The following is a 72,089-nucleotide window of genomic DNA, read 5'->3' on the forward strand; positions in this document are numbered from 1 at the left end:
TGGTTTTACTAGCGTTTAAGAGCAGTTGGAGGCCACGGAAGGAGTGTTGTATGGCATTGAAGCTTGTTTGGAGGTTAGATAGCACAGTGTCCAAGGACGGGCCGGAAGTATATAGGATGGTGTCGTCTGCGTAGAGGTGGATCAGGGAATCGCCCGCAGCAAGAGCAACATCATTGATATATACAGAGAAAAGAGTCGGGCCGAGAACTGAACCTTGTGGCACCCCCATAGAGACTGCCAGAGGACCGGACAGCATGCCCTCCGATTTGACACACTGAACTCTGTCTGCAAAGTAGTTGGTGAACCAGGCAAGGCAGTCATCAGAAACACAGAGGCTACTGAGTCTGCCGATAAGAATATGGTGATTGACAGAGTCGAAAGCCTTGGCAAGGTCGATGAAGACGGCTGCACAGTACTGTCTTTTATCGATGGCGGTTATGATATCGTTTAGTACCTTGAGCGTCGCTGAGGTGCACCCGTGACCGGCTCGGAAACCAGATTGCACAGCGGAGAAGGTACGGTGGGATTCGAGATGGTCAGTGACCTGTTTGTTGACTTGGCTTTCGAAGACCTTAGATAGGCAGGGCAGGATGGATATAGGTCTGTAACCATGCCAATGTCATGCATTGGCTGGAGTGGTGTAAAGCTCACCGCCATTGGACTTTGGAGCATTGGAAACACGTTCTCTGGAGTGACGAATCACGCTTCACCATCTGGCAGTCCGAAGGACGAAACTGGGTTTGGCAGATGCCAGGAGAATGCTCCCTGCCCCAGTGCATAGTGCCAACTGTTGGGAAGAGGAGGAATAATTGTCTGGGGCTGCTTTTAATGGATCGAGCTAGGTCCTTTAGTTCCAGTGAATGGAAATCTTAACGCTAGAGCATGCAATGACATTCTAGATGATTCTGTGCTTCCAACTTTGTGGCAACAGTTTGGGGAAGGCCCTTTCCTGTTTTAGCATGACAATGCCCCCATGCACAAAGCGAGGTCCATACAGAAATGGTTTGTCGAGGTCAGTGTGGCCTGCACAATTCCCTGACCTCAACCCCATCAAACACCTTTGGGATGAATTGGAACGCTGACTGCAAGCTAGGCATAATTGCTTAACAGTCCCCGACCTCACTAATGCTCTTGTGGATGAATGGAATCAGGTCACTGCAACAATGTTCCAACATCTAGTGAAAAGACTTCCCAGAAGATTGTAGGCTGTTAGAGCAGCAAAGGGGGACCAACTTCATATTAATGCGCATGATTTTGGAATGAGATGTTCGATGAGCAGGTGTCCATATACTTTTGGTCATGTAGTGTAAGTGTACAACAAGCTATTGTAGGCCTACTGTAGCCTTTCCTGGGACTCCAAGAACTAAAGAGGAATTATTAGGAATAATAGTGTGATGAATAGCCTATAGGCCTACCCAATGAATTTTCACAGTAAAATATATTTTTTGAATCAGATATTTATGAAATGACAAGCAGCCTTGGATAAACATATTGCTTGTAAACATAGGAGAACCACTCGTAGGAATAGCCTACAGCAGGGATCATCAACCAGTATTTCTTGATGGTCAGGGGGGCGGAACATAATTACAAATCATTTGTGGACTTCAAATTGACCACAATAAGTTCTGACCCTCCCCCATTTTCCCCGGGTAACAATTGTTAATTGAGAGCGTCTGCTAAAATGTAAATCAATGTATTTTTTTAAAATTATCCATATGAGATCTGTATCTAGAGGGAAATACAGTAAGTGCATTCATCTTAAGATAGCTACAGTAGGTGAGACAACCAAATATCACAATCAAATATACAGGATACGAATATTCCATTCCATTCTAAACCATGGATAAACACTGAGTATGCCAAACATTAGGAACAACGTCCTAATATTGAGAAAAGCATTCCATAGGGATCCTGGCCCATGTTGACTCCAATGATCATAGCTTTCACCTGGATTCACATGGTCAGTCTATGTCATGGATAGAGCAGGTGTTCTTAATGTTTTTTATACTCAGTGGATAGCATTTAGAAAAAAATACATTTTCTTTCAAATAAAAAAATCTATAAATAAAAAGTCAGAGAACAGTAATATTTTACACCCATGAAGGTACCCATAAGCAATCATTTATGTTGAAAAAACACAAATTTGAAAAATTGGTGGATGTAGCGTTATGGAAAGAAACACTTATAACACACAATATAATTTCTCATTTGATATCTCTTTTTAATCAACTGAGGATTGTGCTGCTGGGAAAAACCAGAGTTGGAAAGATCAGTGCAGGAAACACCATTCTGGGAAAATACATTTTATTTAATTGTTTATTTAACCTTTATTTAACCAGGTAAGACCCATTGAGGTTAAAAACTTATTGTGCAAGGGCAACATGGCAAGAAGGCAAAACATGGAAATAGCATGTGTGTACATGAAATATTAGAAAGAAAATAAATAATACACACAAAAGACAAAGTGTCACAAATTATAGATACATTTGAAGATTAGGAACAACTAAAGAACAAACAAGGTTTTCACACACTGTTGCTGGTATTTTGGCCGATTCCTCCATGCAGAGCTCCTCTAGAGCAGTGATGTTTTGGGGTTGTTGCTGGGCAACACAGACTTTCAACTCGCTCCAAAGATTTTCTATGGGGTTGAGATCTGGAGACTGGCTAGACTGGCTAGGCCATTCCAGGACCTTGAAATGCCTCTTACGAAGCCTCTCCTTCGTTGCCCAGGCGGTGTGTTTGGGATCATTGTCATGTTGAAAGACCCAGCCACGTTTCATCTTCAATGCCCTTGCTGATGGAATGAGGTTTTCACTCAAAATCTCACAATACATGGCCCCATTCATTCTTTCCTTTACACGGATCAGTCGTCCTGGTCCCTTTGCAGAAAAACAGCCCCAAAGCATGATGTTTCCACCCCCATGCTTCACAGTAGGTATGGTGTTCTTTGGATACAACTCAGCATTCTTTGTCCTCCAAACACGACGAGTTGAGTTTTTACCAAAAAGTTATATTTTGGTTTCATCTGACCATATGACATTCTCCCAATCTTCTTCTGGATCATCCAAATGCTCTCTAGCAAACTTCAGACGGGCCTGGACATGTACTGGCTTAAGCAGGGGGACACGTCTGGCACTGCATGATTTGAGTCCCTGGCGGTGTAGTGTGTTACTGATGGTAGGCTTTGTTACTTTGGTCCCAGCTCTCTGCCGGTCATTCACTAGGTCCCCCCGTGTGGTTCTGGGATTTTTGCTCACCGTTCTTGTGATCATTTTGACCCCACGGGGTGAGATCTTCCGTGGAGCCCCAGATTGAGGGAAATTATCAGTGGTCTCGTATGTCTTCCATTTCCTAATAATTGCTCCCACAGTTGATTTCTTCAAACCAAGCTGCTTACATATTGCAGATTCAGTCTTCCCAGCCTGGTGCAGGTCCACAATTTTGTTTCTGGTGTCCTTTGACAGCTCTTTTGTCTTGGCCATAGTGGAGTTTGGAGTGTGACTGTTTGAGGTTGTGGAGCGGTGTCTTTTATACTGATAACAAGTTCAAACAGGTGCCATTAATACAGGTAACGAGTGGAGGACAGAGGAGCCTCTTAAAGAAGAAGTTACAGGTCTGTGAGAGCCAGAAATCTTGTTTGTTTGTAGGTAACCAAATACTTATTTTCCACCATAATTTGCAAATAAATTCATTAAAAATCCTACAATGTGATTTTCTGGATTTTTTCCCCTAATTTTGTCTGTCATAGTTGAAGTGTACCTATGATGAAAATGACAGGCTTCTCTCATCTTTTTAAGTGGGAGAACTTGCAAAATTGGTGGCTGACTAAATACTTTTTTGCCCCACTGTATGTGATAAATCTTAAAGCACCATGATACACTGTGTCCAGAGTTCTTAAGGTACTTCCTGAGGCCTGCATCACTATCACAAGATCCTTTCTGACTGACAGTGAAAAGCAATATATTTTCTTTCCTAAAATAAAAACCCAATTTCAACTTCAGTTTCTTGGTCAATTTATTAATGTGCTGTTTAAAATTCAGCTTTTCATCTAACCAAATGCCAAGATTCTTATAGGAGGTGACCCTATCAATTTGCTGTCCTTTTAGAGTTAAAATCTGCAAGTGACTCCATCTGTCTACTTTCAGAGAAGAGGAAATCATACTTTTAGTTCTCCTTGCATTTAAGCACAAGTTTCAATTTGAAAAGTTGCCATTGAACAGCATCAAAAGCCAACTGTAAGTCCTGAAAATACTTCTCAATATTAGATGCGCTAGAATAAATACTTGTGTCATCAGCATACAGATGAAGATTTGCAGAGTCAGTCTCCCTCTGTAATTTACTGTACCATCGTGGCCAGAAGTTTTGAGTTTTGACAGAAAGTTTTGACAGACGCTTTGACAGAAATATTAATTTTCACAAAATCTGCTGCCTCAGTTTGTATGATGGTAATTTGCATATACTCCAGAATGTTATGAAGAGTGATCAGATGAATTGCAATTAATTGCAAAGTCCCTTTTTGCCATGCAAATGAACTGAATCCCATCAAAACATTTCCACTGCATTTCAGCCCTACCACAAAAGGACCAGCTGACATCATGTCAGTGACTCTCTCGTTAACACAGGTGTGAGTGTTGACGAGGACAAGGCTGGAGATCTGGAAGCTTCAAAAGGAGGGTGGTGCTTGGAATCATTGTTCTTCCTCTGTCAACCATGGTTACCTGCAAGGAAACACGTGCCGTCCTCATTGGTTTGCACAAAAAGGGCTTCACAGGCAAGGATATTGCTGCCAGTAAGATTGCACCTAAATCAACCATTTATCGGATCATAAAGAACTTCAAGGAGAGCGGTTCAATTGTTTTGAAGAAGGATTCAGGGTGCCCAAGAAAGTCCAGCAAGCGCCAGGACCGTCTCCTAAAGTTGATTCAGCTGCGGGATCGGGGCACCACCAGTACAGAGTTTGCTCAGGAATGGCAGCAGGCAGGTGTGAGTGCATCTGCACGCACAGTGAGGAAAATACTTTGAGGATGGCCTGGTGTCAAGAAGGGCAGCAAACTATGCTCTTATTTCCAGGAAAAACATCAGGGACTGACTGATATTCTGCAAAAGGTACAGGGATTGGACTGCTGAGGACTGGGGTAAAGGTTTTCTCTGATGAATCCCCTTTCCGATTGTTTGGGGCATCCAGAAAAAAACTTGTCCGGAGAAGTCAAGGTGAGCGCTACCATCAGTCGTGTGTCTTGCCAACAGTAAAGCATCCTGAGACCATTCATGTGTGGGGTTGCTTCTCAGGGAGTGGGCTCATTCACAAGTTTGCCTAAGAACACAGCCATGAATAAAGATTGGTACCAACACATTCTCCGAGAGCAACATCTCCCAACCATCCAGGAACAGTTTGGTGACGAACAATGCCTTTTCCAGCATGATGGAGCACCTTGCTATAAGGCAAAAGTGACTAAGTCACTAAGTGGCTTGGGGAACAAAACATAGATATTTTGGGTCCATGGCCAGGAAACTCCCCAGACCTTAATCCCATTGAGAACGTGTGGCCAATCCTCAAGAGGCAGGTGGTCAAACAAAAACCCATAAATTCTGACAAACTCCAAGCATTGATTATGCAAGAATGGGCTGCCATCAGTGTGGCCCAGAAGTTAATTGACAGCATGCCAAGGCAGATTGCAGAGGTCTTGAAAAAGGGGTGTCAACACTGCAAATATTGACTCTTTGCATCAACTTCATGTAATTGTCAATAAAAGCCTTTGACACTTATGAAGTGCTTGTAATTATACTTCAGTATTCCGTAGTAACATCTGACAAAAATATCTAGACACTGAGGCAGCAGACTTTGTGAAACGTAACATTTGTGTTTTTCTCAAAACTTTTGGCCATGGCTGTATACTGTATACAGTGTAAAAAGGATTGGACCTAAAATTGAGCCCTGGGGAACTCCTTTTGTTAGCCTTCGAAACTCAGATTTCATACCCTCCTATGCTACACACTGTTCTGTCAGAAAGGTAATTTCGGAACCAATCCAATACATCAACAATTAAACCAACCAGTTTTAGTCTATACAACAGCAGGGCATTGTCAACAGTGTCGAAGGCCTTCGATAAGTCAATTAAAAGTGAAAGCTGGTTGTAATTGTATTATGCTTGGCTCTAAAACCCGACTGGAATTGAGATAAAACTGAGTAACATATACTATGAAGAAAGTCTTTCAACTGCGAGTTCACCAGTTTTCCTAAACTTTTGCCAGTGCAGACTGTTAATCAGATATGGGATGATAGTTATCCAACTGGGACTGATCTCCACCCTTATGTAAAGGCAGCTTTTGATAACTCTGGACACTGCTTTCCAGACATTTGGAATCATATTACTCGCTAATGAAAGATTTAATATGTGTGAGATGGGCAGCAATGATTTCTGCACCATTTTATTTTAAAAAAGGGTTCAATTCATGCGGGCAAGCTGCTTTCTTAATATCAACTTCTGAAAGATCAATCAATCCTTCACTCTGCGGTCCAACTCATCCCAAACCATTTCAATTGGGTTGAGGCTGGGTGATTGTTGAGGCCAGGTCATCTGATGAAGCACTGCATCACTCTCCTTCTTGGTCAAATAGCCCTTACACATTCTGGAGGTGTGTTTTGGGTCATTTTCCTGTTTAAAAATAAATGATAGTCCCACTAAGCGCTAACCAGATGGGATGCCGTATCGCTGCAGAATGCTGTGGTAGCCATGCTGGTTAAGTGTGCATTGAATTCTAAATAAATTCTAAATATTCTAACTTTTATATAAAATATATTTAGATTTGTTTAACACTTTTTTGGTTACAACATGATTCCGTATGCGTTATTTCATAGTTTTGATGTCATCACTATTTATTCTACAAGTAGGTGTGTCCAAACTTTTGACTGGTACTGCATGTAAATGAGATCATCATTATTTCATTTTCAATACATTAGCAAAAATGTCTGCTTGTGTTCACTTTGTCATTATGGGGTGTCATGTCTAGATGGGTTAGAAAAACACTATTTTCATCAATTTTGAATCCAGGCTGTAACATAATAAAAATGTGGAATAAGTTAAGGGGTATGAATACTTTCTGAAGGCACTGTATCAGTGCTTCAAGAAACTCACCTGCTCCAAAAGGACGCATAGAATACAGAACTATTTGTTCGGACTGGCTGCTTTTTATCCCCCCCCCCCCCAAAAAAATATTTAAAAAAATAAAGGGGTTATCATAATAATACATAAGAAACTAAAAATCACCATCTTGGTTGGATAAAGGCAATGGCCAAGAAGGCAGAATCACTTTCCTTAAACGTAATCATATTGGAAACAAAATTGCCTTTTTTAATGCTCCATATTCATATGGTCCTACGTTTTTTGATTCTCTGAACAGCCTATTGTTAGAATTAACTAAATTCCATCTGGTTATTGGGACAGACATGAATGCCATTTTGGACATATGGGACAAATCTAATAAGACCAATGACAATTCACAAGCAAACAAGCCTCTCCAAGGTATACTCTCTGATTACAAGCTCATTTATGCCTGGAGGAGTACGTAATCCAAAAGCAAAAAAAGTAACCTTTTACTTAAACAGGCATAAAATATTCTCCCAAATCGATGTTATATTATTATCTACACCTGTATTCGACATATGACCCATATGACCTAATGATCAATCAGCTAATATAGAAATGATTGAATCTGAAACAGGAGAATTTACTATCAGAACCCAAATGAATCAGTAAAATATTCTCCCGCTTCCATAAAACAACTGTTCACCACTGATTGTAAATCCACATCAAGCCAGAATAAGTCCTTTCTAAAACAATTAAGAACTCCTCTCCTCTCCAAAGAGGAAGCCGCCTCGTTGGGAGCCCCAATCTCTTTCAATGAACTCAAAAGGGCATTGGATAGCATGCATAAAAGGCAAATCACCTGGATAGGTCTATCTGAAATGTTGGAATCAATTAGGTATTCTATTGCTCAAAATGATTTGAACACCATGTCACAAAGTTTAATTTGGGAGAGATGTGAATACAGCACCAATTTCGCTTTTATTAAAGGGGAATTTCACCCTGGCTCTGACATGGCATATAGTCATTACTATATTAACAACATTATATTGTTAACATAAACATCACCATTATCCAAACCACAAGCTAGAACTGGGACATTTTCATTTCACTGGTAGTATCAGGAAGTGTTGACTCCCCGTGTATTCGTCTGCTCATAGTGAACCACAAAGTCAGGCAAACGTAGACATACTGATACCGCCCGCTAGGTAGAGGCTTACCCACAAACTTGAATAATGGCGTTATTTACTTCGAACGACCAACATTTTTCTCACTAATGTTTGTCATCATGCCTGTGTGATGTTCTGTGCCTGGCTGTGCTAATTACAAACAAGTGTGAAAATTAGTTACCTTTCACTGTTCTACCTACCAGAGATTCACCAAAATTCTGCTAGTGGCTTGTGGCTATCAATAATGATGCGGTGACCAAAGATTATCAGAGGGATTTTCAGGCTGAACTGATGGGGACAGCTGAGAAGTGATTATTATCCATTATCTTCACAACAAAACAGTCGATTCTCAAGTAGAGGTAAACTAGCTTGCTAGCTTGCTTGCTAGCCTAGTTGGACTACTGTAGCTGGGCGAGTTAGCTAGCTAGCTAATACAGTCCTGTATTGAAATCTGAAAGCCATCAGCTAAATCATATAGCTTTTTTTTGACACACTGTCAATCAATTTTGTTTATGCCATGGTTGTCACTTCTAGACTGATAGCTACCTTTGTTCTATGTTTGACTGGTGTTAACTAACGTAAGTTAGCCAATGTTACTCTTATTTGGTATCAATTTGGTAGCCATGTATTCCACCCTTGTCTGGAAAACACTCCGTTGCTAAAAATAGAATTGTTGATATAGCTAATTCACTCTCTGTTTGTGCGTTGGTAGCAATGATGCTTGTGTCTAAATCGTCTGTGGTTGGTTAGTTGGTTCTCAACCAGTCTCAGCTGGCTAGCACCTCTACACTACTTAGATACGTGTCATTTGGGATTAAGAAGTGAGTATAAGCAATGCCCACTAATAGAAAGAGTGTGTATAGATATGGCTTATACCTGTGTATACCCTCCACTACACCACTGGCCCTTTGTGTTTGACAAGAAGTGCCCCCTCCTACATGAGTGCGCTGGTATTACAGTTAGTGTCCTTTCAGAATCATGAACCTGTTACACAGACTGAAGGCCTATAGGTTCAGCACTGCGCAAACATATCTATACTAGATATTAACAGGGGCGCCACTTTGGTTTTAGAAGTAGGGGGGACATAAGCTCCCTCAGAATTTGTTTGATCATCTAAAGCTCATTTCCTGCATTTTTACATAATCCAATATGCAGTCTCTATTTACAGTAGAATAAAAAGTCAGCAAATATGCCCACAGTCACAAGTGATTAAAGAGACGGAACTAGATCAAAGGTAATTCAATAATAAATATTGTGTTGCATCTTTAACCAATACCCTAACAAATGAACAACTCTTGAAAAAATACAAAGACTTTTGGTTGTCTTTATGAAGACATCCTCTATATCAACTTTCAGCCGGACCGACCAGCCAGCCAGATCCCCAACAGTCTATCCTGGCCTGCTGAGGAGTGACGGACTCCATCCTATTTGGAGGGGTGCTCTCATCTTATCTATTAACATAAACAGGGCTCTAACTCCTCTAGCTCCACAATGAGATAGGGTGCAGGCCAGGCAGCGGGCTGTTAGCCAGACTGACAGTTTAGTGGAGTCTGCCACTAGCACAGTCAGTGTAGTCATTGAAACCGTGTATGTGCCTCGATCTAGGTTGAGAAAAACTAAATATGGGGGTTATGGCTTTAGCAATCTCACTGGAATAAAGACCTCCTCCAATCCTGTCATTGTTGAAAGAGATTCTGATATCTCAAAATAGATCCCTCACTTCCAAGGCAGTCATAGTCAATTAACTAATCACTGATCATAATCTTGATGTGATTGGTCTGACTGAAAGATCGCTTAAGCCTGATGAATTTACTGTGTTAAATTAGGCCTTTCCTCCTGGTTACACTAGTGACCATATCCCCTGCGCATCCCGCAAAGGCGGAGGTGTTGCTAACATTTACAACAGCAAATTTCAATATACCCCCCTAAAAATGACTGCGCTTTCATCTTTTGAGCTTCTAGCCTACTCAATCACTTTTTATAGCTACCTCTTGGGCTGTATACAGTGTTCTTCACTGAGTTCACTGAATTCCCTCTCCGACTACCCGGATAAAACACTAAATAAACTTCAGTTAGTGCTAAACACAGCTGCTAGAATCTTGACTAGAACCAAAACATTTGATGATATTACTCCAGTACTAGTTTCTCTACACTGGCTTCCTGTTAATTAAGGCTAGGGCTGATTTCAAGATATCACTGCTATCCTACAAAGCATTACATGGACTTGCTCCTACCTATCTCTGCAATTTGGTCCTGCCATACATACCTACACATATGCTATGGTCACACGACACAGGCCTCCTTATTGTGCCTAGAATTTCTAAGCAAACAGCTGGAGGCAGGGCTTTTGGAATGGTCTGCCTATCCATTTGAGAGACACAGACTCTGTCTCGACCTTTAAAGACTCATCTCTTCAGTAGGTCCTATGATGGAGTGTAGTCTGGCCCAGGGGTGTGAAGGTGAGCGGCAAGGCATTGGAACAATGAACCGCTATTGCTGTCGCTGCCTGGACAGCTCTCCTCTCTCCACTGGGATTCTCTTCCTCCGACCCGATTACAGGGGCTGAGTTACTGGCTTGCTAGTGCTCTTCCATGTTGTCCTTAGGAGGGGTGCGTCATTGAGTGGGTTGAGTCACAGACATGATTTTCCTGTTGTTATTTTTTTGCCCCCTCAGGCTTGTGCTGTGGAGATCTTTGTGCACTATACTCAGCCTTCTCTCAGGGTAATAAGTTGTTGGTCGGTCAAATCAAATCAAATCAAATGTTTTTGTCAGATGCGCCGAATACAACAGGTGTAGACCTTACAGTGAAATACTTACTTACAGATCCTTAATCACCGGTGAAGTTTTAAGAAAATACCTAAAAAATTAAAATTAAGAAAAAAGTAAGAGATAAGAAAAACAAATAATTAAAGAGCATCAGTGAATAACAATAGCGGGGCTATATACAGGGGTACTGGTACAGAGTCAATGTGCGGGGGCAACGATGTTGAGGTAATTGAGATAATTACGTACATGCAGGTAGGATTGTTAAAGTGGCTGAACGTAGATAGTAACAGAGTAGTAGCAGTGTGGGAAGGGGTGCAAATATTCTGGGTAGCCATTTCTTTAGCTGTTCAGGAGTCTTATGGCTTGGGGTAGAAGCTGTTTAGAAGCCTTTTGGACCTAGACTTGGCGCTCCGGTACCGCTTGCCGTGCGGTAGCAGGAAGAAGTCTATGACTAGGGTATCTGGAGTCTTGGACCATTTTTAGGGCCTTCCTTTGACCCCGCCTGGTATAGAGGTCCTAGATGGCAGGAAGCTTTCCCATGGTGATGTATTGGGCCGTACGCACTACCCTCTGTAATGCCTTAGCGGTCAGAGGCCAAGCAGTTGCCATACCAGGCAATGATGCAACCCGTCAGGATGCTCTCGATGCTGCAGCTGTAAATCTTTTGATGTTCCGAGGACCAATGCCACATCTTTCAGTCTCCTGAGGGGGAATAGGTTTGTCTTGCCCTCTTCACGACTGTCTTTGTGTGCTTGGATCATGTTAGTTTGTTGTTGATGTGGACACGAAGGAACTTGAAGCTCTCAACCTGCTCCACTATAGCCCTAGCGATGAGAATGGGGGCGTGCTTGGTCCTCTTTTTCCTGTAGTCCACAATCATTTACTTTGTCTTGATCATGTTGAGGGAGAGTTTGTTGTCCTTGCACCACATAGTCAGGTCTCTGACCTCCTCTCTATAGGCTGTCTCATCGTTGTCAGTGATCAGGCCTACCACAGTTGTGTCATCAGCAAACTTAATGTTGGTGTTGTAGTTGTCCCTAGCTGTGCAGTCATGAGTGAACAGGGGGTACAGGAGGGGACTGAACACACACCCCTGAGAGGCCCCCATGTTGAGGATCAGCATGGCGGATGTGTTGTTACCTACCCTTACCACCTTGAGGCGGCCCATCAGGAAGTCTAGGATCCAGTTGCAGAGGGAGCTGTTAAGTCCCAGGGTCCTTAGCTTAGTGATGAGTTTAGAGGGCACTTTGGTGTTCAATGCTGAGCTGTTGCAATTAATAGCATTCTCACATAGGTGTTCCTTTTGTCCAGGTGGGAAAGGGTAGTGTGGAGTGCAATAGAAATTGCATCATCTGTGGATCTGCTGGTGCGGTATGCAAATTGGAGTGGGTATAGGGTTTCTGAGATAATGGTTTTGATGTGAGTCATGACCAGCCTTTCAAAGCATTTCATGTCTACAGACTTGAGTGCTATGGGTCGGTAGTCATTTAGGCATGTCACCTTAGTGTTCTTGGGCACAGGGACTATGGTGGTCTGCTTGAAACATGTTGGTATTACAGACTCAGACAGGGAGAGGTTGAAAATGTGTAGTGAAGACACTTGCCAGTTGGTCAGCGCATGCTCGGAGAACACGTCCTGGTAATCCATCTGGCCCTGCGGCCCTGTGAATGTTGACCTGTTTAAAGGTCTTTCTCGCATCGTCTGCGGAGAGCGTGATCACACAGTCATCCGGAACAGTTGATGCTCTCATGCATGTTTCAGTGTTACTTGCCTCGAAGTGAGCATAGAAATGATTTAGCTCGTCTAGTAGGCTCGTGTCACTGGGCTCTCGGCTGTGCTTCCCTTTGTAGTCTGTAATAGTTTGCAAGACCTGCCACATCCAACAATTATTTGACCCTGCTGGTCGTCTATGAACGTTTGAACATCTTGAAGAACAATCTGGCCTTAATGGCCATGTACTGTTATAATCTCCACCCGGCACAGCCAGAGGAGGACTGGCCACCACTCAGAGCCTGGTTCCTCTCTAGGTTTCTTCCTAGGTTCCCGCCTTTCTATGGAGTTGTTCGCTGACACTGTGCTTCTACAGCTGCATTGCTTAATGTTTGGGGTTTTAGGCTGGGTTTCTGTATAGCACTTTGTGACATCTGCTGATGTAAAAAGGGCTTTAGAAATAAATGTGATTGATAGTCAATAACTAAATTCTTTCCCAACCCAATTCCCTTCCCAGTTCATACCATTTTTTTCATTTCCAAGGGAAAGGTTTGAAGAAAAAAAAAAAACCCACATACAGTACACCTCAAATATACACTACCGTTCAAAAGTGTCACTTAGAAATGTCCTTGTTTTGAAAGAAAGACATTTTTGTCCATTAAAATATCATCAAATTGATCATAAATACAGTGTAGACATTGTTAATGTTGTAAATTACTATTGTAGCTGGAAACGGCACATTTTTTTACGGAATTTCTACATAGGCGTACAAAAGCCCATTATCAGCAACCATCACTCCTGTGTTCCAATGGCACGTTGTGTTAGATAATACAAGATAATCATTTTAAAAGGCTAATTGATCTTTAGAAAACCATTTTGTAATTATGTTAGCACATATGAAAACTGTTGGTCTGATTAAAGAAGCAATAAAACTGGCCTTCTTTAGACTAGTTGAGTATCTGGAGCATCAACATTTGTGGGTTCATTTACAGGCTAAAATTGTCCAGAAACAAATTTCTTCTCAAACTTGTCAGTCTATTCTTGTTCTGAGAAATGAAGGGTATTCCATGGGTGAAATTGCCAAGAAACTGAATATCTCGTACAACGCTGTGTAATACTCTCTTCACAGAACAGCGCAAACTGGCTATAACCAGAATAGAAAGAGGAGTAGGAGGCCCCGGTGCACAACTGAGCATGAAGACAAGTACATTAGTGTCTAGTTTGAGAAATAGACACCTCACAAGTCCTCAACTGGCAGCTTCTAGGCAGAAGAGTGAAGAGGCATCTCCAGGAAGCTGGCCTTCTAGGCAGAGTTCCTCTGTCCAGTTTCTGTGTTCTTTTGCCCATCTTAAATATTTTATTTTTGTTGGCCAGTCCGAGATATGGCTTTTTCTTTGCAATTGCCTATAAAGCCAGTATCCCGGAGTCGCCTCTTCGCTATTGACCTTGAGACTGGAGTTTGCGGGTACTATTTAACTTCTTAAGGTATAGGGGGCAGCATTTTCACTTTTGGATAAATAGCATGCCCAATTTCAACTTCCTGCTACTCATGCCAAGAATATAAGATATGCATATTATTAGTAGATTTGGATAAAAACACTCTGAAGTTTCTAAAACTGTTTGAATCATGTGTGTGAGTATAACTGTCATGTATTGTCATTTTATGTCTTGTTCCTGTTCTTTCTCTTCACTCTGTCTCCCTCTGCTGGTCGTATTAGGTTACCTTCTCTTTCTCTCCTCCTCCAGCTGTTCCTCATCTCCTCTAACTACCTCGTTCACCCTTTTCCCACCTGTTCCCTTTTTCCCTCTGATTAGGTCTCTATTTCTCTCTCTGTTCCTGCTTCTTTCTTTGTCAGATTCTCGTTTGAGTTTCTCATGCCAGAACCAAACTATCGTCTCATTTGCTTCACCCTTGTCCCGTCCTGTCGGAATCTGCCTGGCAAGTGCATCCTGTACTCAGCTAACTGTCTTATCGTTGGTACTGTGTCCAGTTCATCTGATGCTACGTGAGATCAGGTACCTCTGTTCCTCTACGACCCACGCCTACCCAGAGAGACCTGCAGCCTGTCGCCGCTACCCAGCTATTCTCCTCTGCTGCTAAGAAGGGGGCTCTTTTGTATTATCAGAAGGACTTTTTGTTTAATTTGTCGCCCTCTCTGCGGGTTGTCTATTTTGCCATTATCTACATCTGAAGAGGATCTATGTCTTCCATGTGTTTACATTAAAGGACTCTGTTTTTGGTAAACCGCTTTTGGGTCCTCAATCAAGTGCATAACAATAACAGAACTTTTGTAGCAGGTAAAACCCCAAGGACTAACCGTTCAGATGTTTTTTTTTGAGGTCTCTGTCTGTTCATTGAGTTCTCATTGGCAAACGATGGTTGAGGTTATTCATTTGTGCAATGAAGAAGTACGGCCATCTAGGAACTGCGTAACACTGTTGAGAGTTGCGCAAGACTTGAAAAGTAGCTTGGTTTTTTGTGTTCCTGTATTGAACACAGATAGACCCGTCTTCAATTTGATCGATTATTAACGTTTAAAAATACCTAATGTTGAATTACAAAAGTAGTTTGAAATATTTTGGCAAAGTTTATTGGCAACTTTTGAAATATTTTGTAGTGAAGTTGCGCATTTTGGAAGCTGTTTTTTTCTGGATCAAACACGCCAAATAAATTGACATTTTGGATATATATGGACGGAATTAATCGAACAAATGGACCAATTGTGATGTTTTTCTGACATGTTGGCTGGATTCACAATGAGTGTAGCTTTAATTGAGTATCTTACATGTGTGATTTAATGAAAGTTTTGATTTTTATATAATTTTATTTGAATTTGCTGCGCTGCATTTTCCCTGGCTTTTGCCCAAGTGGGACACAAGCGTCACCTATACCATAAGAAGTTAACGAACTGCCAGTTGAGGACTTGATTACACAGTTCCTTCAGATAACAGTCTCTTGTATCAACATTTCCAAGCAAACAAAAACAGGGAGAAGGGAGAATCTGTAGACCTGCTGATAAAATAACATACTCTTTGCCAGAATTCAGCCAGCCTTTACAAGACCATAACATTTGCAAATACAGTATGTCCCCTGTTGTGTTTCAAACACCTCCAGCACAGGAATGACATTTCTGAGTGCATGTAATTCAGTTTCACTGGCATATAGTACGTTCTATGGATGGTCTTAATTTATGCAGTAATTTATGTCTGAGATTATATGGACATGACTAGGCATTCAAACATACAGTATCTGTATTCATTCATCATCATCAATAGCTTCTTCCAGGTCTTCATCACATTTTAGTTGTACATGTTTTGTGTCATCAGGAAAAGCATCTATCAACCCTTGTTAGAGTTTTGAAATCAACTTTGGAGGTTTGTCAGACTGCCTTAAAATCTGATCCTCCTAAAATTAGATGTGACAAAGAATTACCTTGGTGTACTTTTATACATTATATTATACAAGAATAGAATCAATGATTCAAAAATTAAAATGACCATTATTCCCAGATCACAGACTGTAGCTCTAAATTTAAGCTGCTGTCCTGTAGCCACTTTAGGTCTACCCATCAATTCAAGGTGGAACATTCACTGACATTGTTAATACCCTGCGAAATTCACCTGAGCTCCGTAGACTGGTGTTCCCTGGCTGTCTGATCCTGCTGCGACCCCTGTCACCATCTGGTCCTGCTAAGACATGATGAGCATAGTGTTGTGTACTGACTGCACTAGAGGACTGCCTTTCCCTGTGGACTTGTGGTTTCTGACAGAGATCAGTGCGGTCAGCATTTTTCATGCTGAAGGCGGTCAGACAGACGATTTTGGGGATGACAACATTTTTGTTGTCCCACAGATTATTTGGAGACAGTCCTCTTTCTGCTTTGTATGCGTTAGCTTACCTGTTGTATTAAAAGCACATCTTTTTCCACATTATTCACACACTCAGATTTCGCTGCTTCAACTCCAGTAGCCTACCTCTCCTGGTTGAGCGCGAGAGTAGGCTAACCTACATGGGCAAATAATCATGTGGCAGTTAAAAGAAACTACTATTAATGTTAATTTGAAAGACTCTAATATGATGTTTTATTTAGATACAAAGTATATGTACCCTGGTTTAATGTTCATTGTTCATTTGTTTATTTTTACATGGCAGATTCTTTGTCCATAGTGGGTGGAGAACAAAGCCCTCTTCACATTGTTTAAGATATAATTTAAATATCATTTAGAAATTATTAGTAAGTGTAAAAACAAAAAAGCAATACATAACTTTTGATCAAATAATACATGTATCTCGATATGTAATACTGTTAGGTTTTTGTACTCTTGTTTGTATATTTCTGTTTTTGGATTTGTTTTGTTCATAATAATAATAATTTCAAAAAATAGCAGTCAAGCACTCAAGCTAACTTGATAGCAACATCCAGACACAAATGAGAGAACAGCTCTGTTACGTTCCCCAGTTTCTGTGTTGTGGGTTGTGCATATGTATGTGTGTATTTCAGGAAATGTCTTCCTGGATTCCCCCAAGCAGCTGATTGGTTGGCCCCATTGCAGATTGGCGCTCTGATCCCACCCTCTCGTTAGGGGATACAGCTGTCGGCAATTACAAACTCCTTCTGCAGCTGGATAAAAGCCAGTGTCCCTTTGTGGAAGAGAGAGCTTCTTGGATGTCCTGAGTTGGTTGTTGCACAGAAACAGTTTTGTTGAAGGTAGTGTGTGTGTGTGTGTGTGTGTGTGTGTGTGTGTGTGTGTGTGTGTGTGTGTGTGTGTGTGTGTGTGTGTGTGACAATGTTCTTGATTGTTCACTTTAAGTTTGTATTCTGTTTCATTTGTTCCAAGTGGGAAGATACCTTGGGAGTGCTTAGGCAAGAGGCCTGCGGGTATATATATATATATCCGTACTCTGTCAATGCACACTAGGTAAGACCTGGGTGGACCAGGTGGCGATAAGGTTAGCTAAGTAGTGGGTAGGCAGGTAAGGTAGGAGAGAGGACTCTAACTTGTACTTTCTTTGCTTTTGCTCTGGCCCCTTTTCCCCAAATTACTGTGTTAAGGAAATAAATTCCCAGTAAATTATAATATTCTCTGCCTCTGTCATCCTTACTCGCACCTGCAATCACATACCTCTTTCACTCCATGGGGAGTTGAGTGTTGCAATCCTCCAAGAGGCGTGTGTATCAAGCTCACTGAACATTACTCGCCCTAACAGAGCTGGTTAGGCCGCTATGTTATCCAGAGCAACTGTGCTGTACGAATGTCCATTTGTACATTCAGAGCGTTTTGCTCTCGGAGCGTTCAGAGCGCACACTGGATACTCTGGCCGATGAGTAGGGTTGATCCGAATGTTCTGACCTCAGTCAAGCACCCAAGCTAACATTGGCTAGCTTGCTAGCTACTTCCAGAGCTGGTTAGGCTGTTTTCATGTTATTCTGAGGGTTGATGACTTACTGTGCTGCTGGCAACAATTGCATTCTTTTTTTTTGCCGGCTTTTACTGACACCGTCCATATTCAACTGGTGTTGAGGGTTAGTAAATTCATCCGTTATTCTGCGCTCTGGCACACTGGGACAAGTGCTCTGAAACGGAGGTAGACTGAATTTATGAACACACCCAAAATGTGTTCAGGTACATCAACTGACGAAAGCTAGCCAAGTGAATTTACTTTTGAAATGAGACAAAACAAAGGCTCCAAAACATTTCCATACAAATAACAGCTGTTAGTGATTTGAGGTGGCTATTATGACAGACATAAAGAGGCTAAAACTGACCTGCAGTTACCTTGCCAGCTACATCAGCCAACTAAATAGTAGCCACTTTCTGCTCTGCATTTACAACTCGGTGAAAGAGCGCCACACACACACTGAACTATGCTCAACTCTCCCGTGCTGGTCCAGCCAGCCTTCCAGAAGCTTTGCCTTCACACAGCCTGTGGTGTCTGTGCTGCCCTAAATCCAACTTGCTGAACACTCCAAACAGCCTATCCGACTGCTCAAAGGCATCCACATGATCCTAAAGCTCACAGTTGCCCGCTTTTTGTATAACATTGCAATGATAGAACTGGGGGGAAGACCCTCTGTCCCCAGTGAAAGTTGCAGCCCTGGATAAAAAAGCTGTTAAAATATTAAGGTTTCAAGAAAGGAGTGTATATATTTGGCCTGGCAAAACCGTTTAATCTGCTGACTGAGTGTAAGCTGATCTCTTTTACTCTGCTGGTCTCGAAGAAATGATGAATCCTCACTGTCCAAGACAGAGTAAATATATCCGACACAGAGATAAGACCAAGACACTCAATATGTGGTCTCGAGACCGATACAACACTGGATTGAGGTGCCATTTCTCTTCAATCTCCCATACACATCAATTGTTGTGTAAGAACTGCCTTCCTAAGACTTTTCACACCTTCTTTAGCCCCCCAGCCCGTTCACTTTGTTGACTGATCTTTCCTCTCTAAAGCAGCTCCCAATGTCCCCCCCATTGTCCCTAAACTAGCTGGTCCCATTCGATTGATACCATTACCAACAAAGTAATGTTGCCCTACGTCTCGTCCACTTTCCAGGAGATGTCCAGTACCAGCAAATCTTCTGCAAGAGGACCAAACAGTTGGTGGTTAAGAAGCCCTACACCACTTTCAGGCAGTTTTATCCAGCTGGCCGCTCACCGCAGACCGGACAAGCCCATCAAAGCAGAAAGAGTCTCAGTGTAACGGCTTTCTTCCTCCGACGAGGAGGATCAGTAAGGATCGGAGGACCAATGCGCAGTGTGGTACGTGTTCATGCTCTTTATTAAAACAAGCGAATACTGAAACAAAACAATAAACGACACGCGAAATAACTAACCGAAGCAGTTCCGTGTGGAACACACAGGAGTGACACGTCTTGCACTGAGATGCAGTGCCTTAGACCGCTGCGCCACTCAGGAGCAATGTAGTCCCTTGAGAAACCCAACTACCTATTACAAAATCCTGTGTGATCATGTGATGTATTTCTTACTTTTGTTTTTATCTTGAGGGCAGCCCATGGGTACATGTTATATACACTTAATATATGAATTGTTATGAATATTGTACCTGTACCCCCCCCCCAAATTGTATTTATTTATTTTGTCACCAATTTGTTTTTAGGTCTGACAGAGTTTCGGGCAGAGGTTCAGGTAGAGATGCAGGGGCAGCAGGTAGAGTTGCTGGTGGGGCAGCAGGATTGGAATTGGTACATTTAGATGGCGGTGGTAGACCTGGGAGCTGAAAGATATACATTACAGGTGGTTGGATTAGTGATCCCAGACAGAAACAAAGAAGCCATATGTATGAGGGAAAAATGGGAAAGATAAGATGGCTGGGGACAGAGAAAAGGTTGCAATTTTGGGAGGGACATCAGTTAAACTAAGAGGGGTAGTTTAAATAGGGAATGGTGCATCAGGTAGAGTAGCAGGTCGGACAGTAGCTGGTTTACAGGCTGGAGAGGTTGAGGAAGCCACAGAAGGGGCATTAGGAGGAGTGAGACAAAGGAGAAAAAGTTGCAAGAACATTTGATTAAATTAATCATGCAAATTAATCTGCAAAGAACAAAAAGCAGAACTTACTGATGGATATAGTCGATTGGTATGTTGGCTCAGTGTTCTGTCACAACAATTGTCACATCTTCTCCGGCATGCGGCGTCACCAGCTTCCTAACCACTGGTCCTGGCAACCTATCTTTACGCACACCTGCGTCTCAGTATCAACAGTCACACCTGGACTTCATTACTCCCTTGATTGCGAACCGCTGTTATAAGTTTTGTATCATTCCATGTTTGATGTTATTAAACTCACTAACTGACTAATCTGGATCAAGACGCACTGCTGTGGCAGGGTTACTCTTTAGTTTTTGCAGAGGTATATTCTACCTCTTCCAGGCTGAGAGTGATTCAGCAAAGGAACAGCTGAGTTCTGAGTTCTGCAGAGAAACAACAGCGCTCTGTGGGGAAGGAGTTTGTGGCTTGAGTGTCAAAGCCTGTTATTGATGTTTTGCTGGATGGACTTCTGTAACAGAAAGGGATTATTGCCAATGATGTGAATGCAGTGAAGGGGATTTGTGTGAGGGAAGAGAAGGCACCTGACGTCATTGACATGGTGCTGAAGAAAGGAGCTGCTTCGTGTTTGAGCAGGAAGTCCTTTCTAAACAAACTGGGTCCCGCTTACATACAACGCTTGGCTTACGCTAAAACATTTGTATTGTAGTATTGTAGTTGAGTACGGCCACTGACGATCAGTATAATACTTATTCCATTGTCCAATTGAATAACAGCCACCATCGTGGAAAAGATTAGAAGTTCCCCACTGGTTGAATCAAAGTTGATATAGGACGTGTGTGTTTGTTAAACATTAACCCTCTTCGAACTGTAAAGGCCTTAAAATCACACATTGCATTTAATGTATCACTGTGAAATGGAGAATAGGTAGGAGTCAGGTGATTAGATAGTGTTACATGGACTTCCATCATCTGTTCAAGAGAAGTGCATCAGTAATTGTAATTCATTTTTAGCCCTATAGGTGGCAGCAGCGCACTGTATCCCAATCTGCTATGAACAAACAGACAATGAGAAATAGATAAATTAATCCAAGTTTATTGTGGCTTGTAACCCTTCTATTAAACCTAGTTTATAACCCCGCATAGTATAATTCCATGGTTCTATGTATTGTATGTTAAAACCAACTTGACTAAGTTAAAATATGAATTGTTGTCCCTACTATCTATTACCATTGGAGAATCTTTGAAAAAAGATTAATAAAATGTGTAACAGTAATTGCCTGTCTTCTATTCTATGGTGTTCACAAATTTTTACTTGAATACATTACTTTATACACCTTGTTACCTTTTGACTATTGAAAGGAAAAAGACAGGACAAACCGTCGACTGAGGAACACAAGGCTCTCTGCACTGAACACTACTGGTGAGTTCATGGCTTAAGTAGATTGTTATCTGTAGTTGGTACCCTGTCGTGCATTCAACACCGCCATTGAGATACAACTGTTTCATCAACTATCGTGTTGAAATGTTTTGATTTTTGGGATACAATTTTTCTCTGACAGGAGATCACCCAGACATCATAGTCCTGTAACTGAACAATAAAAAAAAAAATCATTCCAAAGACCAAGGTTTTTTTTTCTCCATCAAATCAATGTATTTAACAGAATAGCTATCAAACAGCATCACTTAGATTGAAGAACAAATACAGTCAAGAAGAGGAGGATGAGAAGATTAAAAAATATTTTAAAAACACAACTTGTCATTTTAACTCCATTGACGAAATAATTGCACAAAAAAAGACCCAGCGCTAGTTGAGACAAAAAAGCTAGAATTAACATACTCTCACGGCAGGTTTCCCAGACAGGTTTAGCGTAGTTCTGGACTAACAATCATTCTCAATGGAGAATTTCCATTAAAAATGCATTTTAGTCCAGGACTAGGTTTAATCTGGGGCTGGGAAACTGGCCCATAGTGTGCAATGATTCATTTGGTTAATTAGCACTTGATACATTGTGTGGTGCTGATGGGAAAAGTGTGTGTGTACAGTGTGGAGATAATATACAATTTATTCAATGTTATGAAGGCATACATGTATGTTTGGGTTTACGTTGGATATTCTAGAAGTGGTTTAGAAAGTTACACATTTCGATCAAGATTTTTTTTTACAAAACATCAAAGTAAAATGTAAAGTACAAACCAAAGAACAACCTTCAAAGTCCTTTCACAGAGCTTGATCAATTAAAGTGTTATTTACATGTAAATACTGTAGCTTCTTTTGGAATACGTTTCCATTCATTAAAGACCATTAAGAAACAAGGTATTTCAAAGTGTATGTCACCGAGAGCAAAATGTATCTTTCGATGAACTATGGGGTCTAAATACTCCTGAATCACTTCCTCTAATTGTCTCCTTTAATTCATAACTTCAGATACAGAAATACCTGGGTTGGTAGCTACTAAACTGAACAAATTGTAATTGTAAACATAACATGTTAAGTTTTGGCCCCATTTCTCTTGAGCTGAAATAAAAGAATCCAGAAATGATTCATGCTGTATGCAAAAAAAAGTGTCTTTCTCTCAAATTATGTGCACAAATTTGTTTACATGTTAGTGAGCATGTATTCTTTGCCAAGAGCAGGAATCCATCCACCTGACAGGTGTGGCATATCAAGAAGCTGATTAAACAGCATGATCATTACACAGGTGCCCCTTGTGCTAGAGACAATAAAAGGCCACTCTAAAATGTACAGTTTTGTCATACTACACAATGCCACAGATATCTCAAGTTGGCATGGTGACTGCAGGAATATCCAACAAAGATGTTTCCAGAGAATGTAATGTTAATTTCTCTACCATAAGCCATAACATCATTTTAGAGAATTTAGCAGTACATCCAACTGGCCACAAAACCACAGCCCAAGTGTAACCATGCCAGCTCAGGACCTCCACATCTGGCTTCTTCACCTGCGGGATCATAAGAAAGCCCTTTTGTGGGGAAAAACTCATTCTGATTGTCTGGGCCAGGCTTCCCACTGGGTGGACCTGGCTCCCAAGATTGTGGACCTATGCCCTCCCAGGCCCACCCATGGCTGCGCCCCTGGCCAGTCATGTGAAATCCATAGATTAGAGCTAATTAATTTATTTAAATTGACTGGTTTCCTTCTATGAACTGTAACTCAATAAAATCTTTGAAATTGTTCCATGTTGCGTTTATATTTTTGTTCAGTATTTTCATTGTTTCATTTATTTAACCTTTTAACCTTAGACTGCTGCGCCACTCAAGAGCCCGAAAGTATATATTGCTTTGTACTTTCCATTAATTTCAGATCAGTGCTTATTAAGGAAAGGAGACAAAGGAAGGAAGATACTTCATACTATTGAGATACAGGCCTTCCCCGCATCCTTTCCTCCCAACGACACCCTCATCTTCACCCATCACAACTCCAGAGTCAGAAATCATGGACAAAGCATTTAACAAAGGCGATGAGAAATAACATTACATTTAAGAACCAAGACAACACGATCATGCCCTCTGGTGGTCTGTGACAACCCGAATTCAAACAAACATAAACAAATCTCAGATTAACAAACAACCAAACAAATCGATTCATAAATTAACATAAATTAAGCAGTTTTTGTCCAGGCCTCTGCTGGTGTAAAAATAATCATCCTTCTTAAGATAATCGGGAACATGCACTCCTGTTATTCCTATCTGGACACAGAACCAGACTCTAGAGCACACAGCTCTCAGTGCAGTCCGTGGTGCTGTCATCGGCCGATCGCCTCTTCAGTTCCCGGTCCTCTGTTTGGTGGGGGTGCACCTGGCTCCCCTGTCCCTTGTGTCGGGGCTCCTGGGGCTGGGTGTCTGCTGACCCGTGACCCAGCCATCTCTCGGCTTCCACCTGGAGGTAGGCCCGGACGCGGTGGTGCTGCGCAACGCTGCCGCTGAAGTCGATGACACGGCACTCGTATGTGCCCTCGTCTGACTGCTTGACGCTGGAAAGGCGGAGCTTGTGGGAGATGTTGCTCCCAGCCACTTTCACCACCTGTGGCAGGAGATCATGTATTTGTGAGTCACGTGAATATGAATTATATTCCTGGGTTTCAACAGAAATAATTATGTTCATAATGAGTTAATCATGTTTAGTTAAGAGTCCATTTAGTTTACAGTGCAGTACTGAAGACTGTACATATGTCTCCTCACACTTATTTTGGTGGCATCCTTAGACATCTCCTCCATTGGCACCACCTATAAGGAATTTGTTAAAATAAGTCAGGCATATGGCTGAAATAACATTCGCAAGAGACATACATTATCAATTGAGATATAATCAAATATGACTTCACATGTTTTTCTATGATTGTGTTTTGCTTTTAGTGTATTGATGTGAATATTGATGTGTATATTGATGTTTATTGATGTGCAGAGTATATTGACAAACCCACTGTTCCTAGGCCGTCATTGAAAATAATAATGTGTTCTTAACTGACTTGCCCAGTTAAATAAAGGTAAAAAACTAAACAAATCGATGTGTTTGATGTGTATTGATGTATATACAGGTCTCAACTGTGAAAGAGACCTTGGTCTCAGCATGACTCCCTGTTGAACTGTTCAAATAAATGTAAATATATATATATATATATTGTATATATACATATATATTCCGTATATGTCGACATGCTTTCAAATATGTTACACGTCAGATAATCAACAAATGAAAATGTGTTAGACTCCACCACCTGAACCAGTGGAATGTGATACTGCGTACATATATTTGCTTTCGCACATCGGCAATTCAAAACCTTTAGCAGTGTGCTCAGATAAACTAGTTTCTATCCACACTGGGTAGTCTAATATATTTTTTTGCTGTTGTTATGTCTGCTAGCTATTTCGTGGTGTCAATTTTAACAGGCTATCTGGGAAAGTAGGGGAAGGTAATATTTTATTTGTCTTTTAATTTTTTTTTTACTCCAGATACAAACGTATACATACAAACAACAACTTACAGACGCACACAAACATTGGATGCATCTAATTTCCCCAGACCTGCATGCTCACACCCCCATCCCTAGCGCCTGCATTGTTGTTTGCCACTTGGCCTTACACTGTACCCATTCGTCTATCTCGGACGCCAATGCTATTTAAATATTTCAATAATAAAAGTCATTTCATATTTCCATTGTGTTAATGTTGGCGGATTGGTTGATTTCCAAGTTTTAATGTACGTTTTTTTCAAGATCAGTCTTGAAATATGCAGACGGACAGATTCAAATAAGTTTACATTGTAATAGTTCTGACAGCCAACTTTCTTGCTCCGCCCATAACTTTTAGTCTTCATAGCATTCCCAGAAAGCATGGATTATTCAATCATTATTGGTTTTACACTTAAGACGTGACTCTGCTGTTGTGCTGTAGAATTTGTGAATTTTGTCTCTTTGTACAATGAATTCTATACATTTGTTTATACTACATTATGAGTACTTTTTTCGTTAACTGTAATTTCAGTAGTTATACTCCAACTTCCCCCCATCTTGTGCCAACATCAGCTCTTTTTAAGTCTTGGTTCCAATAGTTTATATATTGTCAGTTGGATATGCTCTCTACAAGGTTTTGTACAGTATATATTCCGTATCATATGAACATCCTTTTTTGACTCAAATAAGATTCCCTCATTGTTTTGGTGTCCAAAGGATTTCAAATCGACATTTTGTGATATGTAAGCTTTAAGTTGCGTGCATTAGAAACTAAATACATTGGTCAGTCCAAAGTGTATTTTTATTCTGTCATGGAGCTAAATGGATTTCCTGTTACCAAGTCATTTATGGTTTCTATGCCTTTAGTTTTCCATTTGGACCAATTTATTCTGAAAACCTATCCAAGGATTGTTCCATAAGGTTGTATTTTTAGGGAATGATGTTGGTTCTTGTAGAATATGTTTTATTTTCTTCCATATTATTATAGTGTTCTTAACTATGAAGTTGTTCATGTTCTTAGGGACATGGGTATGCATTATGCATCAAACAGAGATTTGGAAAATCTATTCCTTCCTTAGTGCCAATTACAGTGTCTAGCATCACAGCAGGGGGTTTGAGTTTCCATAAGTTATAGTAGTCAACCTCCTCCCACAGTGCTAGTAAAATGCTAATCAGCAATTATCTATAATTTCCAATGCCAAGGGCTCTGGGTAATGTATTTCCTCTGCGTGCTGTATTATAGACAAATGTGGATTCAGTCGATTCAGTTCTGTCAACAGTAATGAACATGATCTCTTTGAATGGTAATAGTGTGTTAACAAAGACCATGTGGGCTTAATGAATGTTTTTTTTAAACATTTTTTAAATGTATTTTATTTAACCTTTATTTTCTCAGGGAGTCATACTGAGACCAAGGTTTCCTTTACCGATGAGCCATGATAAATGACTTAACAAATACACATAACAAGATATAAATACAAAACGCATGCAAAAAATGCAAGAAAAACACAGTCATAGAAAACAAACACATTCACCAGTAATAAGGTCCTCAATCAGCTTTCTGAATTTCCCTAGAGGCACCGGAACATTAAAAAAAAGTGTTCCAATAATAAGATGCAAGAAAACTAAGATCTGATTGACCTAACTCAATAGAGGTCAAAGGGATTTCCAGAATTAGCCAGTCCTAAAAATGTCACCCGTAATAAAGCGGAATGTGCTATGATAAACTGCATCAGGGGGCGTTAATGACTGTGTTCATATAGATGATGTCGCCATAGTGTAGGACCGATAGGACCATCGACAGAATAATCTGCTTTCTACTAATGAGCGAGAGGCAAGACCTATTTCTACAGAAGAAGCCCATTTTTATTCTCAACTTCTTCGCCAACTCATCAACATGCTTTGTAAAAGACAGCTTTTCATCTACCCAGATGCCCAGATATTTGTAAGCACAGTGTCACCTATACACCCTCTCTGGGCTCTAGGTAATCAGGCTGCTGATTATCCCTCACCATCGTCTTGCGGACCTGCACCTCATGATACTCACCTGAACTCCATAACCTACTTGATTATCTTCCCGATACAGTGGGGCAAAAAAGTATTTAGTCAGCCACCAATTGTGCAAGTTCTCCCACTTAACGATGAGAGAGGACTGTAATTTTCATCATAGGTACACTTCAACTATAACAGACAAAATGGAGAAAAAAAATCCAGAAAATCACATTGTAGGATTTTTTATGAATTTATTTGCAAATTATGGTGGAAAATAAGTATTTGGTCAATAACAAAAGTTTATCTCAATACTTTGTTATATACCCTTTGTTGGCAATGACAGAGGTCAAACGTTTTCTGTAAGTCTTCACAAGGTTTTCACACACTGTTGCTGGTATTTTGGCCCATTCCTCCATGCAGATCTCCTCTAGAGCAATGATGTTTTGGGGCTGTTGCTGGGCAACATGGACTTTCAACTCCCTCCAAAGATTTTCTATGGGGTTGAGATCTGGAGACTGGCTAGGCCACTCCAGGACCTTGAAATTCTTCTTACGAAGCCACTCCTTCGTTGCCCGGGCGGTGTGTTTGGGATCATTGTCATGCTGAAAGACCCAGCCACGTTTCATCTTCAATGCCCTTGCTGATGGAAGGAGGTTTTCACTCAAAATCGATACATGGCCCCATTCATTCTTTCCTTTAAACGGATCAGTCGTCCTGGTCCCTTTGCAGAAAAACAGCCCCAAAGCATGATGTTTCCACCCCCATGCTTCACAGTAGGTATGGTGTTCTTTGGATGCAACTCAGCATTCTTTGTCCTCCAAACACGACGAGTTGAGTTTTTACCAAAAAGTTATATTTTGGTTTCATCTGACCATATGACATTCTCCCAATCTTCTTCTGGATCATTCTGGCGTGTACATCTACTGGCTTAAGCCTGGACATGTACTGGCTTAAGCAGGGGGACACGTCTGGCACTGCAGGATTTGAGTCCCTGGCTGATGGTAGGTTTGTTACTTTGGTCCCAGCTCTCTGCAGGTCATTCACTAGGTCCACCCGTGTGGTTCTGGGATTTTTGCTCACCGTTCTTGTGATAATTTTGACCCCACGGGGTGAGATATTGCGTGGAGCCCCAAATCGAGGGAGATTATCAGTGGTCTTGTATGTCTTCCATTTCCTAATAATTGCTCCCACAGTTGATTTCTTCAAACCAAGTTGCTTACCTATTGCAGATTCAGTCTTCCCAGCCTGGTGCAGGTCTACAATTTTGTTTCTGGTGTCCTTTGGCAGCTCTTTGGTCTTGGCCATAGTGGAGTTTGGAGTGTGACTGTTTGAGGTTGTGGACAGGTGTCTTTTATACTGAAAACAACTTCAAACAGGTGCTATTAATACAGGTAACAAGTGGGGGACAGAGGAGCCTCTTAAAGAAGACGTTACAGGTCTGTGAGAGCCAGAAGTTTTGCTTGTTTGTAGGTGACCAAATACTTATTTTCCACCATAATTTGAAAATAAATTCATTAAAAAAAATCTCATTTTGTCTGTCATAGTTGAAGTGTACCTATGATAAAAATTACAGGCCTCTCTCATCTTTTTAAGTGGGAGAACTTGCACAATTGGTGGCTGACTAAATACTTTTTTTGCCCCACTGTATCTGTCACTCCCCTTGGTTCTTTCCTCAGGTGTTATTGATTCTGTTTTCATGTCGGTGCGTTTGTAGTTCGTGTTTACTTTATTTATTAAAACACTCACTCTCTGAACTTGCTTCCCGACTCTCAGCGCACTTGTTACATAATAACACCTCACCAAAGGGAAGCAACAGGCAGTGTTGATTTATTTTTTTAAAATGTGTCAGAGTAATGATGAACGGTCTGGGAACTGCTACAGGCTCTCATTCCTCAACCAGATCGCCAGGCTTCCCAGCCGACTCGTCAGGCTCTCATGCCTCAGCCGGATCACCAGGCTCCCTTGGCTCAGCCGGCTCATTGGGCTTTCATGCCTTCGCCAAATTGCCAGGCTCCCCTGCTTCCACCAGCTCGTCAGGTTCTCATGCCTCAGCCGGATCGCCAGGCTCCCCTGCCTCAACCGATCTGTCAGGTTCCCGTGGCCCAGCTGACTCGACAGGTTTCCGTGCCTCACCTGGCGTGACAGGTTCTCGCGCATCAGTAGGGGTGACCAGTCCGCTCCTGATCCCCGGGTTCGTCCCCTTTGACGGCGTCCTGCAGCTGGAGCCGTGCGTCAGTGAGAGGCTACTGTCATGTATACTCCCTCTCCGGCCTCTAGGTCCTCAGGCTGCTGATTATCCCACACACCTGTCACCATCGTCCCACGCACCTGCACCTCATGACACTCACCTCATTTTATTTATTAAAACACTCACTCCCTGAACTTGCTTCCCGACTCTCAGCGCACTCGTTACACACAGACACAATCAATATGGACACCATCCAAAGTACGTATGCTTAAATCATCAGACTTATTTTTACACACTCTAGAGAACAACATAGACTTAGTTTTACCTGCATTCAGTACTAATTTCAGGTCAATAAAGTTCTTCTGTAATACAATGAAGGCGGACTGTAGTTCAGATAGAGCCTGGTCAACCGTGGGGGCCATAGTACACAAAACAGTATCATCGGCATACAACTGCAGGTTACAATTTTGTACATAAGTCGATATTGTTAATGCAAAAAGTATAGGACCCAGAATCGAACCCTGCAGGACACCTTTTGTAATATCAGGAAACCTGATTTATCACCACAGTGCATTCGGAAAGTATTCAGACCCCTTGCCTTTTTTCCACATTTTCTTACCGTACAGCCTTATTTTAAAATTGATTAAATGTTCCTCGTCAATCTACACACAATTCCCCAAAATGACAAAGCGAAAACAGGTTTTTAGAAATGTTACATTTTATTTACATAAGTATTCAGACACTTTGCTGTTTCCATTGATCATCCTTTAGATGTTTTTACAACTTGATTGGAGTCCACTTGTGGTAAATTCAATTGATTGGACATGATTTGGAAAGGCACACACCTGTCTATATAAGGTCCCACAGTTGACAGTGCATGTTAGAGCAAAAACCAAGCCATGAGGTCGAAGGAATTTTCTTTAGAACTCCGAGAGGATTGTGTCTAGGCACAGATCTGGGGAAGGGTACCAAAAATGTTCTGCAGCATTGAAGGTCCCCAAGAACACTGTGGCCTCCATCATTCTTAAATGGAAGAAGTTTGTTACCACCAAGACTCTTCCTAGAGCTGGCCGACCAGCCAAATTGAGCAATCGGGGGAGAAGGGCCTTCGTCAGGGAGATGACCAAGAACCCAATGGTCACTCTGACAGAAATCCAGAGTTCCTCTGTGGAGAGGGGAGAACCTTCCAGAAGTAGAACCATCTCTGCAGCACTCCATCCATCAGGCCTTTGTGGTAGAGTGGTCAGACGGAAGCCATTCCTCAATAAAAGGCACATGACAGCCCTCTTGGAGTTTTCCAAAAGGCTGCTAAAGAACTCTGAACATGAGAAACAAGATTCTCTGGTCTGATGAAACCAAGATTGAACTCTTTGGCTTGAATGCCAAGCGTCACATCTGGAGGAAACCTGGCACCATCCCTACAGTGAAGCATGGTGGGATGTTTTTCAGCGGCAGGGACTGGGAGACTAGTCAGGATTGAAGGAAAGGTAAAGGGAACAATGTACAGAGAGATCCTTGATGAAAACCTGCCCCAGAGCGCTCAGGACCTCAGACTGGGGCAAATGTTCATCTTCCAACAGGACAATGACCCTAAGCACACAGCCAAGACTAAGCAGGAGTGGCTTCGGGACAATGAATGTACTTGATTGGCCCAGCCAGAACCCGGAGTTGAACCTGATCGAACATTTCTGAAGAGACCTGAAAATAGCTGTGCAGTGACACTCCCCATCCAACCTGAACATCTCTGGAGAGACCTGCAGCAATGCTCCCCATAGAACCTGAGAGAGCTTGAGAGGATCTGCAGAGAAGAATTGGAGAAACTTCCCAAATACAGGTGTGCTAAGTTTGTAGCGTCCTACCCAAGAATGCTCAAGGCTGTAATCGCTGCCAAAGGTGCTTCAACAAAGTCCTGTGTAAAGGGTCTGAAAATGTACAGTATGTAAATAATGATTTTTCAGTTCATTTTTTGAAAATAAATTTGCAAAATGTTTTTGCTGTTTTTGCCTTGTCATTATGGGGTACTGTGTGTAGATTGATGAGGGGGAAAAAACTATTTTAGCAATTATTGAATAAGGCTGTAACGCACCAAAAATGTTTTAATTCAAGGGGTCTAAATATTTTCAGAATGTACTGTACATTGAGTTTTATATCTATAGTATTTTTTAACTAGTTACATGCAGCCTGGTCTGGGCCAATTTGAGGAAAGCCTCTAAATTAGCAGTGAGTGATCAACAGTATTAAAATCCTTTGACAGGTCAATGAAGAGGGCAGCACAATGTTTCTTTCTATTCATACAGTTCACAACATCATTTATAACTGTAGATGCAGCAGAGATAGTGCTATGACCTGGTCTAAAACCCGACTGCAGTACATTTAGAAAACATTTTAAAAGGTAATAAATATTTGAGCTGAGAATGAATCAAATATGGATGATAATGATAATCAGATACAGGGCTACTCTTTTATGAAACAAGAAAATAACTCAAGTGAATATTGTATTGACACTAGGAGGTTGGGAAAATGTTATACACACACCGACACATGTGCCTCAAGTAGTGATTGGGGTTCCATTTGTAACCTTTCAATAGACAAACCAGGGTTGACAGTTACTAATATTTAGTGAGTGGAACTACATTGTTTAATTGTGCTCACCAAGTCCTGAGCTAACACAACCACTGCTACTCTATGTCAAACAGAATCACAGAACAGTAACTCTGATCGTTGACTCACGTGTCACCCAAACACCCAACGGCCAAAAACAATCTCCCCTTAAAAGGCAAGTCCCGCCCTCCGACCGTAACATTCCTCTCAGCGGCTCACCTGATTGGAGGTCCAGGCGGGTTTCTCTGGCCAGTCTCTGTGGTTCTTCATGTACCACCACTGGATCTCCAGGGAGTAGGAGGGCCCCGCCCCCCGGAATGAACAGGCCATCTCCACATCCTGACCGCTATGCGTTGTAGTGTCATGAGGGATCTCCGTGAAGAGAGCTTAATGGAGAAAGAGTGAAGAGACTGAGCATGTATGCACCCGAAAAGTGACCAGAAAAAGTGACCAACCAGGGGCAGCACTGGAAATAAAAGTGATACATTTGTGCCTTTAAATCACGAAAGGGTCAAAAAGTCCCTGTCTGTGAAACTTTAGCAAAATAATTGCTAAAGAACAGTAACACTAAAAAAAGAGTGTTTCTTATTGGACATCTTCAGCTAGTCCCTCCCTGTTTCAGTCGTTTGTTTTCCATTTGGCACCTAATGAATACCACCCAGCTTTGCTGTGGGCTTTTTTGTTTTCGTGATCCTTCAGAGGGCTAAAGTAGCCTGGGACATCTCTCAAACAAAGACATCACTTCCTCATATCCCCTATCTATCCCCACACATCCAGCTATTAGACCATCGCTAAATCCTGTTAACTGCTCCCTTAAAACACATTGCTAATTCATGGACTAATCATCCTTCATAACTTCTCCACCACAAAGGCTTCCTCCACCAAGAGCTTTAGTCTTATAGACAAGTCTTTGAAAGATAAGGTAGCCACTGGTATTCTGTTTAAGCGATGTCTTGTTGTTTATTAACATGCACCATCTGCTATGAGGATAAAACTTCAGCAAGGATGAAGATAGTTAAGTTGAAGGGCACTTTGGGGATTTTGGAAGGGATGTTCTTGTATACTGTAGGGAGATGTGAGTAGGAGAGATGTTTTGTGTGTCTTCAAGACATTGCAGATGTATCAGACAAATGCAATTCGACTGGCTCATCTAATCGCATTTTGAGTCATGCTTTTTAAGGATGTTGTCCTTTAGGTAATGAGAAGCATGCGTACAACATGTATCATAATAAATAACTACTTCAATAGATATGGATAGTATAATTGTGAAAAATGTGTGTCTTATCTAAGTGATTTACCCCTGAAAAGATAAACCCCTATGGAAAAGAATTAAAAGGGTTGTAGGCATTTCTGCGTCCGTTGCATTTCGCAATCCTTCCTGACTGCCTATTATTTTCCCATCTCTCCTGCAGCGAACTCTTGTGTATAGAACATAGAGAAACATTAAGGAAACACTACACCGGTCATAGAGCAGCCTTTGTCTTGTGTTGTGATTAAATATTGTCCCAGCATCCCTGCACGACAAACGCTTAGAGAACACAATACACATTATCACCGTATCACGCCTCTATTAAATCAAGGTATATTCCAGGGGTCTCCAAATCCCATTCATGGTGTGCAGGCATTTGCTTCAGCCTAGCATGAACACCCCTGTTTCAAATAATCAACTAATCGTGATCTTCAATCTGGACCATGCTAAGTTAAATCAGGTGTGGTAGTGCTGGGCTGGAACGAAAGCCTGCATCCCCAGTAGCTTTTCAGGACAAATGACAACTGGTTCATTACATTCACATCAATCACTTTGATCTATCTTCATTTGATCTATCGTCACGCTAATGATGGTGGTTAATAAAACTAGATGTTCAGTACATTCAGTTCCTGCTCTACACAGCGTAGCAGCCTGAGGTCATGTGTGATTGTACACCCATCGCACCCCATTGAGTCTCACATTTTTTACTGAAAAGATCTCTTGCTCACTCTCTCTCCATATTGATTTTATATGACTATGTATTTACAGTGATGAGTTCTTTTGGGAGTAAGTGCATTGTCCTGAACAAGTGGGTTACTCCTATTTCTTTATTTTATATTCTTGCACCAATATTGTTTCTCAAATAAACAGATCATGCAGAGTAGTTCCAAGACAATTCAAATTTGCACAGGATACAAAATATAGCTAAAAGTATGCAGAAAAGATGGAGTGAAAACCTCATGGTTAAAATGTATTAGAAATTATTATACATCTGTCCATTTACCAAGGGATATTCAACTCTTACCTCTTCTTGGTGAGGGCAAATGGTAAATATGTTAAAAGGTACATAAAACACTGCTGTACTTCAGCAGCCAAATGCTTTAACCTTGAGAGGAAAGGCTGTGTTCTGAATTCCCTGCATCTAGAACCATAAATTAGGCAAGTTTGAGGACACCTCATCACTATACGGGGTCCTTCTCATAAAAACCTGAGTGGTATATCACGAAGCAAGCTACATCTACTCAGGGCGGACTACAGCAAAATGCTGCTAAATGAGGGGAAAAGTGAGAATTTGAGCAGGATGGAGGACAAGAAGAAAAATAATGACCACGATGAGTAACTTAAAATTAAGATGAGCAAAAGAAGATGGCGGAAAATCGGAAGTAGATCTCCAAAAAGGAAACCTACATCTCCGGTTTATACACCTCCTGCTTTTCATGAATAATAAAATAAAACTGAGCTTGAGTACCTTGATCCTTCTACTTCTGATAGTATCAGTGGAGGAGGAGCTATAGGAGGACAGGCTCACTGTAATGGCTGGATTGGAATAATGTAAAATGTAATATCAAACTAATCAACCACATGAAAACCACTTATAACTCTGTTCCATTTATTCCATTCTAGCCATTACAATGAGCCTGTCCTCCTATAGCGCCTCCCACCAGCCTCCTCTGGATGGTAGTGATCATAGAGGGAGTGAGATGGAGATTGGGAAAGCTGTAGAGAGTAAGGGTGAGTCGAAAAGTAGAGAAATAGCGGAAGATCTGGAAGGTGCAGCTGCTGCTGTGCCTGAGAATGGTGGGAAGGAAGAAAGTTGGGAAATGAAAACTTGCGACCTGGAGTACGGTTCAAAGGAAAAGTTTACCATGAAAAGGGGACCCGTACGAGGTATCGTGGTGGGTAGAAAGTAGGCTAGGGGAGGTGCTGTCTGTCAAAGTAGTGTATTTATTATGATAGGATACATCTATCTTCCAGAGAGACCGAGTATTTCACTAGACTGGGGGCACGAGAGGTAACATGCTTTAGTCTATGAAATAAAGCTCCTCTGAAGAGGGTGATAACAGTGCCTTTAAAACAGCTAAATGTTACAAAATGCAATCTACGTAATCCCCAAAAGTAATTATTTATCATGAGAGGGCCATAAACAATAACTAGCAATGCTGCATATTCCAAGAAAGGTTCAAATCTCACCTTTCAGGTACAAATTGTTATAAATTGCTGAGGTGTAGACACTTTTGAGGACACAAGCTCAAGTACACAGTACAAATATGATAGAAATATGAAAATACAAAATATTTTATATGATGCATTTCCTATTCAACAGAATGGTATGAATAAGCCTTGAAATTACTTATATTCTTTATAAATATAGTATAATCTAATGATACAATTACTAACTATAAGATTTCACCTTCCTTATAAATGTAAAATACATATGTGTATGTTTAGTGTAAGAGAACATTTGCATATTTTCTAAATGGTCTCTCTTGATCAAAATGCCTGCCCCCAATCACTGTGAATCGCACAGAGCTTTATCTTGGCTTCCTGAACTCGTTAGGCTCTCACCTTTCATCTCATATTAATTTTGCCCGTCTGTGAAAAACATAAAGTGTTTTTTTTTGTTTAAAATGTACAAATGATTTTAGCTGAATGGTTATAAATGTGCTACAGTGGTGAAACCACTCTCTCCTACTGCACTACAATACATGGACAGCAGGCATGTGCTACAGTGGTATAACCACTCTCTCCTGCTGCACTACAATACATGGATAGCAGGCATGTGCTACAGTGGTATAACCACTCTCTCCTGCTGCACTACAATACATGGATAGCAGGCATGTGCTACAGTGGTATAACCACTCTCTCCTGCTGCACTACAATACAATACATGGATAGCAGGCATGTGCTACAGTGGTATAACCACTCTCTCCTGCTGCACTACAATACATGGATAGCAGGCATGTGCTACAGTGGTATAACCACTCTCTCCTGCTGCACTACAATACATGGATAGCAGGCATGTGCTACAGTGGTATAACCACTCTCTCCTGCTGCACTACAATACATGGATTACAGGCATGTGCTACAGTGGTATAACCACTCTCTCCTGCTGCACTACAATACATGGATTACAGGCATGTGCTACAGTGGTATAACCACTCTCTCCTGCTGCACTACAATACATGGATTACAGGCATGTGCTACAGTGGTATAACCACTCTCTCCTGCTGCACTACAATACATGGATAGCAGGTATGTGCTACAGTGGTATAACCACTCTCTCCTGCTGCACTACAATACATGGATTACAGGCATGTGCTACAGTGGTTTAACCACTCTCTCCTGCTGCACTACAATACATGGATTACAGGCATGTGCTACAGTGGTATAACCACTCTCTCCTGCTGCACTACAATACATGGATTGCAGGCATGTGCTTTGTCAGTGTCTCTGTGCTGTAGGATTTAGACAGGAGTTGATGGACTGTCAGAAGAGACAATGAAATGCTAAGAGTGACATTCCAGCTTCAAGTGCTTTCAGATTTCACATCCTATGTCACACAGAAAAAATACCGGTAGCAGGGTAGCCTAGTGGTTAGAGTGTTGGACCAGTAACAGGAAGGTTGAAAGTTCAAACCCCCGTGCTGACAAGGTACAAATCTGTCGTTCTGCCCCTGAACAGGCAGTTAACCCACTGTTCCTAGGCCATCATTGAAAATAATAATGTGTTCTTAACTGACTTGCCTAGTTAAATAAAGGTAAAATAAAAACCAGGGCTATTGTAAGCCATTTCGATCTATGGTGTCCACAGATCAATTTATAAGCGAGAAGGGTCAACATTTAGGCACTTAAATCATCATAAAAGCATAACCTATCGTATCTGACTGTAATTGATAGCACACAACAAACCATCTAACATGTGATTTTGCATTAGAGACCAAATAGTCTTATAGGCCTATGTAAATCCATGACTCTTGCATTTAACATGCAACTCACATAGTAAACCATAGGCCGGTAATTAATAGACTATGAGGCTGGAACATAATGCCCTATAACAGTAATAATCCCAATAGGCTTGGCAACATCTTACTGGCTTACTGGCTCAGCGACCAGGAGATAGTAGGCTAGGCTCAGCGACCAGTAGATAGTAGGCTAGGCTCAGCGACCAGTAGATAGTAGACTAGGCTCAGCGACCAGTAGATAGTAGACTAGGCTCAGCGACCAGTAGATAGTAGGCTAGGCTCAGCGACCAATAGATATTAGGCTAGGCTCAGGGACCAGGAGACAATAGGCTAGGCTCAGGGACCAGGAGACAATAGGCTAGGCTCAGCGACCAGGAGATAGTAGGCCAGTTTCAGGGACCAGGAGATGGTAGGCTATGCTAGGCTCAGGAGATATTAGGCTAGGCTCAGGGACCAGGAAATAATAGGCTAGGCTCTGGGACCAGGAGGTAGTAGGTTAGGCTAAGCTCAGGGACCAGGAGGTAGTAGGTTAGGCTCAGGGACCAGGAGGTAGTAGGTTAGGCTAGGCTCAGGGACGAGGAGGTAGTAGGTTCAGCTAGGCTCAGGAACCAGGAGGTAGTAGGCTAGGCTAGGCTCAGGGACCAGGAGGTAGTAGGAAAGGCTAGGCTCAGGGACCTGGAGATAGTAGGCTAGGCTCAGGGACCAGGAGGTAGTAGGCTAGGCTAGGCTCAGGGACCAGGAGATAATTGGCTAGGCTCACAGACCAGGAGGTAGTAGGCTAGGCTAGGCTCAGGCACCTGGAGATAGTAGGCTAGGCTCAGGGACCTGGAGATAGTAGGCTAGGCTCAGGGACCTGGAGATAGTAGGCTAGGCTCAGGGACCAGGATATAGTGACAATGCGGCCACAAATGTAACCATTTAACACTAGGAGAGCAGAGAGCGTCATATTGACTCAAAACACATGCACTTTTTTATTTTTAAAGTTATGTCCCACTCGTCCTTGACTTTTGCTAAATAAGTCTAACACACTATCGTTGTTAGAATCTTAATAACACAAACAGAATTTGTGTTCTAAGCAGTTTTAAGAGGACATATCAATGTTTCCCCCCTGCCTGTCAGGAATCTGCAGCTAATGACGGCCCATTGAAACAAAATCTAAACTACATCGAAACTAATTTCACACTTATAATAATAGAGTTAGCCTAAAGACAAACATTAAATTGACTATAGTCCAATGGGTGAGAATATTATCAATTGTTAGATTGTATATGAATAATCTGATAAACAGGAAGCCCATTCACAACCATATAAGGAGTCATTGGCATGCATCGCTTTCAAAATATGGGGCACTTCCTGATTGGATTTTTATCTGGTTTTCGCCTGTAACATTCTGTTGCACTCACAGACAATATCTTTGCAGTTTTGGAAACGTTAGAGTGTTTTCTATCCAAAGCTGTCAATTATATGCATAGTCGAGCATCTTGTCGTGACAAAATATCCCGTTTAAAACGGGAACGTTTTTTATCCAAAAATGAAATACCGCCCCCAGAGTTTCAAGAGTTAAGACCTGCCCTTAACAAATGAATAATGAATGGTCCTTGCGATGTTGTTTATTTAATGGATTCTGGTGTTTTATTGTGGTGTTTTAGTGTTTATTCTTTTGCACATATAGCCTACAGTTGCATAAACTAATGAAAATGCTATTGTGTTTATTGAAATACATTTTCTTTCGGGAGGGAGGTTCAGCACAGACTGACTGACTGAGCTCCCACAAGTCTGTCCTCGACGCTCCACTGCTCGTGGCCAGGGAGCAGCCTCATTTGTGAGAAGGAGAGAGAGAGGGACAGAGGGCGACGAGAGAGGGAATGTCAAGCAGGTCTGGCTTGTCAACTAGTGTAGACCATTGTAAAATGAGAGGGCTATCTGTCTTTCTCGTGGTAAAATGTGTCCCAGTGAACAAGCAACATGCCTCTGCCCACTGGGGTGTGGTTTATGGAGCAAAAGTGATCTCATCCCACCGGTACTGTCGTTTACATTTATTTCACATGCTCAAAACCAAGTAAACACGTGTGGATTTTGGTTACATGCATGGTTTTTCGGCGTCGATAGTAGGTCGAGGACCATGAGAAATCATGGTGGAAGTGGATGTCAAATTTGAAACGAGAAGTGCAGAGTTGGAGAAGATGAACAGACAACAGTAGTAGTCGAAAAATGGAATGAAAAAGGTGTCGAAAATTGAAGGGTATGATAAGTGTATGTCGTACAAGGGTTCACCTCTTATCGGGGCGGCAGGGTAGCCTAGTGGTTAGAGCGTTGGACTAGTAGCCGGAAGTTTGCAAGTTCAAACCCCTGAGCTGACAAGGTACAAATCTGTCGTTCTGCCCCTGAACAGGCAGTTAACCCACTGTTCCTAGGCCGTCATTGAAAATAAGAATTTGTTCTTAACACTAACGTTTCCAAAACTGTAAAGATATTGTCTGTGAGTATAATAGAACTGATGTTGCAGGCGAAAGCCTGAGAAAAATCCAATCTGGAAGCGCTGCGTGCCAATGAGTCCCCATTGAGCTGTGAATGTGCTATGAACCAGTTTACGCTCTCTACGTAGTCCCCAAGGTGTCTACAGCATTGTGACGTAGTTTTACGCATTTATGTTGAAGAATACCCGTAGGGGGCTACATTGCGCAAGTGGTCACATGATGCTCCCGGAGAAAATCTTGCGTAAAGTACAGAGGTAGCCATTATTCCAATCGCTTCTACTGTGAAACCAATTGTCCCGGTGGATATATTATCGAATAGATATTTGAAAAACACCTTGAGGATTGATTCTAAACAACGTTTGCCATGTTTCTGTCGATATTATGGAGCTAATTTGGAATATTTTTCAGCGTTGTAGTGACCGCAATTTCTGGTTGATTTCTCAGCCAAACGTGAAGAACAACCGGAGCTATTTCGCCTACAAAAAATAATATTTTGGGTAAAAATGAACTTTGGCTATCTACCTGGGAGTCTCGTGAGTGACAATATCCGAAGTTCATCAAAGGTAAACAATTTAATTTGATTGCTTTTCTGATTTTCGTGACAAGGTTGCCTGCTGCTAGCAAGGCATAATGCTATGCTAGGCTATCGATAAACTTACACAAATGCTTGTCTAGCTTTGGCTGTAAAGCATATTTTGAAAATCTGAGATGACAGGGTGATTAACAAAAGGCTAAGCTGTGTTCCAATATATTTCACTTGTGATTTTCATGAATAGGAAGATTTTCTAGGAAGATTTATGTCTGTTGTGTTATGCTAATTAGTGTCAGATGATGACAACGGTCCCGTTCACGGGATGGGGTGTGACTTGCCTAGTTAAATAAAGGTAAACTAAATTGGGCTGTTTTTTTCTAACAAGGATATTTATCTGGGGTCATGAAGCGGGTGAATTGTTTGCCGAGAAAAGTAAAATCTATCTGGTTGACCAGGAGTGGGCTTGTTCTAATAATGAATTATGTGCCTGAGGAATAGAGGACGAGGACAGCAGGCCTCACAAGAATCGTGTCATCTGAAGTATCGTGCTTCGAACTCCAGAGTTGGGCATCTGTTAAGGGAGTCATCCCAGGGGTGTCGACGGAAGTTACCTCAAGGGTGTTGAGGGAAGTTAAGGCAGAAAACCTTGCATCGAGAATCCCAGGTTTGGTTAGTGCTCATCGCTTGACCCCGATGGTAGATGGAGAAAAGGAAGAAAGCATGTCAGTTCTATAATTTTTGATAGTGAGCACTTAGGGTATGTGAGATAAGAGCATTTGTCCCAAAACCACTACAATGTAAAAACTGTAAAGGATTTGGACATGTTTCAAGTGTGTGCAGATGAGTGGAGTGTACAAAAATCGGAGTGAAGAGCGGCCGTGTTGCAATTGTGGTGGGGATCATGACCCAGAGTTTGTGGGGGGCCCTATAAGGGAGGACGCGGCTAGGGATGCCGTCTGGGCTGGCAGCATTGCGAGGGTTAACACACTTAAATGTCTTACTCATGCTGGCCACGGAGAAGGAGAGCCCACAGTCCTTGGTAGCGGGCTGTGTCGGTGGCACTGTGTTGTCATCAAAGCAGACAAAGAAGGTGTTTAGCTTGTCTGGAAGCAAGAGATGGGTGGTCGCGTTGTGTCTGGTTTTCCCTTTGTCCGTGATTGTCTGTTGACCCAGCCACATACTTCTCATGTCTGAGCCGTTGAATTGCGACTCCACTTTGTCTCTGTACTGACGTGATGCCTGTTTGATTGCCTTATGGAAGGAATAACTACACTGTTCATTTTCGGCCATACTTCCAGTCACCTTGCCATGGTTAAATGCGGTGGTTTGCGCTTTCAGTTTTGCGTGAATGCTGCCATCTATCCACATTTTCTGGTTTGGGTAGGTTTTAAAAGTCACAGAACATCTCCTATACACTTCCTGATGAACTCTGTCACCGTATCCGTGTTTTCGATGATGTTATTCTCAGAGGCTACCTGGAACATATCCCAGTCCACGTGATCAAAACAATCTTGAAGCATGGATCCCGATTGGTCAGACCAGCGTTGAATAGACCTTCGCACGGGTACTTCCTGTTTGAGTTTCTGCCTATAGGAAGAGAGGAGCAAAATTGAATCGTGATCAGATTTGTCGAAGGGAGGGCGGGGGAGGTCCTTGTAGGAATTTTGAAAAGTTGAGTAGCAGGGGTCCAATGTTTTACCAGTACTCCGGAGACACCTGAAACCCCACCTCTTTCAGGAATACCTAGGATAGGATAAAGTAATCCTTCTCACCCCCCCCTTAAAATATTTAGATGCACTATTGTAAAGTGGCTGTTCCACTGGATGTCTTAAGGTGAACGCACCAATTTGTAAGTCGCTCTGGATAAGAGCGTCTGCTAAATGACTTAAATGTAAATGTAAATGTACTACAGTCAATGTGTTGGTAGAACTTCGGTAGCGTTTTCCTCACATTTGCTTTGTTAAAAATAAATAAATGCGGCCTCAGGATATGTGGTTTCCAGATTGCATAAAGTCCAGTGTAGTTCTTTGATGGCCGTCATGGTATCGGCTTGAGGGCTGTGACTATAACCGAAGAGAATTCTTTTGGGAGGTAATATGGTCGGCATTTGATTGTGAGGTATTCTAGGTCGGGTGAACAAAAGGACGTCAGTTTCTGTTTGTTATCACAATCATACCAAGAGTGGTTAATCAGGAAACATATACCACCACCTTTCGTCTTCCCGGAGAGTTCTTAATTCCTGTGTGCACAATGTACTGACAACCCAGATGGCTGAATGGAAGGAAACAGTATATCTCGAGAGAACCATGTTTGGGTGAAACAGAGTATGTTACAATCCCTGATGTCTCTGGAAGGAGAACCTCACCCTGAGCTCGTTTACTTTATTATCCAAAGACTGAGCGTTAGCTAGTATTGTACTCAGAAGTGGTGGATAGTGTGCACGCCTCCTGAGTTGGACTAGAAGTCCACTCCAAATAGCTCTTCTCCGCCAGTGGTGTTTTGGAGCAGTCTCTGGAATAAGTTAAATTGCCCTGGGGGGTACGAACATGGGATCCAATTCGGGAAAGTCATATTCCTGGTCGTAATGCTGGTGAGTTACCACCGCTCTGATATCCAAAAGTTCTTTCCGGCTGTATATAATAACACCAAAGAAATCTGGGCTAATAATGTACGAAATTTACAAAAAAACAAAAAATGCAAAGTTTCTTCGGAGCTAGAAGCAGAGCTGCCTTATCGGTTGGCGCCATCTTACATGTGGAAACCAATACTCCACTTTATACCGCTGAGATAAACCCAACAACACTTTTGGAGGGCGATGGTCATGGTACATGCTACATTATAAAACTGTCTGAAAACTGCACGCATATAATTAAAGGGTGCCTACACACACTTGAAATGCTCCAAAGGGTGCATTACACAGAACAGAAAGTGACCCAAACATTGACCTTTCATTGTCATTTTTTGAATCATGAACAGTGTGAAGGCATGCACTCTCCTTTTTTAAAAGTGGTTTATTGGAACATCCAAATGAAAGTGTGGCATACCCAAGATAGCAACAGTGCTTGGCAGTCTACTGACAACAGCATACACCAGACAGTTGTTTGCTCATATTATCTAACTTAAAAGAAGATAAAGACGAGCACAAATAAATAGGTGAAGGATGGTGGTTAACAGAGAGAAAATGAACTACAGCTTTGGTTTGTGATCACTTTCATATAGGCATACAGCTTGAGAAGAGACATGAAAGCCGTGAGTGAGCAGACAGTGAAGTCTAATTTTGACAAACGGCCTTTGCTGCCCTCAGTCTTCTGTATCCATAGCCTAACAGATGGAACCCTAAAGTAAAGCAAAGTCATCTCAAGGACAGCGATATGCAGGGAGTCCTGTATGAGGCTTAGATTTGGGATTCCACACCACAGTAGGATGGTCTTCGACTTTTCCACGTCAAAAAAATCCCCACGAGCACTAACGTGAAGTTCATAGGAGCACCATAAAATGAAAGCTAAGATTCTATATTTTTGAGAAATTAAGGCATATACATTATTCAACCATTTTCCATCCTAAAAATGTGGAATAGGCAAAGACTGGTATCAGATGAAGAATCAGTCTTAGAAAACATAAAAAGTCTTAAAAGCTATTAACAATACATGAAAATACATGAAAACACATTGTTGTTGAATTAAATACCCTGACAAATAATATCAACGTTTATATTTAGCTTTGCAAAAATAATTTGCCTTCTGTTAAATTTAAGAAATAATTGTCATTCTGTTCCAAAAAACCCACCTATCTTTAAGATATTTTCTTATTTCTCTCCTTCATGAGGAGGGAAGATAATTACATTTCGCAGAAGTAACTGTGGTTGCAGGATTACAAGATGCTGTTATATTTATGCACCAAATGGTTGTTTCGATAAATCTCACCAGATTGGGTCTGCTGAATGATCGGGATCATTTCCTGATCCTATGACTCTGCCATGAGGTTGACAGTGTGATAAGGGGAGTATAGGGCTAATTGGAAAAATTGTTTCAACAGAATGTGATGTTATTTTTTTTCAAATACATGTGTTTTAGAGATTTGCATTAAGAATATTGGATTGTAGTAATACTTTGTCATACAGTAGATCATTTGTTTGGATTTACGGAATCAAAGATGCACTGAACTAAATTATTGTTCTGATCTGTCCTTTCTTAAGGTTATGGTGGAGATGGGATCTAAATGCACGGGAGGGGTAATTATACCAAATGGTGTGGACCTCAAAACATCCTCTAACCAGATGAAGAAATGGTGTTCACTACGGCCCTGTCCTGCGACACCTCTCCCGAGTGACCTGAGTCCGAACCGAGCAATCGGTGTACAGCATCCGGTTGAAGTTATCAACTGCCTTTTCTCTCATGCCTTTTCTCCCAGGAATACAACAGAAGTCCACATGGAGTGAGCATGGGGAGAGATCCGTTCCAAAACTTCTCTGATATTGCTTGTATACTGGTTGGCAAATGGACAAGACATAGTAGAAGTTGTGGTGGGGTTCAAGTGAGACATTGAAATTGGGACATTGTCATGGGCCATCCACTTTGAACTGTAAAGCTATCTGCAGAAGAAAAATTAAGAAATGCCAGAAGATTGAGGGCCGGAAAAGGAAGGGGTTGGTCACCTGTGCCCGTAACTGATTTAGACTTGTCTAAAATGGTTATTTTGGGGTATCAGGTTGATTGAGGAGGTTTATACACTGCAAAATGTATAGTGATTTAGGCTAGGAATGGATTGAGATACTGATCTGCAATTATAACCCTGATGAGAAACTTAATACTAGAATTATGAGATGAATCTTTTGTATAGTAATATAAATGTACATTCTGTCAGTGTGTTAAGTTGAGGGTTTTCATTTTGGGTGATAGAACCAATGTGAATCACTGAGCAATGTCATTCTAAACTTTGTTAGAATAATTATTTGGGTTTTAATTATGACTTGGAAGCAGAATGATTCTTTAAAATGCCCAATTGATTTGAGACATTTTTGGTATGTTAATCGGAGCAATTCATGTATTATGGATTGATTGTTTTGATTGTTGTTATGATGATTGTGACATAGGTACAGAAGTTGTTGTGTACTGAAAATGTTGACCAATGGCTAATTCTCAGCATGCCTTGGGAATGGAGAGGTGAACTCTGGTCCTGAGAGTAAATTTGATCCTAATCTATTGGATTTATATCCATTGCCAAATTGTAATTTTTGATAATGATAATACTCAGGAACTATAGCAGGTTTATGCTAATAGAACATAGAGTCCATAGGCGATGCCTTATACATGGTGGAATCATGATACTTGTCCTAGGGCATGTTCATTAGGCACTAACCAGAATAAAATTTTTTTTAAACCTTATAATTCTGCTTTTAAGTTGAGAGAATTCTCAAAATGGGGGAATGTGGTAGCTGGATTACAATGTAATGTTATGTTTATGCACCAAATGGTTGTTTTATTTGTTAGAGTAAGGTTCTGAGTTAATAACTGAGAGGAGTCTTTATGGAGCTTGGGCTGGCAACTGGTTAAGTGATGGCTTGGTGATAAAAAAAAACCTACAGCTGGCATTCCATAGATCAGATGTGGTGAGAGCCACCAAGATAGAGATAGCCTGGAGGAACAGAACAAAGGCCTCATTATTATCCTGGCAGATGACCACAAGGAGGAACCCAAAGTGGCTTATGTTGCCCCCAATCTATATGGGAGGGGTTGAACCAGCTAAAACTGAGCAATCTTAGTAACAGGTATATAAGAAACAGCATGTTCTGTAAAGGGTAGGCAAGACTGCCGGGTCGACGGTTTCATTATTGCAATAATTAATTGAGTTTGAATTTATTTATTTTTTTTAAAGAAATTACAAAGTCTCTCTCAAATGAATATAATATTCCACCACATAACAAGATAGATCTAGCAATTAGTTATAGTGTTTATACTGATATAAATTTGGTTTAAGTGATTAAAACGCGTCATTCTGTTACCAAATCTGTAACAGAATGACCAAAAAAAAGAATGACTTCTGTTAAGGACCCTGGCACTAAAAACCTCTCTCTGCAACTGGATCCTGGACTTCCTGACCAGCACGCTTATCTTCAACATGGGGGCCCCTCCTGGGTGCATGCTCAGGCCCGTCCTGTACTCCCTGTTCACTCAACACTGCACAACTCCAACACCATCATTAAGTTTGCCGATGACACAACAGCGGTAGGCCTGATCACCGACAATGATGAGACAGCCTATGGTCAGAGACCTGGACGTGTGGTGCCAGGACAACAACCTCTCCCTCAACGTGATCAAGGAGATGATTGTGGACTACAGGAAAAGGAGGACTGAGCACACCCCCATTCTTATCGATGGGGCTGTAGTGGAGCAGGTTGAAAGCTTCAAGATCCTTGGTGTCCACATCACCAGCAAACTATCATGGTCCACACACACCGAGACAGTCGTGAAGAGGGCACGACAAAGCCTATTCCCCCTTAGGAGACTGAAAAGATTACAGCTGCACCATTGAGAGCATCTTGACTGGTTGCATCACTACCTGTTATGGCAACTGCTCGGCCTCGCAATACAGAGGGTAGTGCGTGCGGCTCAGTAGAGTACATCACTAGGTCCAAGCTTCCTGCCATCCAGGAACACTATACCAGGTGGTATCAGAGGAAGGCCCTAAAAATTGTCAAAGACTCCAGCCACCCTAGTCAGAGACTGTTCTCTCTGCTACGCACAGCAAGCGGTACCGGAGAGCCAAGTCTGGGTCCAAACGGCTTCTTAACATGTTCTACCCCCAAGCCATAAGACTCCTGAACAGCTAATCAAATGGCTACCCAGACTATTTGCATTGCCCCCCTCTTTTACACTGCTACTCTCTGTTTATTATCTTTTTATAGTCACTTTAACTCTACCTACATGTACATATTACCTGAGTTACCTCGACTAACTGGTGCCCCTGCACATTTACCCTGTAGCGGTACCCCCTGTATATAGTCTGTCTATTGTTATTTTACCGCTGCTCTATTATTTACTTTCTATTTTTTACTTAATACATTGTTGGTTAAGGGCTTGTAAGTAAGAATTTCACTATAAGGTAGGGTCTAGTATGTAGGGTAGGGTCTAGTATGTAGGGTAGGGTCTAGTATGTAGGGTAGGGTCTAGTAGGGTCTAGTATGTAGGGTAGGGTCTAGTATGTAGGGTAGGGTCTAGTAGGGTCTAGTATGTCAAATCTGAGAAGTATAATTGATTTGAATGGGAGGTCATCTCGATTGCGATTGGCTCTAAAATTCAAACTATTTTATTTTTAAAAACTCTTGTCTATGAGGAGAGAAAGTGGGGGAGGAAATTCTAAGATATACACTTTCCTTCAGGGCTATTCTATTCCACTTGGGAAACTTGAAAATGTTAGAAAACTCAAGCAATCTTTTTATTTAGTCTTGTCAATGGTGTGATTGTGGAGAATGTCACTCTGTGGCATTGCCTTTTTCAGTAATTGTTTTTTGGTGCGATTGTAGAGAATGTCACTCTGTGGCATTGCCTTTTTCATATTTTTTAAAAAATCCTGTTGTACTCAGCGCATGTGACAAATCAAATGTGATTTTACATGATTCAACTGAATTGGCTACAATGGGAATTCATTGTAGTCACAAACCACAGTTGGGTCACCTGCTACTGGCATACTGTTATGTTCAGCCCATAACTGTTTTATTTCTCTTTCTGTTGTGTGGTGGTCAAAGCAAAGTGTGAAAACAGTCTGGACTGCCCTCCCTCTCTCTCTCTCCTTGTCTCTCTCTTTTCAGTTAATGTCACCTCTTCCCGCTCTTACCTACCCATGAGCCCCCTCTATTTCCATTTACTGGAACCAGCCCTCTCACCCACTAAGCACAGACTGACACCGGACGTCTATGGGCGTTGAAAAGTAGTCCAAATCTGAACCAATCACATATGTATTTTTCACAAGTTTGGACAGCACAGTAAAGTACAGTACAGTAAAGAAAAGTAGAGTATAGGTCAGTACAATACATTACAGTACTGTACAGTAGTGCACACTAGAGTAGAGTGAACTATACTCTACTGTGCTGTACTGCGATGTCCAAACTTAAAGATAGATGTCTATGATTGGAGCAGATTTGGTCAAGTCCATACAAACCAAAATTGTTACCATGGAATTGCTTTCTTATAGCTTTGAGGTAGACCCTGCTCTTTCAAATCCAACCCAAAAGACACTTACTAAAAATACTAATTCTGCAGACTCAAGCATTTTCTCTCAAATTCCCCTCCCTCTCTCTCGACTGTTATCTTTCACTCTCTCATATGTGTGTATCAGAGGAGGCTGCTGAGGGGAGGACGGCTCATAATAATGGCTGAAATGGAGGGAATGCAATGGAATCAAACCATGTGTTTGACGTATTTGATACCATTCCACTTATTCTGCTCCAGTCATTACCACGAGCCAGTCCTCCCCAATTAAGGTGCCACCAACCTCCTGTGGTGTGTATCCTTGTATTTTTTGTTCCTTCTTTCTCTCCCTCACCTACAGTTTCACACTCACACTGAGTTGCTTTCCTCCTCTAAAACAAACCCTCAGGTTTCTCCCTCTTGGTTCCCCTCTACTGAGAGCTGTTGCCTCTCCTCTTATTCTCTCACTCCTTCCTCCCACTCTATACCCCCCTGCACCTCTGTTCTCTCTCTCCTCCTCACTCACTCTCTCCCTCTCTATAACCCCCCCCACCCATCTCTCTCTTTTCTCTCTCTCTCGCTGAGTGTGCAGTCCTTGTTCCTCCTCTCCTGTCTGGTACACAGTGATGCTCTCAGTGGCACACTAGTGCTTATGTGTCTCCTTACGTGTGTCTGTGTGTGGGTGTGTGTGAGTGAGTGCAGAGTGGAAAGGACGTCTCTAGGTAGGAATTCCATCCATGATGTCCTTCTATACTCCAGGAAAGGAAGGATGCATGCAGCCTTGGCCCTACCAATTTACAGAGAATTCGAACCATTTCAAAGATCAAAGATGAAAACAAGCATTGTATCCCCCGTGTATAGGAAATTGACAAAAAATAACACGGAAGAGTGATTCTCTATGCATTGACTACATGCAAGGAAACAGTGAATTATTTTTGCAAAATCAGCAACATGGTAACGTTCTTAATTAGAGTTGTTGATATTCATAACAATGCAGTGGTAGAGGGTTGTTGATGTGATGTTATTGTAATTAATCAAATGAGCGTTTACAGTAACAAGGCACACCTGTGAAATGAAATGCATTCCAGGTGACTACCTCATGAAGCTGGTTGAGAGAATGCCAAGAGTGTGCAAAGCTGTCATCAAGGCAAAGGGTGGCTACTTTGAAGAATCTCAAGTATTACATTTGTTTAACACTTGTTTTGGTTACTACATGATTCCGTACGTGTTATTTCATAGTTTTTATGAAAATAGTAAAAATAAAGAAAAACCATTGAATGAGTAAGTGTGTCCAAACTTTTGACTGGTACTGTATGCGTTTCTTAATCTTGTTTGTGCTTGCTCATGCCTGTTTTAGAAATGTGAAAATAACTGGTTTCATATCAGTAATGCTTCAGGCTTAAAAATACAGAGCACGAGTCACTACATGGCCAAAGTAATGTAGACACCTGCTAGTCGAACATCTCATTCTAAAATCATGGGCATTAATATGGAGTTGGTCCTCCCTTTACTGCTGTAACAGCCTCCACTCTTCTAGGGAAGGCTTTCCACTAGATGTTGGAACATTGCTGCAGGGCCTTGCTTCCATTCAGCCACAAGAGCATTCGTGAGGTTGGGCACTGATGTTGGGCGATTAGGCATGACTTGCAGTCAATGTTCTAATTCATCCCAAAGGTGTTAGATAGGGTTGAGGACAGGGCACTGTGCAAGCCAGTCAAGTTCTTCCACACCGATCTAGACAAAACATTTCTGTATGAAACTCGTGTTGTGCACAGGGGCATTGTCATGCTGAAACAAAAAGGACCTTTCCAAACTGTTACCACAAAGTTGGAAGCACAGAATCGCCTAGAATGTCATTGTATGCTGGAACTAAGGGGCCTAGCCAGAGCCATGAAAACAGCCCCAAACCATTATTCCTCCTCCACCAAACGTTACAGTTGGCTCTATGCATTGGGGTAGATAGCATTCTCCTGGCATCGGTAAACCCAGATTTGTCCTTTGGACTGCCATAGAAAGCATTTTCACTGCTCCAGAGTTTGCTCGACGAGCTTCATACCACTCCAGCCGACGCTTGGCATTGCGCATGGTGATCTTAGGCTGCTTAGCCATGGAAACCCATTTCATGAAGCTCCCGACGAACAGTTCTTGTGCTGACATTGCTCCCAGTGCAGTTTGGAACTCGGTAGTGAGTGTTGCAACCGAGGACAGATGATTTTTACACACTATGCGCTTCAGCACTTGGCGGTACTGTTCTATGAGCTTGTGTGTCCTACCACTTCATGGCTGAGCTGTTGTTGCTCCTTGTTTCCATTTCACAAAAATAGCACTTACAGATGACTGGGGCAGCTCTAGCAGGGCAGAAATTTGACCAACTGACTTTTGGGAAAGGTGGCCACCTATGACAGTGCCATGTTGAAAGTCCCTTAGCTCTTCTGTAAGACCATTCTACTGTCAATGTTTGTCTATGGAGATTGCATGGCTGTGTGTTAGATTTTAAAATAGCCGAATCCAATAATTTGAAGGGCTGTCCACATACTTTTGTATATTTCGTGTCGATAAAGAGTATCTGGCTAAAAAGACAGACAGTCAGACATACAGACAGACACATGGCGATGATAAGACAAACAGACTGATGGAAAGATAGATAGATATAGCGCAATGGTTGTGAACAAACATGGGTCAAAGTATTTGTTTCCTTTCAGTGACTATACAGTGGCAAGAAAAAGTATGTGAACCCTTTGGAATTACCTGGATTTCAGCATTAATTGGTCATCAAATTTGATCTGATCTTCATCTAAGTCACAACAATAGACATTAGCTTAAGCTAATAACACAATTTTTTGGTATTTTTCATATCTATATTGAATACATCATTTAAACATTCACAGTGTAGGTTGGAAAAAGTATGTTAATGTTAATGTCTTCTCCAAAAGATAATTGGAGTCAGGAGTCTGCTAACCTGGAGTCCAATCAATGAGACAAGATTGGAGATGTTGGTTAGAGCTGCCTTGCCCTATAAAAAAACACTCACAAAATTTGAGTTTGCTATTCACAAGAAGCATTACCTGATGTGAACCATGTCTCGAAGAAAAGAGATCTCAGAAGACCTAAGATAAAGAATTGTTGACCTGCATAAAGCTGGAAAGGGTTACAAAAGTATCTAAAAGCCTTGCTGTTCATCAGTCCACGGTAAGACAAATTGTCTGTAAATGGAGAAAGTTCAGCACTGTTGCTATTCTCCCTAGGAGTGGCCATCCTGCAAAGATGACCGCAAGAGCACAGTGCATAATGCTCAGGTTAAGAAGTTTTGGGAATTGTTTTGGGACACTGTAAAGTCCATGGAGAACAAGAGCACCTCCTCCCAGCTGCCCACTGCACTGAGGCTAGGTAACACGGTCACCACTGATAAATCCATGATAATTGAACATTTCAATAAGCATTTCTCTATGGCTGGACATGTCTTCCTCCTGGCTACTCCAACCCCGGACAACAGCTCCGCCGCCCCCGCAGCTACTCGCCCGAGCCTCCCCAGCTTCTCCTTCACCCAAATCCAGATAGCAGATGTTCTGAAAGAGCTGCAAAACCTGGACCCGTACAATCAGCTGGGCTAGACAATCTGGACCCTCTCTTTCTAAAACTATCCGCTGCCATTGTTGCAACCCCTCTACATGCTTTGTAAGTAGGACAACCTGCAAAATCGGCAGTGTATCAAATACTTGTTCTCCCCACTGTATATATATTGTATGTACACATGTCAAATACTAATTCCCAGCCTCCCGAGTGGCGCAGTGCTTGAGGCATCATTACAGACCCAGGTTCGATCGCAGGCTGTGTCGCAGCTGGCCGCAACTGGGAGACCCATGAGGCAGCGCACAATTGGCCTGGCGTCGTCCCGGTTAGGGGATGGTTTGGCCTGCTGGGATGTCCTTGTCCCATCATGCTCTAGCGACTCCTAGTGGAGGGCTGGGCGCATGCACGCTGATTTCAGTCACCAGTTGTATGGTGACACATTGGTGCGGCTGGCTTCCGGGTTAAGTGAGCAGTGTGTCATGAAGCAGTCATGTTTCGGGGGATGCATGGCTCTCGACCTTCCTCTCTCCGGAGTTCGTATAGGAGTTGCAGTGATAGGACAAGACTGTAAGTAACAATTGGATATCACGAAATTGGGGTGAAAAAGGGGTAAAAAGATAACAATAAATATAATTATTCCCAATACACCTTTGGGTGGTGGACCATTCTTGATACACGTGGAAAACTGTTGAGCGTGGAAAAACCCAGCAGGACCATGACTTATAAAATGCAACACTTTTTGTCACTGTTTCTCCTATTGTCCTGTTTGTGATATTTATTCTACTAATGTGCAGGAAACCAGGGGGTAACGACTTCCGCCGAAGTGCATAATGCTTGTTCGGGCGGTTTTCGGTGGGCGACGTCGCCGGCTTTCTAGCCTCCACCAATCTACATTTATTTTTCCATTTGTTTTGTCTGTATTGTACACACCTGGTTCCCATTAAGTTTGAATTATTTCCCTATTTAACCCTCTGGAGCCATCATGATTTTGTGCGTGTTTATTGTTATCAGTTGTTTCGTTTATGTGATTCTGGATTTCCGTTCTCCTTGTTGGAAGATTATTTTTGAGTAAAGTTACTATTATTACTCATCTCTGTGTCCTGCGCCTGACTCCGCCTTACCCACATCACCCAGAATCTGACACAGGGCCCAGTTTTTTAAAGTTAATTAATCAGATTTCGGCAATCGGATAGGATTAAATGTTGGAATTGGGTTTTTCAAAACTGACATTTTTATTCTGATCCTCTGAAAAGGAAGGCACCACAACCAAGAAATGCCAATGTAACTAAGGTGAGATTTAAAAAACGTTATTACATCTGAAAACCAAAGGTTCATTATGTTAAATTGACTCTAGTATAGGTATGTGGTCAGTTGTTATATTGAGACATGTAAAATACATGCATCTACTTATAAGTGATATGAAAGCTGTAAAATTTTTAAAAATCTTACTTTATTTTCTGAACTTCATGATGCAATAAAAGGCTTTAAACTCCAGGGCTGGATGGCATACTAGTTGGGGATAATCAAACCTGATTTGATGTACTCAGAGGGTCTGTTATTAGCATGTTTTAAACATTCCTATAAAAATGGTAGACCGTCAGACACTCAGCAAGAAGGTCCGATTTCACTATTACTGAAACAGGACCCAGGTGGTAAATAAAGATCCAGTCCATTTTTTAAAAAAACAGGAGGCCCCATACACTTCCGGGTTGTGATGCAAAAATGATAGAAAAATGCATAGAGCACAGAATTAAAAAGGTATTGACAGATATTATTAACCCGAATCAGACAAGTGTTTTACATTGATGATACATTAGAGATAATATAAGACAAGTACTGGAAACAATAGAATACTATGACAAATCTGGGAAACCAGGCATGGTATCCATAGTGGACTTTGAAAAGGCCTTTGATAAAGTAAGTTTGGAATTGATATATAAATGCCTGGACTATTTTCATTTTGGAGAATCTCTTATACAATGGGTTAAAATTACTAACCCCAGATGTACAAATAAAATGGTCTACTTCTCAGAAAGTATTAAACTGAGGAGTAAAAACAAGGTTGTCCACCATAGGCATATCTATTTATGGCTATCGAAATGTTAGCTATTAATATCAGATCCAACAATAATATCAAGGGGTTAGAAATCCAGCGCTTAAAAACATGTTTTTTTTTAATATTTGGATTTTATTTGGATTGCTTCACAGCCACACAGAATTTGTCTAACCGCTCTGGATTACAATCAGTATTCCTATTCTGAAAGGAAGAAATTCTCACTCTAATACATTTTCATAGAAAGTTGGCAAAGATGGATAAGATCTTGATACTATGGAAAGGGCAATACCTGTTTATTTGAGTAAAAATCACCCTGATTAACTCTTTAGTCATATCCCAGTATACTATTTGCTCATGGCGCTGCCTACACCTAATGACTTGTTTTTTTAATTATAAGAGCAAAAAATATTCCACTTTATTTGGAACAACAAGCCAGATAAAATTTAACAGGCCTATTTATATAGCGAATATGAATTTGGAGGACAGAAAGGAGTAAATATTTTAACATTGGACCTCTCACTAAAGGTTTCAGTCATACAAAAGCTATACTTCAATCCAAAACCAGTTGTAGCAGATTAGTAAGAATGGCTCACCCCATGTTCAAGAATGTTATTTTTCTCTTTAATCAGATTACAACCTCTCCCTTTCGGTTGTCTGAAAATAAAATAATCTCCAAAATATTGCTATTTTTAAAACAAGCCATAGAAAGCTGGTTTCAATTTCAGTTTAATCCAGCAGAAAATAGAGAACAAATATTACAACAAATATTATAGTTAAACTTGTGAATGTATTCACCCCTTGGCATTTTTCATATTTTGTTGCCTTACAACCTGGAATTAAAATAGATTTTGGGGGTTTTGTATCATTTAATTTACATAACATGCCTACCACTTTAAAGATGCAAAATATGTTTTATTGTGAAACAAACTAGAAATAAGACAAAAATCGAAAACTTTAGTGTGCAAAACTATTCACCCACCCAAAGTCAATACTTTGTAAAGCCAGCTTTTGCAGCAATTACAGCTGCAAGTATCTTGTGGTATGTCTCTATAAATTTGGCACTTCTTGGATTTTTGCCCATTCTTCAAGGCAAAACTGCTCCAGCTCCTTCAAGATGGATGGGTTCCGCTGGTGTACAGCAATCTTCAAGTCATCACAGATTCTCAGTTGAATTGAGGTCTGGGCATTGACTAGGCCATTCCAAGACATGTAAATGTTTCCCCTTAAATCACTTGATTGTTGCTTTAGCAGTAAGCTTAGGGTCATTGTCATGCTGGAAGGTGAACCTCCGTCCCAGTCTCAAATCTCTAGAAGACTGAAACAGGTTTCCCTCAAGAATTTCCCTGTATTTAGCGCTATCCATCATTCCTTAAATTCTGACCAGTTTCCTACTCCCTGCCGATTAAAAACATCCCCACAGCATGGTGTTTTTTGGGTGATGAGAGGTGTTGGGTTTGCGCCAGATATAGCGTTTTCCTTGATGGCCAAAATGCTCAATTTTAGTCTCATCTGACCAGAGTACCTTCTTCCATACGTTTGGGGAGTCTCCCACATGCCTTTTGGCAAACACCAAACATGCTTTTTTATTTATTTTTCTTTAAGCAATGGCTTTTTTTCTGGCCACTCTTCCGTAAAGCCAAGCTCTGTGGAGTGTGTAGCTTAAAGTGGTCCTATGGACAGATACTCCAATCTTTGGTCTCTTTGTTGCCTCTCTGATTAACTTTGGAAGTATGCTTGGGGTCGTTGTCCATTTGGAAGACCCATTTGCGACCAAGCTTTAACTTCCTGACTGATGTCTTGAGATGTTGCTTAAATAAATCCTCATGATGTTCCTTCCTCATGATGCCATCTACTTTGTGAAGTGCACCAGTCCCTCCTTCAGCAAAGCACCCCCACAACATGATGCTGCCACCCCCATGCTTCACGGTTGGGATGGTGTTCTTCAGCTTGCAAGCCTCCCCCTTTTTCCTCCAGACATAACGATGGTAATTATGGCCAAACAGTTCTATTTTTGTTTCATCAGACCAGAGGACATTTCTCCAAAAAGTACGATCTTTGTCCCCATGTGCAGTCGCAAATCGTAGTCTGGCTTTTTTACGGCGGTTTTGGAGCAGTGGCTTCTACCTTGCTGAGTGGCCTTTCAGGTTATGTCGATATAGGACTCGTTTTATTGTGGATATAGATACTTTTGTACCTGTTTCCTACAGAATCGTCACAAGGTCATTTGCTGTTCTTCTGGGATTGATTTGCACTTTTCACACCAAAGTACATTCATCTCTAGGAGACAGAACGTGTCTCCTTCCTGAGCGGTATGATGGCTGCGTGGTCCCATGGTGTTTATACTTGCATACTATTGTTTGTACAGATGAACGTGGTACCTTCAAGTGTTTGGAAATTTCTCCCAAATATGAACCAGACTTGTGGAGGTCTACAATTTTTTTCCATCTGGTCTTAGCTGATTTCTTTTGATTCAAATGATGTCAAGTAGCCTATCAGGAGCTTCTAAAGCCAGGCCATAATTTTCTGGAATTTTCCAAGCTGTTTATAGGCACAGTCAACTTAGTGTATGTAAACTTCTGACCCACTGGAATTGTGATACAGTGAATTATAAGTGAAATAATCTGTCTCTAAACAATTGTTGGAAAAAATTACTTGTGTCATGCACAAAGTAGATCATACTGTAGAGCACGGCCCCTTGTTTCTTTATCACTTAATTGTGTGTAGATGTGTGAGATAAAAAAATCTGTTTAATCCATTTTGAATTCAGGCTGCAACACAACAAAATGTAGAATAAGTCAAGGAGTATGAATCCTTTCTGAAGGCACTGTATATATTTTTTTCAATCATCAAAGCACTGCCTATACACTCACACACAAATACATACAATACACCCACAAACTCACTCACTCACACACATCTCCATCCACCCACTCACATCAACACTTCATGCTGAGCACACACTTCTATTTACAACACATCATCACCACCAGCAAATAATGTTTGGAAAAGGGCTCTGCATCTCTCTCTCTCTCGCTCTCTCTCTCTCTCTCTCTCTCTCTCTCTGTCTCCCTGCCTTATTGATCTGACAGATGTCAAATTGCCTTCCACCTCAGTATGCAGGCGCCTTCTTCCAGCGAAGTATAAAACATGACTTGTTGACAAACAGGCCATATCCCAGGGTGCTTTGTGCCAACGTCAGGTCCTGACAGGCCTTCTCAGCAAACATCCAGCACGTTCGTCACATTAGTGTGGTGGGAAATCAATCCTCTAACCTTGGCTGGATGATAAGTCAACATGTTGCATACCTCCAGTCCGCTTCGCCGGCCTCTCGCCACTGAGAACGACAGCGGGAATCAAACGGCAACGTTTGGATTTCAATACTGACACCTTTGTGGTATTTCGTACTACCACAAAAATCCTTCCAAGAGAGGGGAGCAGTTTCTAAATTTAAACATTCTCGTTCAGTCAACTTGAATAATGTAATGTACAGTCAGCCTTGCTAGCCAGCAATTTTAAATTTGCTACTGTGCAGTTTCAAGCAGAAAACCTCATAAAGGCAGTGGTGTCATAATCCTCCCCCGGCAGTTGCAGAGCATTTTTAAACGCCCTACGCACACGTGGCATTTTCACTGTATGACTTGGAGCACTATGATAGAAATGTGGCCCTAACACAGCTGTCGCCTGAAGCCTCATTAAAAATGAAAAGGGGATAAATAATTAAATAAAGCGGAAAGTGCTTGAAGTAAATAAATATCTAAACCAATTCATGTAAACATAGCTCAATCTCGAGAGACGCCACTCTATAAAATTCGCTCCCTCCTCACGGGAGTCGAACATGAAATTAGACAGATAAATCCAGCGAGGAAGTACCAGCGTGAGGTCGATCTGGCAATCTCTTTTTATTTCTCTCTCTCTCTCTCTTCCCTCTCTCTCTTTCAGTCGTTCAGTCTTTCTAAAGGGAGTTGGATGAGTTTGGCCAAATCACAGTACTCTAATTACCATGGGTTAGAGCCATATGCGTTACGTCTGGAACCGAGAACTAGATGCCTGATCAGGCGAAAAGACGGACAACAGTGACAGAAAACAAAAACAAAACACTGTGTTGTCAAAGTCGAGTGTTGTCATCGCTCATTCTCTCATTCCATTCAACACTTTCCATCCATCCTGCTTCCTTTCCTGCACTTGTTTTTCGGCGGGCCTAAATATTAATCCTGAATGGTCATCCGTAGTCAACAAAGAGTAAGGGTTGCAGTCACTGGACGTTCCGATCGCTTCGACCATTGTGTGTAGTTACTGTGCTTGTAAATTTGTAACTGAACTGTCATATCATGGAAATGTACTATCAAATAGATACTAGCTTGTAGAGTAATTTGTTGAAAATAACATATTACACAGTCGTCAGTCTTATACAGAGAGTAATTTAAAGAGCACTGAGAGGTTTTGAGTGATACATGGCGTTAGGTATGTCATGTTACTGCAGTGTCATGACATTACTTTCATTAATCTGAAGACTGTTATTATTTAATCCACTAACTAATTTTGGGGCACCACGGAAGAGATTCTTTAACCTCTCTAGGCTAGGGGGCGGTATTTTCACGTCCGGATGAAAAGCGTGCCCAAAGTAAACTACCTGCTACTCAGGCCCAGAAGCTAGGATATGCATATTATTATTAGTAGTGGATTTGGATAGAAAACACTCTGACATTTCTAAAACTGTTTGAATGATGTCTGTGAGTACAGAACTTATTTGGCAGGAGAAACCCCTAGGACAAACCATCCAAGAATTGCATATGTGATTACATGAAAGTTTAATATTTATAGTAATTTAATCTGAATTTGGCGCTCTGCCAATTCACCGGATGTTGTCAAATCGACTTAATGATTGTCCTGTTGGAAGATGAACCTTAACCCCAGTCTGAGGTCCTGAGCGCTCTGGAGCAGATTTTCATCAAGGATCTCTCTGTACTTTGCTCCATTCATTTTTCCCTCGATTCTGACTAATTCTTCCAGTCCCTGCCGCTGAAAAACATCCCTACAGCATGATGCTGCTGTTGTCAGGTTTCTTCTAGACGTGGCGGTTGGCATTCAGGCCAAATAATCTTGTTTCTCTAGGTCTGATAGCCCTTTAGGTACCTTTTGGCAAACTCCAAGTGGGGTGTCATGTGCCTATTACTGAGGAGTGGCTTTCCTCTGGCCACTCTTTCATAAAGGCCTGATTGGTGGAGCGGTGCAGAGATGGTTGTCCTTCTGGAAGTTTCTCTCATCTCGATAGAGGATCTCTGGAGCTCTGTCAGAGTGACCATTGGATTCTTAATCACTTCCCTGACTAAGGCCCTTCTCGCCCAATTACTCAGTTTGGCCGGACGGACAGCTTTAGGAAGAGTCTTGGTGGTTCCAAACTTCTTCCATTTAAGAATGATGGAGACAACTGTGTTCTTGGGGACAATGCTGCAGAAATGTTTTGGTACCCTTCCCAGGATCTGTGCCTCAACACAATCCTGTTTCGGAGCTCTACGGGCAATTCGTTTGACCTCATGGCTTGTTTTTTGCTCTGCCATGCACTGTCAACTGTGGGACCTTATATAGATAGGTGTGTGCCTTTCCAAATCATGTCCAATCGATTGAATTTACAACAGGTGGACTCCAAGTTGTAGAAACGTATCAAGGATGATAAATGGAAACAGGATGCACCTGAGCTCAGGGTCTGAATACTTATGTAAATAAGGTATTTGTTTTATTATTATTTTTTATACAATTGCAAAAATTTCAAAAAAAAAAAGTTTGCTTTGTCATTATGGGGCATTGTGTGCAGATTGATGAGGAAGAAATGAATTTAATAAATTTTTGCATAAGGCTGTAACGTAACAAAATGTGGAAAAAGTTAAGTCGTCTGATACTTTCCACTGTATATATACAGTACCAGTAAAAAGTTTGGACACACCTACTCATTCCAGGGTTTTTCTATATAAAACAACAAACGAGACAACATAACAGTAGTGTCTTTGCATAAACACGGGATCAATACTGACTGGGGAAGGAACCTAAGGGATTGCCAGATATAGGGGAGGTAATAAGTGAGGTAATGGAGTCCATGTGTGCCTCATGATGATGTGCATGTGCGCATAATGATTGACGCCAGGTGCATGTAATGATGGATCCCAGGACTGGTAGTTAGTATACCGGCAACGTTGAACGCCAGAGGGAAGGAGCGGGAGTAGACGTGACAGTAGCCAAAAAAGTGTTAAACATGAAATCATTTTTACATTTCAGATTCTTCAAAGTACCCACCTTTTGCCTTGATGACAGCTTTGCACACTTTTGGCATTCTCTCAACCAGTTCAAAGCAAGTCAGCCATATCAGCTATGTTTTTTTTATTCAGTAAATGAGCCAATCAGTTGTGTTGTGACAAGGTAGGGGTTGGTATACAGAAGATAACCCTATTTTGGTAAAAGACCAAGTCTATATTATGGCAAGAACAGCTCAAATAAGCAAAGATAAACAACAGTCCATCATTACTTTAAGACATGAAGGTCAGTCAATCAGGAAAATGTCAAGAACTTTGAAAGTTTCTTTGAGTGCAGTCGCAAAAACCATCAAGCGCTATGATGAAACTGTCTCTCATGAGAACCGCCACAGGAAAGGAAGACACAGAGTTACTTCTGCTGCAGAGGATAAGTTCATAAGAGTTACAAGCCTCAGAAATTGCATCCCAAATAAATGCTTCACAAAGTTCAAGTAACAAACATATCTCAACATCAACTGTTCAGAGGAGACTTCATGGTTGAATTGCTGCAAAAAAAACTACTAAGGAAGGACACCAATAAGAAGAAGAGACTTGCTTGGGCCAAGAAACACAAGCATTGGACATTAGACCGGTGGAAATCTGTCCTTTGGACTGATGAGTCCAAATGTGATATTTATGGTTCCAGCCACTGTGTCTTTGTGAGAAGCAGAGTAGGGTAGAACGGATGATCGTCGCATGTGTGGTTCCCTCCGTGAAGCATGGAGGAGGAGATCTGATTGTGTGTGCTTTTCTGGTGACACTGTCAGTGATTTATTTGGAATTCAAGGCACACTTAACCAGCATGGCTACCACAGGATTCTGCAGCAATACCCCATCGCATCTGGTTTGCAATTAGTGGGACGATCATTTGATTTTCAACAGAACAATGACTCAACACAAGTCCAGCATGTGTAAGGGCTATTTGACCAAGAAGGAGAGTGATGGAGTGCTGCATGACCTGGCTTCCACAATCACCCGACCTCAACCCAATTGAGATGATTTGGGATGAGTTGGACCGCAGAGTGAAGGAAAAGCTGTCAACAAGTGCTCAGCATATGTGGGAACTCCTTCAAGACTGTTGGAAAATTATTCCAGGTGAAGCTGTTTGAGAGAATGCCAAGAGTGTGCAAAGCCGTCATCAAGGCAAAGGGTGGCTACTTTGAAGAATCTCAAATATAAAATATATTATGTTTAACACTTTTTTGGTTCCTATATGATTCCATGTGTGTTATTTCATAGTTTTGATGTTTTCACCATTATTCTACAATGTAGAAAATAGTCAAATAAAGAAAAACCCTTGAATAAGTAGGTGTATCCAACCTTTGACTGGTACTGCATATATACAGTGCATACAGCTGTGGGGCTTACAAGTCAGAATTTCTTATAGCCTGATTTTCAAGCTATTAATGTACATCATTTTTAGATGTAACTACAGAACACCCGCCATTGCATATCCACACACTCAGCTGTATGGCTTACAAGAGTTGAATTTCATATACTTTTCAAGACATCAATGTAGCAGTAGAACAAACATATCACAATAATCTGATTTGATATCTGAATATATACTGAACAAAAATATAAACGCAACATGAAACAATTTCAATGATTTTACTTAGTTACAGTTCATATAAGGAAATAAATTAGTTGAAATAAATAAATCTATGGATTTCACATGACTGGGCAGGGGCGCAGCCATGTGTGGGCCTGGGAGGGCATAAACCCACCCACTTAGGAACCAGGCCCAGCCAATCAGAATGAGTTTTGTTTCCCAGTATAGGGCTTCATCGCAGACAGAAATACTCCTCAGTTTCATCAGCTGTCCAGGTTCGCAAGTCTCAGACAAACCTGCAGGTGAAGAAGCCGGATGTGGAGGTCCTGGGCTGGCGTGGTTACACATAGTCTGTGGTTGTGAAGCTGGTTGTACTCCCAAATTCTCTAAAACAACATTGGAGGCGGCTTATGGTAGAGAAAGTGCATGCTCCCTCAAAACTTGAGACATCTGTGGCATTGTGTTGTTAGACAAAAATGCATATTTTAAAGTGGCCTTGTATTGTCTCCAGCACAAGGTGCACTTGTGTAATAAGGTTGAATACTTTTCCGGTATTTTACAAATGTTCCACGTCCCAAAACCCAAAGCGTAATTCAAAAGTATTATAAAGCATATAAATAGGCCGAGGTCTGGATTTGAATAAAGCTTTGATCGAAAATGCAAGCCTGATGAGACATACATTAAATACATTGGACCTTTAACAAGCCCAAGCCCAAAAAAGCCCAAATGATTGTGTCGTTATCCAATAGGATAGGCTATATGATATAGGCTAGTGCACAATACACGACAAGCTTACATTTTAGCATATAAGCTTAGTAGGGAAAAAAAAGTGGGAAGCATGCCAGCAAAGCCACTACACAACACAACACTAAACAATACATGAATTCCACTATAACTGTGACAGACGGTGCCCACAGGCTGTTAGGGCCTATATAAAGCTGTCCCAACAACAGTCTCAACTAGAGGTCGACAGATTATGATTTTTCAGCGCTGATACCGATACCGATTATTGGAGGACCAAAAAAAAGCCGATACCGATTAATCGGCGGATTTTTATTTTATTTATTTGTAATAATGACAATACAACAATACTGAATGAACACTTATTTTAACTTAATATAATACATCAATGAAATCAATTTAGCCTCAAGTAAATAATGAAACATGTTCGATTTGATTTAAATAATGCAAAAACAAAGTGTTGGAGAAGAAAGGAAAAGTGCAATATGTGCTATGTAAGAAAGCTAACGTTTCAGTTCCTTGCTCAGAGCATGAGAACATATGAAAGCTGGTGGTTCCTTTTAACATGAGTCTTCAATATTCCCAGATAAGAAGTTTTAGTTTGTAGTTATTATAGGAATGGGTAGTTATTATAGGTTGTAGTTATTATTGGATGTTCTTATAGGCACTTTAGTATTGCCAGTGTAACAGTATAGCTTCTGTCCCTCTCCTCGCTCCTCCCTGGGCTCGAACCAGCAACACAACGACAACAGCCACCATCGAAGCAGCGTTACCCATGCAGAGCAAGGGGAACAACTACTAGAAGGCTCAGAGCGAGTGACGTTTGAAATGCTATTAGCGCGCGCTAACTAGCTAGCCATTTCACTTCGGTTACACCAGCCTCATCTCGGGAGTTGATAGGCTTGAAGTCATAAACAGCACAATGCTTCACACACAAGGAAGAGCTGCTGACAAAATGCCCGAAAGTGCTGTTTGAATGAATGTTTAAGCACCTGCTTCTGCCTACCACCACTCAGTGAGATACTTGTATGCTTGTATGCTCAGTCAGATTATATACAACGCAGGACACGCTAGATAATATCTAGTAATATCATCAACCATGTGTAGTTAACTAGTGATTACGATTGATTGTTTTTTATAAGATAAGTTTAATGCTTGCTAGCAACTTACCTTGGCTTACTGCATTCGCGTAACCGGCAGTCTCCTTATGGAGTGCAACGAGAGAGAGGCAGGTCGTTATTGCGTTGGACTAGTTAACTGTAAGGTTTCAAGATTGCATCCCTCGAGCTGACAAGGTGAAAATCTGTCATTCTGACCCTGAACGAGGCAGTTAACCCACCGTTTCTGGGCCGTCATTGAAAATAAGAATGTGTTCTTAACTGACTTGCCTAGTTAAAGAAAGGTATAAAAAAAGGCAAAATACCGATTTCCGATTGTTATGAAAACTTGAAATTGGCCCTAATTAATCGGCCATTCCGATTAATCGGTCGACCTCTAGTCCCAACATCTTACCACTGCTACACCTGGTTATCAGCGGAGCCTTGTCTGGCAGCGAAACAGTTCATTCAACCTCATTTACTGAATAAAAAAAACATAGCTGATATGGCTGACTTGCTTTAGCAAATGTGGTTTCTAATGACAATTGAGATGTACAAACTATGGCATAATGGGACAACATGCGCATAAGAGGCAATTCGTAATTTCGACTAAGACAACGAGCAAGCTAGGACAGACGTAATGTTAGTCAATATAACTATTTGTTTAGCACTTTTGAAATGTACAGCGACAGAATTCAGAACATGGGCCGTTCATTCAGTGCTCTCCCTGTACACCAAGTTAGAACTGTAGAATAAATAAAGGGGGCATATTAGAAGACAATGAAAGCTCTTACACTATTCAATGATTGCATTTATCTAAAACAGGTTATAGGCTACGGTAGAACAGTAGGCAAAATTAAAGAGAGGTAAATAGACCAAATTATTAGGCTAAGATTGTGAAAGTGTGATGTTGACATGATCAGTCCAATATAAGCTACTGTACATAAAGTGTGATTTGACGTCATTTTATCCGTGGCCAATGACCTTGAGCCTTCTTGGATGGGCACTTCTATGGCAGCAGCCGAAGGGCTAGAATTTTCAATGTCTCCTCTTACACTTGGCAGTGACATAAAGTCCCCATGAGTGACAGAACACTGAGACAATCACGGTGCAGCGCTCCATATTTTCTGCTGGCTTGCCCCACCACCATAAAAAGCTCTGAGCTTGGCTGAAACGCCTGCCTTTTGGAGCTGTCTTACTCAAGAAAATATATATATATATTCTTTTTTACATCGTTTGGAAACTGATATGTAACATGTATTAATGCCAAAATAACATGCAAAACAGGCAAGCCCCCAAAAATAAATGCTAAAAATGTGGGGCTCAAAACAGGTGGGGCTCTGCTTATGGGTTTGAATAAATAACCGCTATAGTCTACAGCCACATCGTGCTTTCAACTCTTTCAAACCACCCATGAGTTCTATTGGCTGCTGTATTTAACATAGAGGAAAAAAGAGCTTGCGTCCCTCTTGGAATAGTCTATTAGTATAAGAAATACAAAAAAATTATGTCCAGCAAGCTATTCTAGTTCAAGAGCTAAGGAGTGTTTTTAAGGAGAAGCCAGTGGAGCAGAGGTGCGTGTGTATTGCGCAAGAGACAGTGACTATACGTTAGAAGCTTATTATGCATAACCCATCATTAATTAGCTAAATATAAGGCTAATACTACATTGTATTTATTACCTGAAAGAGGTAGACTTGGACATCTATATTTAGTGCCATATATCAATCTAGAACAGGATTATCTATTTTGGATCCAATTTGAATGGAGTTGATGGAGAGAAAGACTGCTTAAGTGATTGGCTGTTTAAAAACTCTCAAAAACTCAAAAAACAAATCTTACAATTAAAAACCAAGGTAACCCCCGAAGGTCAGATGGAGATGGGTAAATTAGATGCGCATTCGGTCTTTATATCACTGTAACATAGGCTATGCTGTAACAAATGTAGGCCTACCTGTCACAAGAAAAAACATTACCATGATGAGATGATAGGTCTACATGCATTGTGAACTGCACTCTATACTGAGATGGGCTGTCTGTCCCCACCCTGAGCGTTGATTCATCATGCAGAGGCCATAGAGAAGCCAGATTTAGACATCGCATATAATATAATAGTTATATTTCACGCCATGCTGTTAATATAAATAATTTATTATAATTTACCGGTTTCTCACAGTTATTTATCCCGGGAAAAGGGTGTGATTGTGGGCGGTAAATCCCAGTAATCGGGTTCCTACCATTTAACCCTCATGTGTAATGATCATGCTGTTTAATCAGCTTCTTGATATGCTGCACCTGTCAGGTGGATGGATTATCTTGACAGAAAAGCAGAAATGCTCACTAACAGGGACGTTAACAAATTTGTGCACAATGTTTGAGAGGAATAAGCTTTGTGTGTGTATGGAAAATTTCAGGGATCTTTAATTTCAGCTCATGAAACATGGGACCAACACTTTACACATTGTGTTTCAATTTCTGTTCAGTATCCAATGTAGGCTACAGCAGAACACACATCAGAATATATAGGCCTCCTACTTGTGATAACATGAAGTGCATATTCAGATTAACTTCACAGTACAGAACAGGTATGTAAAGGAAAAAGATGTTCCTACCTTAGTTTTCAAAAAATCTCCCTCAACACAGACATTTCCTTGTGCATCTTCTCCCTATTTCTTGTTTTGCTCCTGGTGTCTGTGACATCTGTGTCCTTTAGAAATCTGTGATCTCACATAGGGAACTGGCTTGAATTTGATCAGGGGTGGGATAACAAGGTTCAGAAAGAGAAGTGGTGGAGGAATGCAGAGGGGCGCAGGTTGAGGTGCAAATCAGATTCATATGATAAAATCCTCACTCGCATTCTACATTGGTGCTGACTGCCACCAACAGCTCTTTAGGTCCATCTAGAATGGCACCTTTATCGTTACCATGAGTGTACCTGTAGTACCTGTACTGCCTGTAGGCCTGTATGACCCTAAGTGGACTGTCAATACCAAACCGCTGGCAGAGAGATTCTATCTCTGTTTCTCTGTACAGTGCTCCTGCGTCCTCTGGCCAGTATTGCGCGTAAAGCATCTTCAGCTCCTTGATGAACTGTCTGTATCCTGTATTCTCCACCACCCGTCCTCCTTGAGATAACATTCCAGCCTCCATGTTCCTCGCTAAGCCCTTGTAAAAAATCCCTCTGATTAAGGACTCTGTCGCTGGGTCTTCCACCATTCAGTTTGACTCATTGGAAAGAGTTCTCAATCCCTCTCTGGCTGAGTCGTGTGTGTCGGCCTGGCTGCTCTGCCATTGCAATGCTTCCCTGATGACTGCCCTGTGTGCAGTAATAATTGTGCAATCTCTCTTTTGGAGCTTGAGTGACAATTCCGATAGTTCTTGAAGTGCATCAAACATAAAGCCTAGATTGTTAACAAACGCATGCGACGATATTTGCATGGCAAGACCACTTAAACTCGGCGGGCATCCTCAGCTGCTGTGGTGAAATGCTTGTGAAGAGCTGGGTAATTGTTCCACACAGACTCTACAACTCAAAAACTGGATGCCACCCATCAAAGATCCTGCCGTTTTTGCACAGCTGAATGTCTAAACTCTCTGTGCACTCTCTTAGCTCCATTTGTTTTATGTTGGATACGCTATGAACCGTATATAGCTTGTCCATAGGTATTTTAAAATAATTGATTGCTCTCATCTCTTTTAGCACATGACCTACTGCGAGCTCAAGCCTGTGTGCCCGAGCAGTGCCAAACACTTATATTAGGGAAGAGGGCCTGAAGCCTTGTTACTACCTCGCTCTTGCATGGCAGCATGACAGACGCACAATCACGCGTAATTCCAATGAGGGGTTTTTTCAGTAAACTTCATACCCTCTAACGTAGATAACAGATTACGGACAATTCCACCAGCAGATACAGTTGAAGTCGGAAGATTACATACACCTTAGCCAACTACTTTTAAACTCAGTTTTTCACAATTCCTGCCATGTAATCCGAGTAAAAAAATCCCTGTCTTAAGTAGGTTAGGATAACCACTTTATTTTAAGAATGTGAAATGTCAGAATAATAGTAGAGAGAATGATTTACTTCAGCTTTTATTTATTTCATCACATTCCCAGTGGGTCAGAAGTTACCATACACTCAATTGGTATTTGGTAGCATTGCCTTTAAATTGTTTAATTTGGGTCAAACGTTTCGAGTAGCCTTCCACAAGCTTCCCACAATAAGTTGGGTGAATTTTGGCCAATTCCTCCTGACAGAGCTGGTGTAACTGAGGTTTGTAGGCCTCCTTGCTCGCACACACTTTTTCAGTTCTGCCCACAAATTGTCTATGGGATTGAGGTCAGGGCTTTGTGATGGCCGCTCCAATACCTTGACTTTGTTGTCCTTAAGCCATTTTGCCACAACTTTGGAAGTATGCTTGGGGTCATTGTACATTTGGAAGACCCATTTGCGACCAAGCTTTAACTGACTGAAGTCTTGAGATGTTGCTTCAATATATCCACATAATTTTCCTGCCTCATGATGCAATCTATTTTGTGAATTGCACCAGTCCCTCCTGCAGCAAAACACCCCCTCAACATGATGATGCTGCCACCCCCGTGCTTCATGGTTGGGATGGTGTTCTTCGGCTTGCAAGCCTCCCCCTTTTTCCTCCAAACATAACGATGGTCATTATGGTCAAAACAGTTATATTTTGTTTCATCAGACCAGAGGACATTTCTCCAAAAAGTGCGATCTTTGTCCCCATGTGCAGTTGCAAACCGTAGTCTGTCTGTTTTATGGTGGTTTTGGAGCAGTGGCTTCTTCCTTGCTGAGCGGCCTTTCAGGTTATGTCGATATAGGACTCGTTTTACTGTGGATATAGATACTTTTGTTTCTGTTACCTCCAACATCTTCACAAGGTCCTTTCCTGTTGTTTTGGGATTGATTTGCACTTTTCACACCAAAGTATGTTCATCTCTAGGAGACAGAGCGCGTCTCCTTCCTGAGCAGTATGACGGCTGCGTGGTCCCATGTGTTTATACTTGCGTACTCTTGTTTGTACAGATGACTGTGGTACATTCAGGCATTTGGAAATTGCTCCCAAGGATGAACCAGACTTGTGGAGGTCTACAATTTGTTTTCTGAGGTCTTGGCTGATTTCTTTTGATTTTCCCATGATGTCAAGCAAAGAGGCACTGAGTTTGAAGATAGGCATTGAAATACATGCACAGGTACACCTCCAATTGACGTCAATTAGGCTCAGAAGCTTCTAAAGCCATGACATAATTTTCTGGAATTTTCCAAGCTGTTTAAAGGCTCAGTCAACTTAGTGTATGTAAACTTCTGACCCATTCCTCTCATCCGCCATTGACAGTTCTCTGGCTCGTTTCAGGTTCGATTCACCATCTTTTTCAGGATTTTTGGACTTGAAAATCTTCATTAAAGTTGATTGCCTTTGCTTATCCATTTTTTATTAGTCTTTTCCATGTTTAAAATTCAGTAGGGAGACTACTAGCCTATGCTATCTGACATGATTACGTAGGGACCTCTTCACTAGCTGACCACCACTGCCAAGACCTGCTTCAAAATCAGTTACTTACCTTGCCGGCCCACCCCATAACCTATATGTACAAATAAGAGAGCAGGTCTGAAATCAGTGTGGAAGGATAGGATGGTTGCACAGAAGGATCACCGTGATTTTACATTATGGTTTTTCAGGGAGGCGGGAGAAATGACCAGGATGCAACTTGATTTAACTCTGATCGCTTAAAAAATGTTTTCAATGCAAACAGTGAACAAATTGTATAAATAATGCTGTGAGAGGTACCGTAGCCAGTCAAAGAGGTGCCGGAACGAACAAGGTCAAATCTGAGAGGTGCCGGATCTCTGTTTTGGCAGGATATGGCTCAAATTAAGCATTGCTGGCACCTACTACCATACTCAGTTCAAAGGCACTTTTGTCTTGCCCATTCACCCTCTGAATGGCACAAATACACAATCCTTGTCTCAATTGTCTCAAGGCTTAAACATCCTTTTTTAACCTGTCTCATTCCCTCCATCTACACTGATTGAAGAAGATTTAACAAGTGACATCAATAAGGGATCATAGATTTCACCTGGTCAGTCTGTCATGGAAAGAGAAGTGTATATTATTATAATTCTGTATTAGTATTGGTAGTTTTGGTCCAGGCTCATTTGTATCCAGCCCCAGATAAGTGCATTCGTCTGGGGTTTCGTGGCCACTGCTCATCCGACGTGTACAGGTCTGTAGGTCTAACACCTGTGCAGCTAGGCGGAACATTGCATGGCATCGGAAGGGAAGGTGAAGAAGTCAGGTCTAACAACACCTGGCTCCTTTGACACGTGTGTCTGGGCCTGCCTCGGTCCTGCCAATCTCACAGCATCGGGAAGGATTCACAGAGAAAAGACGAGGGAAACGGGGGGAGGGAGGGGCAATGTCAAATGTCAAATCAAATCAAAATGTATTAGTCACATGATGCGAATACAACAGGTGTAGACCTTACAGTGAACATGCTTACTTACGAGCCCCTAACCGACAGTGCAGCTTCAAAAAACACGGATAAGTATAAGAGATAAAAGTAACAAGTAATTAAAGTGCAATTGGTGCGGGGGCACCAATTAGTTTAGGTGGTATGTACATCTAGGTAGAGTTAATTGAAATGACAATGCATAGATGACAACAGAGAGTGGCAGTGGTGTGGGGGACGGGCAGGCAATGTCGATCGTGTGTCCATGTGTGCCTGGAAGTGCAAAAATGAACACAGTACAAGACATAAGCTCTACCCTAGTAGGTAAAATGCGACATGGGACGTCATAATTGTTCACGACGACACCAAAACGTCTAGCAAAGATGGCACATCATTGTCTGGTAAGATATCCAGGTAACAACCATCAGAACAAAAACACCAGATGATCCGAATCAACACAACACCAGATTTATTTATCCTGGTATGCTTAAAAAGCATGAAAAAACAACAACATCTGTAGGCCTATACAACCTGACCATGACCTCACAAAATATGTTATTGTAGTTGAAATCCGTTTGCCCTAGGACACTCTTTTGTTGAATATTCTGCGCTGTGAGGGCATAGTCCAATTTGGCAACATTTGAAATCCCACCCAACAGAACGTCAATGCACTCTGATTGTTTCACCTTGTAATCATTGTTCACACTAAAGTTACCGTCTGGGCGTACTGTATAAATTCATTACGCACAAAAAGTCTTTGAAATCCTCCTACACACTCTGCTTGGTGCCCATTTAATGAGTCTCATCTGCCCAGGCAGTTTTCATTGGCTTTCAATTGAATGTGGCTCTGGCTGTGAGAGAGGGGCCAACAGATTGGACATTTACACTGTCACAGCAGAGGGTCATGACAGAGACCTGGTGAGTGAGTGGAGCGGAATGACAGGTCTGACATGGATGAAGTGACGCACAGTGGTGTGTTTTGGAAGAGGAGGACACCGGGGAAAGGAGAGCTCCACTTTGTAGCAAAGACTGAACCTTGGAGATTTCATCCACAAGATTTCTACACAAAAGTAGTTCTCTAAGACTCTATGACTGTATGATAGATTGGTCTGGGAATTTGTTCGTGTGTTAGAATTATGCTGTTTTTAGGAAATCTCATGTTTCCTGTCAAATGTTTACTGTTAGTCTGACGCCAAAAAGAAGTCTATGTCACCAACGTCACATGTTGTAACATTCAGTCTCAGGAAGTTGGAAATACTTCAAATATAAATGTGTTGCATTTCAATATGACGGTCATCCGAGAGTCTTGTCGGGCCAATACACGGATTCTCTACCATGCTATCAACTGAATGTGGTGTAATAACAATTGGGGACTTTGGGGCTAGACATGGCACTGAATTTATGGCAAGGAATATCAAAAGAAATGCTCTGAGCCTTTGATCTGATGAGAGGAGTCTTCGGCAATCAAGATCACAGGCAGTGTAACATTTCGATAAATAGGTCCACAGAACGTGACACTTAGCAGGGAGCCTGGGGGATTGGGCTTTGTGCAAGCCTGCAAGGCCTTATCTATTATTGGCTGCAGAAATCCTGGATATCCCCCATGTGAGGTTCAAGACTCAAAGGGTTTACTGTGCAAAACTGGTGAATTACTCACTCAAGCAGGTGTATTGAAGACTCCATATTCGCAATTCTGAACATTCATCTGTGGTAAAAACTGGTTCCATGAGATGGAATTCTTCACGTTTGACTCTCTGATACCTGTGGTATTTACTGTAGGTACATGAACCATAGCATCCAAGTTGTGAATAACTCCTGAACAGCAAACTCTAAGTTCAACCAATAGGCAATGGAAAGGATATAGAGACAGACATAACCTTAATGCTGATCACATTAGTAGAAGTTTAGCCATTCTGCACTGCACT

The 72,089-nt window shown here is 41.5% G+C and overlaps 1 protein-coding gene across 1 annotated transcript; it reads right to left on the bottom strand.

Moving 5' to 3' along the window:
* Positions 1-21,875: 21,875 nt before the first annotated feature.
* LOC115143615 (V-set and transmembrane domain-containing protein 2-like protein) lies at positions 21,876-32,371 on the bottom strand. The gene is made up of 3 exons (XM_029684111.2): positions 32,210-32,371; positions 24,440-24,484; positions 21,876-24,281 (listed from the first exon to the last, which is right to left on the bottom strand). The coding sequence occupies exons 1-3, from the start codon at positions 32,318-32,320 to the stop codon at positions 23,967-23,969; spliced, it is 471 nt and encodes a 156-aa protein (XP_029539971.2). The 5' UTR covers positions 32,321-32,371; the 3' UTR covers positions 21,876-23,966.
* Positions 32,372-72,089: the final 39,718 nt, after the last annotated feature.

This window comes from Oncorhynchus nerka, linkage group LG15 (genome assembly GCF_034236695.1).
Source record: "Oncorhynchus nerka isolate Pitt River linkage group LG15, Oner_Uvic_2.0, whole genome shotgun sequence".
NCBI lineage: Eukaryota > Metazoa > Chordata > Actinopteri > Salmoniformes > Salmonidae > Oncorhynchus > Oncorhynchus nerka.

Excerpts from the sequence above, each read along its gene's own strand:
- LOC115143615 (XM_029684111.2), bottom strand. The coding sequence starts at position 32,320 with ATGGCCTGTTCATTCCGGGGGGCGGGGCCCTCCTACTCCCTGGAGATC. Across the intron at positions 24,485-32,209 it reads CCGCCTGGACCTCCAATCAG|GTGGTGCCAATGGAGGAGAT; the intron begins GTGAGCCGCTGA and ends AATTCCTTATAG. Across the intron at positions 24,282-24,439 it reads AGGATGCCACCAAAATAAGT|GTGGTGAAAGTGGCTGGGAG; the intron begins GTGAGGAGACAT and ends CTCCTGCCACAG.